Genomic DNA, 72,089 nt, shown 5'->3' with positions numbered 1-72,089 from the left:
AAATCAGCTAGTGATAGAGGGACCAACTTCTTATCTGTTTTGAACTGCAGCATCTCCCTGATGGCTTCAGGGGTAATGAAAAACAAAATTGCGCCTGAAGAATCAAGCACTGCCCTCTGGGATGCATCATAATACTCAGCACATAAGTGGATGAGTTCTGGGAATTGGTTGACCTGTGGTAGCTTGAAGATTGGGAGAGAGGAATCCCAAATTCCCAAGATGTCTGTCCCATTCTGATGTTGGATTTTGATTTCATTTAGTATTTGGAGATGAAACCTGCTCCTGCTTAGCATTTCTTCTGATATCTTATAGTCTAAGTCAGCTAATGCTTTCCAGTCCAATGCTCTGTGAGGGGCATTCAGAGGAGCTACATTGAGGGCTATAGGAGCCATAGGGGGATCCATAGTTTTTCTTAGGATTCTGCTTTTCGAGGACTGGTGTTACTATGCAAAGTAACACAAACAACGCTTTTTCTGAGGAAAATGAGAATTTCTGAGGACCAAGAGTGAATGGGAAAGGTTGTAGCAATTTGAACTGCTGCTTTTGAGTTAATAGGTGAGTTGCAGACCTTAGCAGAGTTTGTTTTTAGGCAAATTAGCTTTTTGCAGGTGACTGGTTCACGATTGCGCGAACCAGTAACAGGTTTACGTTCAATTTGCCCAATGTGGCCCTATAAACATGTAGTGGCAGCTCTGGTTTGGTCTGAATGCTAGTTCAGTGGTCCTTTAATGGTGAATTTTGAGTTTGGAGGTCTGTTACTAGTTATACCCGTAATTCAGTGAAAATGGAGCTTTAGAGTGCAAATGAGAAGTACCTGTAGAATCTGGTCGGTTAGAACTTGCTAGCACTTTGAGGGATGAACGTTCTAGCGGTCCGGAAGTCTTTTCCACGGCTGGTGCAGGTTTGGACGTGAGTTTACATGCAGAACAAATAACAAAGCTTGCGCCCAAAAATAGCAAAAAACACGATTTTTTGACATAAATATATCTTTTGGTGATTTTGGCGCGTTTTCGCGCTGACGTCAGCATGACGTCACCGGTGGGTCAGGGTTGGATGACGTCAGCAGGACGTCATCCAGCCAGGTGGCGGCCTCTGGTTGGTCCACGGGGACAGTGAGATGGCAGGACAAGTGGAGCAGTGGTTGAGCGGAGAAGTGATGCGATGGCGTACCTGGGGTGACGTGGGTTGATGGAGCAGTGACGTGGCGGTGAGGTAATACAAGCGGGAATGATAAAACCGGAAACCGCGGCGGTTTCATATCACACCGCCTACGGTACGGTGGCGGTATGCGTCAGAGGTACCTCCGATGGGCTGTGGCGAGGGCGCGTGGCAGCGGAGTGACGTACCCACAATACGGCCATCGGACGATATTCTTCGTACAGCAGTTGTGCTCCGATATAGATGCTGACCGTCAGATCTGGAGGGCCCGATCCAACGGCCATCGGGAAGGTGACATGACCAGTGTATACGGCAGCGGGCGGAGGCGTAAATACATGTTTTTGAATGATTTTCCAATGTATTTCAAAAATCATATTATATGCGCAAACTTTGGTTAGGGAATAGAAAGTGGTTTTTTCGGGAATTTTGTTTGAAAATAGACCCGCCCTTTAGACTTAGGATAAGAGAAAAATGTTGGTTTTTTGATGTTTTTTAGCCATTTTGAAGCGGGCAAGGGTAGAAATTGGGCTTTTAGGGGGTTTTCTTGAGCAAATGGGGGTCAAAATGAGGGAATGAATTTGCAGAGGACAAAGGAGATTTGGCTTAGGTTTATCAAGATGACCAGGTGCCATCTGATCCCTGACATGGGACTTATTGGCTATATTGCCAAGGGGAGGGATATTTATACAAAATTTGGGGTTTATACACCATGGTGTTAATACTAATAGGGGACAGGTAATATAGGGGATTTACATAGTAGAATTAGAGTTAATATGGATGAGAGAGTAAGTGGAGGGGAAACCATTAAGTTTATGTGAAACAAACTTGGTTTTAAGAGTAGATCAAAATGAAAAGATTTTTAGACAAGAAATGTGGCTTCTAAAGATTAAGAACCACCATGAAACCGTAGTCTTTTCCATGAATCTTAACTGATGAGGGGATGTTAGAAATGAAATTGGAGGGGAAATGAGGGAAATTAGTCATGGTCCTTGCTGCAACTTGATGAATATGCACACCTTGTCACTTGATAGACTTTGCCTTGGTAATCATAGTCACCATGCCTGCAATGGTGAAGGTAGCCTTTTCTGTAACCACCACTACCTACCCAACTATTTTGCCTAGCATTTTTTATTTCTTCTTGGAGGGTGCACTTGAACTTGCAGACCCTTACTTGCCTTTTCTTTTCTTTGGCTTTTTCTTTGTTATTTCTATCTACTTCTACCCTTATTTCCTCCAAGGTCCCAGATTAAGCTGTTGGGAGCCTTTTCTTCTCTACCTGAACTGCTTGTCTGCCAAGATTAAACAGTTTGGACAGACTCCTTTCTCTATTCTATAACTGAAAATTGAAAACATGGCATGATCCAGATTAAACTGTTGAATCATCCATCAAAATTGAACCAAGGCGATCAACATTGAAACACTTTACACACCTTTTGTCCTCTAGGAAATATGGGATCTTTGTGACATCAAAGCAGAGCATATTTGGACTTTCCCTTGTCAATCATGAAATATGAAACCTATTGGTATAGGTATCTAACACGCTCCTCCTACAGTCACCACAGTAGTCCCTCCTACTGATCCAACACCAACAACAGGTACCTCAGCTCCAGCCTCAACTTCAGCAACAACTACAGCAGCAGCAGAACAAGAAGCCAGCCTGAGTATGGAGGAAATTATGAAAGAAATAAAGGCTCTGGAACTGCAAATTGCAGAACTAAAAGAAGCCAAAGAAAAGCTGGCCAAAATTGAAGTAAAATATGACAAATCAAAAATGGATGTGGCTGAGAAGACAAGGGAAGTAAAGGCCTTGGAGAAAAGAATAAAGGAGTTGGAGAAGGACCTTACTCTTCACACGACTCTAATAGAAATCAAAACAATTTTGTGGAGTAAAATTGGCCAGTCTATTACTGATCAATGGACAGCAATCCAGACCATACATGACGAGATTGAGTTGATTGGGATAGCTCAATTTGAGACTCAAAAGGCCAGAACATTATTGGCAAACAAGCCCGAAGAGGCCAACAAAATGATCCATTTTTTAAATACCCATACTAGAGAACAATTGGCAGCTCTGGATATAAGGAACAGAACAGACACAATTCTGTTCGTAAAAAAGGTGCTGACCATGAGGAATTTTGTGCAGACTTTGGAGAGAAAGTGCCAAGAGATGCAAGCAGAAATAAATATCTTCAGACAAAAGTTTGCAGTGTTGCAGAGCAAGGGGTTGCCCAGCTTACTGACCAGCAGTGGAAGACTGTTAACACATGAACAGTATGCTCGAAGGGTAAATACCTATATCACAAATCAAATCACAACATCATCAAGCAGCACAGAAGAGACAACACCTCCCTCTGGACAGGTTTTGTATGACAAATTGGAAAATTTGTTTTATATTGAACATGAAATAAATCATCTTTTTGAGGTCCAGCCAAACTATTACACATACACTGAAGCTGATGAAACATTGATTAAGCTACAGAGACACCAGCTGCCTACAGATCAATGGTGGGAGAGCATGCTTGAGATTTTGCCAAGGTAATTTAAAAATTCTTTTTTGATCTGCTGCATAATAGCAAAGTTAAATGCAGAAGTCACCCATCAGAAAATCAAATCGATAAAGGAAGGAATGCGCACTGAAAAGTGTTGAGACAAACTCAGGCACAGGTGGCAAACGACAGCACAACAGGGACGCAAATCAAAGAAACAGCTATCAGCCGACTACTCAAGCCAAAAAGTCAACAATAGCAGAACACCTAAGCCGGCCTGTACAAGCATAGTTACTCCTTCATTTATTTTTGCGTGGTTTTTTCCACATCAGTTATTGCCTTTGCCAGAGTAGATGGATGAATTTATTACCTGATATTTCTTCCTACGGGATATTTTGTAAACTCTTTTATAAATACTTCCCCAAGATATGTATTATTGTTGGCTGGTGAATATCATTCTGGACCTGTGCTGTATGTTTTGAGAGCTCTTCTGAAATAAAAGATTGCTGGAATGCTTTGCTGGTGAATTTGCTGGTTATGGAATCAATGGCAGAAGGATATATTGCAGAATTCTCGTGTTAATGCATGGATCAATAAGTCTTCTCTACTCTCATGTTACTATACTTGTGTTTTATTTAAACATCTGAACATCATTGCTCTAAGTTACAGGAAAGAAGGATAACACAGAATTTACTTTGTTGTACTCTGTGTTCAATTTCTGTAATTTCTTATGTTTTCTACAGGGCCAGTATAGACAAGAATTCTTCATTGCTCTTGCCTCCCTGGTTCTTTCACTTTAAATATAATTAAGGAATTTTTAGTTACTCCTTGATTATGTTTATACAATTTCCCTCTGTTAGCATAATGAGAGATTCTTAATTTCCTTTCATTCCCTGACTTTACTTCACCTTATTATAGCTTGAAAATTGTCTCTATGTTTGATTATCTTGCTCTGTAATTCTCCTATTGCCAAAGACACCATACCCAGAGGTTTATTTCCATTAGACTCCATCAACCCAATGGTCTGAATTTCTCTCACATTACAGCCCTGCTCTACTGAATGTCATCTTCCAAACACCAAACAAAACTTATGCTTAATAACTAGCCTAAAATACTCCAGAACAAAGCTAAATTACAAAGAGAGAGCCCTCTCTAGTTGCAGGTTGGCTAGAGTCTACAGCTAAAAGACTGGTTAGTGGTTACCTGGGCCGTATTCCCTTCGGAGGCAGGGAACAACCTGAGTGATAACATGACCCACTCAAAAGGAAAACATCATGACATCGTGGCCAAATAACAACCATACCACATACTAGATCTTTATAACACAGCTCATTATGGTATTTACCTTAACCACATATACACATATGCACATTTCCTAAACTAGAAAATAAAAGGATATGATGCCTGTATCAATCAACAAGGGAATCTAGAGGATCACACCTCCACCCTCAAATTAATACCAGGATTCACCTCCTTCCTAGGAAGTCCATAATCCATTGTAAAGTCAAATCTACATCCAATGTCTAGTGTTATAATCCTGCGCCGCGTGTCCTCTCAGTGAATAGTTACCAGATCATTATTCCAGGGTGCACTCCTAGCGTTTATTTGATTCCATATGGAAATTCTAATGACCAGAAAAAATATGCATGACCTTCCCTTCTCTTCTACACAGTCCCTCGGGAATCCGGTCACCCCTTCCGTGCAGTCACTCACCTTCCAAGTTCCATTCGTACCCCCATATCGGGCAGTCCATCCCTTAGCAACGGTTCCTCGCATCGAAAGATATAAAAACCAAGGCATACCCCTGCCTTAAAACCATCATATCGGTCATAGCATGCTCATGGAAATCAATGGACACTATTGGATACTAGTGTCCCACAATGGCCCTACTCCTGAAGTACTCTACCAACATATTGTTGCATGTTCCAATTTCTTTCGTTGTTGCTACCAGTTCTTGTAGTCGATTTAAACCACCCACCTAGGCATGTTCATGCATTCCTGTTCCTAGAACATAACTTCCATTAGATTTAAAATAAAATGAAATAAATTAACATCATACCTCATTGGTAGCTTATCAATATTGTACACTTGCAATTTTCTTCACTTCCTGCTACAACAAGTCAAACTAATTGTTTGATCAAAACATTATGCATAAACATATCACGTTTGGTTAGCTCAAAATGAAACCATCATAGATCAACATCATAAGTCACATGTAACCATCATGAACCAGAATCATAGATCACATATAGTCATCATATACCATAATCATAAATCACATGCATAGTAAAACTAAAATAATATACCGATACTTCTCCTTTAATTGATCCTTACTTCTTCCTTTGTTATTTCTATACACACACTAGATCAATTGTCATACCCAACAACACTCAGTGCCTTCTCCTCAACCATGTGCACACACACGTAATGTACATCACACCCATACAATCCACACACGACATACAACACCATGCAATACATGCATCCACACCTGACATACAACGCATACACCTACTCCCAGTGCACAACACAATACATACACCTACACCCGGTGCATAACACAACACAATACATACTCCTATGTTTGGTGTTCAATGCAACACAACACGTATACGTACACAATGTACATCACAAAGAATACATCTACACATAATGTACAACACCACACAATGCATACACATACACTTGTTATACAACACAACTCATACATCTATACCTGATGTACAATGCCACACAATACATGTACCTATTCCTGGTATACAACACAACAAAATACATGTACTACACAGAGTACAACACAATGAGTATGCATGTCATGATACCACAACTACACAATACACATACATAGTACCAAATGTACACAACACAACATGTACGACATGCACACAATACCACATGTACACCAATACCATATGCACAACATGTACATAGTATCACCTATACAAAGCACCACCTACACAACGTGTGCTCAGCATCACATGTACACGGCACCACCTGCTCAACATGTACACAATGCCACATGTACATCGTACCACCTGTACAATGTGTACACAATACCACATGTACATGGTACCACATTCATGACATGTAAAGGACACCACATGTACACAGTGCCACATGCACACAACACCACTTGCACATAGCGCCACTTGTACCACATGTACATAGCACCACATGCTAACAACACCACTTGTAAAATCATGCACACAACACCATATGTACAAACTGAACACAATTCCATATGTACATAGCATTGCATATACAACATGTACATAGCACCCTATCCAACATGCACACAACACCATATTCACACAACACCGCATATCCATCATGTACATAGCATCGTCTATACCCATCACTGCATATGCAACATTCATACAACACTATATGTACCACCATGTACATAACATTGCATAAATAACATGTACACACACTATATATACACAACACCACATGCGCAGAACATCACAGATGCAACATGTACAACATATGCACAACAATAGTACCACACATCCAAACTGCACTATCTCTACTAGGTAACCTTGATTCTAGTGTCTCTCCGCCATCCTTGCTTATCCTAGCATGCCACAGACCACACAACTTCCATTTTGTTGATGTATCCCTTGGTATGACCTATCCATAACATAGACATAATATAATCACATAATATCAACTCATAACCACATGATACTGACCTCATAAATGTGTTAGCTACTCTTCCCACTTGATTCCTCATGAACTAGGAACCTCTTCATGTCATTCTCCAGCGTAAGCAATAATTCCTTCACAAGAACTATTCTTGATGACCATGTCAGACAGTGACATAGATACATATACATAAAACAATCATGGTCCTATCAGACAACGACATACATACACACACACACACATATATATATGCATATAAATGTTAGCGTTAATAATCATGATCCATGATGACCTTGTTAGACATGACATACATACACACCTACATGTATAAACATCAACATAATCATGATCATAAAATAATTACCAGTTATCAAGGTCAATGTCAATACAACTTCCTTTATTCATGCACAACATTGAGAACAATATTTCCCAACATATCCAAGGCATCTGACACCTCAGATCCATTTACTTTACCTTTTCTGGTTACCTTTCTCATGACTGTACTACCACCATCCATTTACCACAATGGACCCAACCAGTCCAACCAATTGTCATAGTCTTACCTTCTGCTGCACTTACTCATGCACTAAGCTTCATCTGTGTCTTACATTACTTGTTGAGTACCACATAGCTCTCCCTGAGCTCCATTAACTTTCCTCTTTCTCAACCAATTCCCAAGACACTCAAAACATAAAAGACAAGAACAAATGCAAACAAAAATAAAACCATGAAAATAAATAATGACACCACAACCCAAGTGGCATGGCCATACACAAGATGCAAACAAAATCGTAGTCAAGTACAACAAAGCACCAAAAGACCAAACACACAAGACTAGAAAAAAACCATGACCCAATCCCCATTCTTCCCAAGGAAATCTCAACTCGAGCCTTCTTCAAGATTTCATGGAAATCTCTTTGCCATGCAATCCCCTACATCATACTGCCATCAACACATAACTGTCAGTGCATAAATAAACATAAAAATACACTAGTTACATTACCTTGTTGTGCCAAGTGCATTACTTGAAACTGAACACATCCATGCCATCTCTCAAGGGACTCCAATTCCCTTGACAGATCCTCCTGCAATTGGAGACTGGCTAATATACCTGTCAAGTACATGTTCATGACTATAGCACATATCCACATAATATCAGTAAAAATCAAGGTTAAGAAGGCTCCTTGTATGCAAGGCACTCATCTGTTCAAAATTTGGGTTTCCAAACATAGCCAAAGAATTCTTGCCAGTTTCCTTCGTTTTACCTTGTTGCAATCGAGGCTAATGTACTGCCACATCACCCAACTGTTAGTTATATAAACACATAAAGTGTTACCTTGTCTTGCTAATACCTAACATGTTACCCTGCAACTCCTCACACATGAAAACCACATGTTCCAAATATCAAGACAATCATATCTATCAATTTGAAATCATTCTTTACCAAGACTAACAATCATGTCATAATTCATAGTCAAATCATAGTCCTTTGACACAATGCTACAACTCTCACCTACTATACTCAAGTACATATCAACTATCTCAACACGTGTTAATACAATCCTCTTAAAACAAGATCATTTCGACAAGAAACCTTATAAACACCTACTCATATTATGCAATTCATCAAACATTCAACCAACTTGCAAACATACCATGTTCAATAAATCTACTATATGACATAATAGATACCAAACACTCAAACATCAAATATATGACATAATCAAACATTCAAAAACTAAATAGATGACATAAGAAATCTCGTACCTTAATGTATCTTAGAGGAAGCTATCTTGTCTGCACAATCCATCTAGTTAGCAAGATATAACTTTACAACATGTCAACTCAAACATAACTAATATCATGATATCCATAACACTAACTAACTAACATGTTCTCATCATAAATCATATGCATTTATCATTCATGTATAACAACCACGTGTGCAAAGTCATCACAAATATGTTGGCTCATACCTGAATATCATAACCATAACCATCTGCATAGTCCAATCCAATTTAACATGATACATATAACATCAAGATATTAATGTTATAACCCTAATCATCAAGTTAACTAACATATAACAACAACAAGTTAACCTATAGCATACTCATCAACAACATATAACATGATCATCAAGTTATCTAACATAAACAAAAATAGCAATGCATACAACCATAGGTTACTATCATTCATGACTATCTAACACATGTGCATATGACTATACTAATAAACTATCATTTATCATGAATGTAACCATAACATCAAAAGACATGTACATAAACCTAATGTATATAAACCTAATGCATATAACAATCCTTGACTTACATACCTGCATGCCAAACATACAATACATGTATGACGATCTGCACTTACCCTAAAGTCCAATGTTGCAACCTCATTATGATGATATACATCTCGTGTTCTATCTCAGCCAACACATTAGCATCATAACAACCAATATCACCATGATGACCTAAATTTCATATAATGATTTCACAAGGCATGGTTTCCCTACTATTCATGCATAATTATAACCAATACCATACATGCATAACAACTGCATAATCTGGTGGGTGTGGACCCTGATTATCTTCTTTATTCAGAGGTATCCCCACATTGGACCCCATTTTGTAATGGGGCGGCAACACCGTCATTTGCTCACTGCTAAGGGGTCCAAGGGGGGCGATGACAATTTTTATGAGGCCTCCCTGGCAAGGGTTCGGGGGCAGTGCCCCCAAAGCTAAAAATAGATGTAAAATTGCCTTGTAAAATATTGTAATTTCGTAGTCAATTTGAGTCGTTCATTAGGCAAATGATCTAACGGTAGAAGTTATGTTTAATTTATGCCTTTTCACCCTAGAAGGAAACCCCTCAGTTATATGAGGGAACTATATTGCGGCTATGTATATGGATATTTTGAGCGAGAAAGAGAGAGGAGACTGTGTGAGAGCAAAGAGTAAATTACAACGGATCGACTATAGGTTGTATCTCTTCATTTAGTTGGATAATATAAAGGAAGGACTGGATGTTTCTCCGTGGATGTAGCCCAAATTGGGTGAACCATGTATATTTATGTCTCTCTTCTTTGATGTTTTTTCTATTTTTATATTTTTGCAATACTTTATGTGTTCCATTTCTCTGTAATATATAATTTTCTAGCATAACCAACCATTCACACATGAAGACATACTCCACAACAACACCTTCAACCTTCACATTCAGACATCACTACAACCATGATCAACACCATGCAAATGCAACAAGCACATGTACTACAAGCATAAGGAACATGTATGCAACCAATATGAAAGCATGATCAACACAGAACCCAAGGAGAGCGCAACCACGCTCTGATACCACTCTGTAACACCCTCCTCCCACATCTACCCAAGTAACTATCCAACTAGGGTAAACATATGACGAGAGGCTACTGTGATGGGATTCGACCTCTTATGTGACCTTAAGGAAGTGGAATCGATGGAACATCTCACACAATCATCCAACATCATCCACAAAACCTTCAGGAGACAAGTCAGCCACTCTAACAGCATGTCCCTGGGTCCTACTATTGTTTTAACCAACTTAGGCCAGAGCAACACTCCCTAGACACTACCAAGGCGAGTTATAATGCTCCCCAGACACTGCCCAGGTGATTTATAACACTCCCCAAACACTACCCTGGCAAGTTAGTCTTTAGGCTAATGCTCTGTTTTGCTAGCATTCCATGATTTGAGCAACCTTTTTCAGCCCAACACCTAGTACACTGCCCAAAAAGGAATGATCACTTAAAATTGGTAAGAATACAAGGAAACAAGGATGCAAAAGAAATAAGTTGAACAAGACCATAACCAGACCCCTACTAGTCATGACAGGAATTTCGTCAAACATATCATCAACATGTAACCTATACAAGTGTCAATAATAGAATTAAGTGTAGGGATCTCATACTTATCTGAGAATCGTCATGAACCATTGTTTCCTCATGTCATTCATTTCCTTATCATTTTTTAGGAAATAGATATGTTATCCATTCATAAACAAGTAAAAACATGATGAGATCCATAAATAGTTGTGGTCACAACATATACATATAACCAGCATAATAGGAACAAAAATACCATAAACATATCAGCCATTAAAATCCATATATACATCAGTACATTTGCACATGAAAATAAAGGGAATGAATTTCTCATTAATAAATGCAATGAACCAACCAAAGATGGGACTACCACGTTCCACCCGACCATAGAATGGATAAGCCAAATCTCTCTTAAGCCATTCACCCTCATGCCATATTCTAAGCATGAATGTGGGATCTCATAGAACACATCAATCAAAAACTCATTCAGGTCTTCCAGAGGCCATACGCCTCAAACCATCAAACAATGATTCCAACTCACGGTCGGACATCACAAAACCATCATCAGATCAGTCTTCATCCTAGCCATCGAGGGCTCCAAAGTGTTTGTCCAACCAAAGCTCCAAGGCTAGTAACTCAATCCACAACTTTTATCGGGCTCCAAAGCCTTTGTCCAACCAAGGCTCCAGGACTAGTAACTCAACCCACCAAGGGTTCCAGAGTGTTTGTCCAACCAAGGCTATGGGACTAGTAACTCAACCCAAGCTAAGGAAAAATGAGAACCAACCAAAAACAAACAATGAAAGTAAACCCACAATCACCATGGCTAACCAGGAGATGGAAAGTCTAGGCAATCTCGTGTCGATCCAGACAATCCTCCATGCCAAGAAGAGATCATGACCAAAGATCCACATGCATATGTCATGCATTCCAAACTAGTGAAGAAAGCATGCATGCAACTCGGTACCTGCAAGAAAATCCGATGTAGCTACTAATCTCTATGTATTGTTTCACTTTCCTGCTCTTCCTTTGCTTTCTTTCTCCAAGAATCCAAGTATGCCACACCCACCAAGAGTGCTCCAAGAAAACTCTAAGTATCCAAAAGTATGAGAGAGAGTGAGATAGAGAATAGAAGAGAGCTCCACCAAAACCTATCAAAATCCTACCAATTGATCCTTAGAAGCCTTTTTATGAATGAGGCCTTTATTTTCTTCATTTTCCATTATTTTCCTTCATTTTTCTCCTCACATGCAACCTGTGACCTTTCACCTCCTTTTTCTCCTAATTTCCATTATTTTCATAAATAAATGCCAATTAATGCCTCCTACCTTTCCAAAACCTTATCCATTGCCTTTGTCAATTCCCTTAGCCATAATAAACCTAATTAACACCCACTAGGATGTTTCTCCCACCATTTGGCTTGGAATATGTGTCCCATCATCATGGCCTTATATATATTTTTACATGGAATTTTTACCAGGGTTCTTACAAGAGATAAGATCCTCAAAGTCTAGTAGTAATAATTACAAGATATATACAATATTTGAAAGTTTAATTAAAAAAAAAAAAATCATAATTCTATCATCTTAGCTACTCATATCTCTATCTGGCACATATCATGGGTCAAAATAGATTGTAGAATTGTTGTGTGTACCTCCTGCTATTATCTTGGAACAAGTACAAGGTCACAACTTCATTATAGGATCTAGAATTGTTCACTTGTTTTTAGTCTTGATATCTTGAACTGAAACTTGTCTTCCCTCCTTGTAGAAAAACTGGTGCATGAACCTGTAAATTATGTCGAAACTGTGTAACTAGCTCTGTAACTGCTTGCTCCTTTTAAGGATTTCATTCCTCATGTTGACTCATAATCCCTCAGCCACAAAAACCCTCTCATATATTACCATAACATATAAAAAATAATTTACTGTAAAAAAATAAAAATTAAACTTAGTAGGTCAAAATGTTGAGGGACAATTAGGGTTGGTTAAAAAAAACTAGGGTTTGTGTATTTCTCTGCCCCATGAAGTAAATTGATCATTGCTCCATGGATTTTGTAGCCTAAGCAAAGAGGTCTAGCTTGTTCTGACTTCTTGTCACCCTTCTAGTATGCTTTTGTGTGATTCTAACAACCTTTCAAGTTTCTTCTTCTTTTTGTCAACATGCTTTATTTTTCTTTGTCTCTTTCTGCTCTTTGAATCTTGCAGAGTCTCCTCCTTTGCATCAATAATCAATGTTTCCTTCAGCCTAGGGTTCATTTTAGCCTTGAAATTTAGTCTCATATTGTTTGTAGTGCGAGTGTGGGGCTTTTTGCGGTAAAACCTAGGCTCTATCTCAGCTTCTTCATCCCTTGTTTCTATCTTTTTTTTTCCTTTTTTACTTTGTGGTTCTCGTTGTTTTTCTTACTCTTCTTCTACCATCAGTTTTTGTTGGCTTCTGGTCCTCCTTTCATAAACCCTAACCTCTGGTTATTTCACAGGGGTTTCATCATGTTTTTCAAAAAGGATGTGACTATACTCTCCCTTGGTTTCCTAAGCTAGGGTTTGGGTAGAAACTCTAGTTTGGCCTCTCCTTGATCTTCTAGGTGCAAGTTGTCTTAGGTTTCTTTGTCTCAACTACTCCACCTTCTTGTTTAGCTTATTCTTATATAGTATTTTAATTAGGGCGTGATGAAAAATTTCATGGGGTTGTAGCTCAGGTCTGGTTCTTACTTTAGTGCGCATCTTTAGCAAACTTTAGTGAAGGAAATAAGGAAAAATCATCTTGCTAAAGCCTGCTAAATGACATAAAAACCTCATATGATACAAATAGGCTTTAGAATACCTGCCCTCACAGGTGAAGAAGAGTTGTATAGTTCTGAGGCCGTTGGACCATTCAGGATTTAGCTTATTATTTTGGAGGACCTTGACATTCCAATCTTGGTTCTGACTGCCCTCCTTTAAGAAAAAATCCAGGTTAGCATTCTGCAATCTCTATTTTTTAAACCACCTCTCACCCTTAGTTGGAAAACATGTTACCTCAACGATGGATTCCTCTGTGATAGGGAACTGCAAGGTTATGATTCTAGTTGTGCTTCCATCGAAAGAATAGATGAAACCATGGTGCCAACCCAGATTATGTTCGTTGAAGTGTTGGAACATTGGTTCCCATCCTGCATTTCTTAAAAGAACTAACATCTCTAGATAGACATTGAAATACATACCATTGGGTTCAAACCTCTTCACATGACCTGATCGAACCATATTGTAAAGTATATGATGTTGCAAACACCTTTCCCAACCTTGGATTACCTTGGTTGAACACTACAAAATGCCTAAAAACCTTCCCGCTCACTGAAATCAAAATTCTGGGTTTGCTAGAAAATGTCATTTTAGGGTAAACAAGGAATATTAGGGTTGATTTTCAACGTCTCTCTTGGGCTTCAAAATGAAATTAGTTGTCAAATCATATAATAAAAGGGATAAGGCTTTATGAAAAAACACTTGGGCACTCGAAATAATGGTGTTGGCAGCTCAAAAACCAAGTTTTCAAATTTTTCGGTGAGCGCTACGAAAATATTTCGTAGCGCCAACTATAGGTTTGTGATAGGTTAAATGTGTTGCAAAATACTTAGGATAAGCTTAGGGTTAGGTGAAAATATTTTATTAGACATGTCCCTAGGCTTAGATAACAAATTTCACAAAAAATTTAATAGGTCCTTTACATGACCATGACTTTGCAAAAATGAACCGATAAATATTGTTTGAACTGAAGGTGAAAACCTGATGCTAACATACTCCTTGGAGAATTGTACTTTTATTCTCTTAATTTGATCACTTATAATTTATCCACATCTTGCTTAAATAACTACAGTCTTCTTTATTTTCTTAAGTTACCATAGTCAAATTCATTGTGCTACTATATTCCTTCATATTTAGCATCCTCTTCATAATGTCAATACTAAGGCATCTAAACCCATATTTGATTTTGAATTCTCACATTACTATTTTAAATATTCACAAAACTTTAACAATTTTTAACGACCAAAATTATTTAATTTATAAATATTTAAAAATAAAGATAAAATAAATACAAAATTAAATACATAATATTAATAATTATAATATTCATATAATTTTTTAAACTATTTAAAATAATAATTTAAAACTAAATTATTATAAAATATTTTTTACTTAAAAGTTATTTATAATCCTAGATTAAAATAAACTAATCAAATGATTAAAAGTTCAAGGGAGTTCATTATCCAAAAAGCATATTTAACCGGGACTAATAAATAAAAAAAAAAAACTCCAAAAATGATGCCTGAACGTTTTTACGACGAATCAAGGAATCATGTACAAAAGGAATATCAAGATGCAAGAGGAAAGATCCAAATTTAAATAAACTTTAATGCATTTAGTAAGAGATAAACTTTGACAAATACTTTATGATAATGGAATTTAATGTAAATACTTTATGCCAAGAACAATGGATTTTAAAATATATATATACATATATATACTTTATGACAAGAATAATGGAGTTTGAAATTAAAATAATTTAATTTTTGGAATTAGTGATTTTGAGTGTTGTATTGGATTTTTATAACTATTTATTGAACCAGAGTTGTAGAACCACATTAATATGGAGATCACCATAATTTTACATCAATTAATATTTTAGGATAGCAATTTCTTCTTATTTTTTATTTATTTAATAAATTAAATGCATATAAGAAACGATACATAATAATATTAAATAAAGTTTTTTGGTAGAAATTATATAAGAGAATTTTTTGGCCTATATATTTTGAACCAACAAGTGTGGTTCATCATCAGGGCCATATGAAGAGATGGACCATGGCAAAGGCTTAAATAGAGAACAATGTAGAGACATTGCTCTCTATTTAAGCCTTTGCCATGGTGTACATCTTCATCTAGTCCTGATGATGAACCACACTTGTTGGTTCGAAACGTGTCAGCCAAAAATTTCTCCTATATGATTTTTATTGAAAGACTTTGCTTAATTCATTATGGATCACAGAAGCAAACAATAATATATTTTGTTGTTTGTATTTTGTTATTTTATATGTGAAATTAAAAAAAAAAAATACTCCAAACTATTTCTTATTATATTTGTTTAAAGAAAAGTTGTAATGTAATTGGTTGTTTACCCAATTTATTTAATTTTGAATTAATTATTAAATCTTTAAAAAAAATCTAAAAAATCTATTAAAATTTTTATAAAGTTTAAATATTAAATTGAATAATTTGAAAATTAAAATTAAACTTTAAATTTTTGAAATTCAAATTTTTATTTTTTAATGGATTGATGTAAAAGAAGTGATTATTTTTTCTTGGTTTTAAATAAAATTATCAGAAATAAAAATTCTTTCAAAATTAAAAAATTAAAAAATTAAAAAAACTTTTACCATGTCTTAACCATTAATTAGTTAATTAACCCTAACCTTAGTTAATCCATGAACACTGACATTACAATAACAATTAATTAACTTTAACCTTGACATTAGTTAATCAATAAACACTTACATTGCAATAACTTACATTGCAATAACGATTAATTAACCCTTACATTAGTTAATCAATATATGCAAAAGATGGGATTCGAACCCATGCTTCTTGTTACCCTTATAGAACAACTGGACTAACCTATTTATTGTACCATCCCTGGGTAAGCAGTTCATTGTAGGATCGAATAGCTGTCTATCCCAAACTCCACTACATGATGATGTAGAAGTTACAACATCGATCATTTATTTGTATGCACGAGTGAGATTATTTCATTCATATCACACCTTTACATGACCATCAACAGATTTGGGCATTTCCATGTCACTTGCTCTCAAAACTTTATACAAAATGGTTTTGGGCAAAGTGGAAGTTTGATGTAATTTTTAAAATGGTGTTTGGGTTAGAGATTTAACCATTTCATGTTATTTTGGATGAGGCAACATTTCTATTTGAGGTAGATGTTGAGGTTGCTCAAACTATTTTTCTATTTGAGGTAGATGTAGAGGTTGATCTATTTATTTGAGCAAGGTATGTTTTATTTATGAGTAGGTATATGAGTTAGAGGATTTGTTTATGTTCAAATTAAGTTTATTAATTTTGTGCAATAATTATTATTGTTATTATTTGATTTTAAGGTCATAGTTAAGCCAAATACTAAATTGGTGTATGAGATTTCTTTGTTTGTGGGACAAGGGATTCACTTCTGTGTAACGATTTCACTGCTAAGTCTATGAAGGCATACATACTCTACCCCCTCTGGTTTTGAACATGAGACCTCTTAGGAGGAAACACATGCTCTTAACCATTAGGCCTACTCAGCCCAATAAGTACTACATAGTAGCTAGTGTCTTCTGCTTTGTTTAAATATAGTTAAATTAAAGTAAAAACAATAAAGACCTAAAGATTTCATCACAAAAATAAGACAACTAATAAAATATTATATTGTTGAATACCATAACAAAATTTAGGAATATAATAAATTAATGTTGTTTATGTTAAGATATATACGCTTTAATATATATCGGTAAAATAACTTGTTAATTTTTTCTGGTAAAAAATTATATAATTGTATTAATTCTAAAAATCAAATATTTAATAAAAAAAAATTAATTTATAAATATCTCAAATTTTTTATATGAAATTTAAAACCAATCATTAAATTAATTAAAAGACCATTAAATTAATTCATCAAACTCTTTGTATAAGATCTAAATTAAATGTGTAACTCATTGTTAAACTAAATTTATCTATTCACACAAAAAGTGCAACAAAATTATTTATTTACTTAGAAAGTGCAACAAAGTTATTAATAGGTGAGTATTGTCATTCTCAATTGCATGTACTTTAATTGGTTGGGAGGGTTTAATGATAACATCCTCACCCAACTTCAGGTCTTATTGTGACATAATGTTCCATTAGGAGTCGCTTTTATAGACATTGACTCTTCCTTAATTATTAAGTATATATGGTTATTGGAATCTATATTGAGTTTTAGGTTATTAAGTCTATTGAGTTTCCACCAAGTATAATAAGTGTGAAATTGTTTCATGTGTGATATATTTTACAACTTTTGTAGACTTTTTCTCATAAATATTTAAAATTAAAGGGTGAAGTGGTGATAATATTGTTTAACAAACAATTCATTTTAATATATGTATAATTTATATATTCTCGTTTTTCCTGATGTTTTTGATCTAGATAAATAAATTATAAATTTATCATTGACATTATATTAAAGTTTTGATGATAATAAAAAAAAAAAAAAAAATATTACCATTATATTAAAGTTTTAATGATAATATTTAAAAAAAATAGTCATTTAAGAAATATTTATAATTTTAAATTTAATATGAAAAGTAATTCATTTTCTACATTTTAATTATTGAACTATCATAAATATTAAACTCTAATTAAATTTGTTTTTTTATTTTTGAAATTATATATATAGCTTTAAGGGATAGCTCAATTGGTCGAGCCCTCATTGCTAAGTACCTTGCCTATCGGGAGGTCACAAGGTCAAATCTCCTCAGTGCCCTTGGGGTTAGGCCCAATATATTAGGCCACCTTTGATGAATCTATGTAAATTATTTCCCATGGATGTAGAACCATACCAAATCAACAAAATATTTGAATAGAAATAACAACCAAGTGAAATCCCTAATTTATATATATATATATATAGTCAAACCTCTAGATAGGTTTGAACTTTGAACAAGAAGAAGGTGGATTCAAATCTCCTCGAGTGAAACAAAAGGAATCACAGCTTTTACATGATTTGTTAGTTTTCTTGGTTTATATATATATAACCCTACTAAATCAACAAAATATTTGAATAAAAATAGAAACCAAGAAAAATCTCTAATTTAACTATGAAAAGTGTGAACAAATCACATAAAATATGTGATTCCTTTTGCTTCACTCGAAGAGATTTGAATCCACCTTCTTCTTGTTCAAAGTTCAAACCTATCTAGAGGTTTGACAAAATAATTTAAAACTAAAAGCAATAGAATGGTCGCTTAGTAGAAGGATGGAGGCCACTGGTTATAATATTGATTATTCACAGTAGGGAAAATTTTAAGGATGGAAATTTATCTTAAAGTTTAGAAACATTGGAGACTCTCATTAGTCCATAATATGCAATTTGTAAAATGTGTTATGATATTTTTATAAAAATATTCAATTTTCTAATAATTTTATACACTCTCTATAACATTTTTTTGCGAATTTTAAGATAAAATAATTTTATTCTATCAAATTTGGTTGAATTATTTTAAAAAAATGCAAATTAACAAAACACAGAGAAATTGAAAAAAGCATGAAAAATTAACCCATTTGAAAATATTAACCCTTAAAATTTTCCCTTATTCATAATATCTGAGAAACACATCATCAACAAGTCATACCCAATATTGAAACCTCACAATATTAAGTAAAATTCAAATGATTACTCTATCAATCATTACGTGTTTAAATGATCAATATGCGAAGGAAATGAATATAATTATCACATCATTACAATGCCATCCACGTAACAAAACTTATCATTACGAAATAAAATATGAACATTGTCAATAGCTATTAATACCTAAATTTATTCAATTATTCTTAACTTTTAAATACATGGAACAATCGCTCTTATTTTTATTAGGTAATACATTCTCACAAGTTTTAAATGTCTTATAATTGAATTACTAACAACAATTACATCAAAATATTTCTAATAGACAAGTATAAGAAACTTTGCCACTAATTTTACTTGTTACATTATAGTTCTAAATTTAATAACTGGATAAAAGTTTTTCTTATGACAATTTACTTATTTGGCCAATAATGTGTTTCAATTATTCAATCACGTTCATCTAAACATAAATTAAAATATTAATATACACTTAATTTAATTTATTTTTAATAGAAGTTAATTAACTCCTCTTGAATCTGGTTAGTTCTCTATGTACATCCGATATATCCCACAGAAGGTCCATGTGTTTAATGCAATCAATGAGTAATATTCTCATATTTTTTTCTATTTTAGAAATTAAAATCTAGTTTAAATTTTTCATTATCTTGAAATATGGTCTTTCAAAAAAATTGGATGTAGTTTTGATATTTGCCATAAAATTTGCCTCGAGTAAATTTTTCTATTCTTTTTTTTTTTTTTTTTTGTCTATTGGACATTAAGACATGGAAAGAAATTTTTTTAGAACAAGTCTTTACCAAGCAATGCAGCATGTCTGGATCATGTCTTACATTACAACATTAATTAAACTATTAATCTATGATAGCACAAAGACTGAATATCTTATGGAATTTACCGCATTGAGGTTGGATATTACATATATTACAAAGGAGGACCCCTATTCAATTTTATGAAAGAGCTCTAGGGCCAGGATGAGTTACAGAGGCAAAAGGTGGATTTACTCATGGATTGCAAGTAAAGCCGAGGGAATTCTTGATATGAAAGAGATGTAGCGAAAGAAGGATGCAAAAGGAAAAAATAGGTCAAAAGGGAGAAGAGCTCTAAGAATCACGTTGGGTCAGTCGAGCCTTCAAAAGAAAGAGCAAGGCCCAAGATGACTAAGAGACCAAAAGTCATGTATTTAATATGTAGGATAATTCTAAAAAATTATAATAAAATATTAAGAATGAATTAATCTAAACAATTTCAAATATAATTTAAAAAATTAAGACAAAATAATTATAGTCAAACACACACACACACATATATAAAACCTAATAATCCAATCTACATAATAGATTTTAAACATGCATATTATGGCTTATAGGTCTCAAGCACTGTGACCACGTTTTGATATCATATGTAGTGACCTAGAATTCAAAACATGCAACCAATCACATAAATCTATGTTATCAATAATCAATACAAAATAATGAACTTATTAGCATATAATTTAAGAAAACATAAGAAGAAAATACTTACATGTAAAGCAATGATATCTCTTATTGGATATTTCAGAATAATTGTGTTATCTAAATCTTGCTAATCCAACAACGTTTTGTGGACGACTCTTCGCCCAACTGTATTCTTAGCTATATAAATTATTTCTACAACTGGTCACCCTCAAGCCCTCACTCAACTACTATAGCTAGTGAATCCTTTGTCTCCCAACATTCTCCTCCAAAAAGAATGAATGCCTCTCATCTCCCTTTCATCCATTAAATAGAAAGGAGATTGGAAGAGGATTTACATGCACACAATCCATGTGTCATTATGCCAACTTCTATTTTTCTTTGTCTTAAGTTTTCCCTAAGGCGGCCTATATTCTTAATTTAAATCTTGCTTATTTTATTCATTTTTAATTTTTGTTAACTTTACTTATTCGTACTAACTTTATAGTTTATTTTCATTTATTTATTCGGAACTTCATTTTATTTATTTACTATTTTTATCTTGACTTCATTATTTATTTATTATTATTATCTTTTCTTTATTATTTATTATTTTACTTACTTATATATTGTTATTATTATTATTATTATGTGACATTACACTCTAGAACTTGATCATGGAAGAGGATGAGAAGTAGGTTCACACTAGAAATGTAGTTCAATGTGTGCTAACCTCATATTAATCATCTCTAAGTAGAATCCCTTATTACGTTGGGTCCTTTTAATGCCCTCAAAACTAGAAAATATGTTGTATCTTTTAGCATGTTTGTCCATCAAGATCCAGCCTAGCAGGATCTTCATTTACCAATATAAAACGAGGGCACCATAATAATGTTTCCTGTATCCCCAAGTATGCCCTAGGTAAGGAATCCAAGTGGCAACATCCTCTAGGATTTTTGAATATGAGAAGACATGTCTATCATGAATAGCATGAAACTCCAAGTTATGGATTTCATTATAAGTGTTAGGGGGGACAACTACACGATAATTATTATCTTCATCAGTTTTCCACATTTCTTATAATCCTAAATATGAACCACATTTGGGGGTTCGAAACGTCGATTGTCTAACTAACATTATGTGATGGATCCAAAAAACTATTTGAAACAATACACAATAATTATCAATGGCTTCTTGGGCTTTTTATTGGGCTATATTTCATCCTTGGGGTTCATGGCTACCTCCCCCATGCCTAAAACACATACAGTGGTGTTGCATCTTAAACATATAAAAATGGAGCCTAGGATTTAGACCCACAACACATAGCACCAGGATAGAAATATTGCAAACTCCAAACCAGGTAAACCACGAGACACAAATTAATTACCGATGAAAGGAAAATAAGTGCATGTTATAGTTAGGATAATGTCAAACCAAAAGGAACTATCTCCCATGAAAATTGAAGCTCCAAAGAAAGTCGTCTTCCCAAGACAAATCAAGAGGGGCATCAAAATTAAAGACATTTAGAAAAAGACCCCAATTTATCAACAAACCCAAGACTAGCGGAAAGAAGAACATAGAGGGAACCGAGCTCGAATAAACTGACCATGATGAGAGTCAACCCAAAAGAAAACATCATCAATTGAACAACCAATGAAGGAAATACACCAAAGTTGTACCACATAGAGTCATTCAAACCACTACAAGCATCACTATGAAACCAGAGACATATAACAACCTTTCCAATGATATACTAGGAGGAATTTAGAGAATAACCTTGAAAATTAATAGAGACCCAGCAGATATAAGAAGATACCCATATAACACATGTCGGGATACGTTTCACACTCAAATTTGTCAGAGTTTCACTAAAGTCCCCAGTGTCGAACACATACAAAAATCCAAATATTTCTCAGTTCCTACACCATCTATGTTCATCCACTGTAATTTCCTTGAATCAAATCTCCATGCAACCCACTAAACATTGACTAGAGTGAACCTTGTAAAAATTACCATAAAAAAGTACCCCTTATGCCGAAACTAGATATAATTTAGTCAACTTTTCTTCTTGAGGCATAGAAAAAAATTGCTTCCTCTCTTTTCAAATTCGTAAACATTTACCACCCCCATCAACTCTAGACATATGTAAACCATTGATGAAAAATGAGAAATTAATTCGTATTATTATGCATGTGAGGAGGAAGCCATGACACTCCCAACATTAAATCTTCTCTCTATTCTAGGGTGGCGAGCATAGCCCCCACCCTCCTGCTTCTCTAGGGAGTCACTCCCATCGAGATATTTTATCTTTCATTTGCAACCTCCTACCCCTAGTTAGATTTGTCTCCTTCTAAGATGAATTGAAAGTTATCCTACCATTCAAATCGAGTGTTCAGAGGCGCTATGTGGACTTATCCCTCTGACGGGCAAGAGTGATCTCCCTATACCTTAGAGAAGTCTAGTAACAAACAACTAGGAATCACTACCTTTATCTAGACTACGATTGACTGAATCAAACAATATGATAGAAACCATTTACTGTTTAAATCAAAATTCCTGATGAAGTCTTGTTTAGAGCCGACCATCCACCTCTCCTTGATGCTTTAGAGATATTCCCATAATTTCCCACAACTTCTCCGAGATGTTCTGGAGGAGATCTGCATAGAAATAAACATACACAAGATCAAAGCATCCAACATATAGCAAAAGAGATAAATGGACTAATTAACCCAATCATATAGAAAAATGGATCAATATGAATTCAAATTCTATGTAGGTGACCAAGGAATCTTGCAAATTATAACAATAGAAGCATAATTGAGGAAGAAAAATTGTCTTTATATTAATAAAAATGGATAATAGACTTACAACCTTGAAGCCTTGATGTCGCAAGTCCCCTCCCACAATATCCAACCCTATCCTTGAATGAATAGCCTTCCAACCTTATTCCAACAACATAATCCTACTTCCAACTGTCCTCTTCCAATCCCCAGACCTGTGACAACTTTATAGGCCAAGAGTGGGAAGTTTAGGATCCATTCTCGAAGGGATGAGATCCACTAATTGTGGGATAGGGGTTCCACAAAGAAAGGGAGTTGCTCCATGATGGGAGGGATCAGAGCTGAATAGGCACCCATTTGAAGCTTGTTAGTTTGGATAGATACTACTAACAGTTCTTCTAAACTTTACTTTTTATTTTTACATTCGTTAATTCATGTGTGTAGGACACAGTGTAAGTCAGAGTGCACTTATGCACAATTTATAATGGACTTCTATGCATATGCGCAGAGATTGGCTAGGGAACTACACATGAAGCCAAAAATAGAGTTTTGAACCATGGGATCCAGTAATTTCACATAATTTGGGATAATTTAGATTCTAACTTTGCAAGGGAATGCTTTGGGACACATTTATGGATAGAAAAAGATCCAAATCGATGGTCATTTTCTTAATGCGACAAAAGGACATGTAACAGATTGCCCCCCAAAGTGCATAGTCAGAAGAGATGTTTGATGACTGAAGCACTTTATCATGTCAAGGTTTGGGTTAGATACTGTAGTCAGAGACCTAAAACAATCAATCAATTGTTACATTGCAATATATAATATCATCGTTGATGTAGGAATTCCCATGGTCAGAGTATAAATCTCTCAAAGAACAAGTACAGAAATACATCTGAAGATCCATGTCAACAAAAGACATAGTATGGACACAGCCATCAATGGATCTATGTTTACAATCATGAATATTTCATAAATCCACGTAGCCTAGATGGATGAAACTAGATCCAGGTTCTTGATCTCCATCTCTCAATCCGTAGTACGAATCTAGCCATGCGAGTAAATGTCTCAAAGTCAAACATGGTAGAAACCACTTGATTACTGGAAAGTGATGTGAATTGTTAATAAGTGCGAGAGAAACCACCAATAATGATAATGGCTCTCAAGGTACTTCCAGTACAATCTATGAAGTGTGAATCGATGTGTTGATGTCAAACACTCATAGAATCGTTCAAGCGAAGGTCAATGATGAGAACCTGTCGTCGAAGGCGAGAAACCTACCATTAAGGCATGTAAGCTCCAAGGTACTAAAGGTTTCTAGATTAACTTCTTGGATGGTGAGTTGAAGTCGATAGGAAGCAACCTGTCGCAGGAAGGCCTATAACACGAAACTCATGTCAAGTTTTGAAGAACAACACTTTGGAGTAATCCAAGATTGACTCAAGGATGATCGACGTGATTGAATAATATGAATGGAAAAGTAATTTGATTGAGTTTTGAAATATCTTGAACACATCAGAGACATGACATGATGACTTAGTAGAATTTAATTCAGAAATTATACCTAAACCAACTGAAGACTTTCAATGAGATATGGTCAACTAAGAGGCAAATGGGTTTCCCAAACTAGACACAAAAGTGATGGATTGTCATGTTGAAGAGAGACATACTTCCTTTTATAAAACAAAACCAAAGGTTCTTTCTCACTTTTCCCCCACCATTACTGGCAAGTACCTCTTCATTTTTCACAAGCTTGAGGACGATAACATATGTTTGTCTTGTAATCTCATCCTTCGGATGAGTCCTTTGAAGTATTTTTTAACAAACCATAGGAAGGAAAGTTTTAGTCCCATCATGCTTAACGAGTCTTGCACTTTTTAGGTTTTACGATTCCATTGAAGGGGTAAATCAATGTCTTTTTCATGTTCAAAGAGTTTGAAAAGAAACCAAAAATAAAACTTGTTTAGTTCTTTCAACATAAAATTTTAACGAGCCGGGAGAAAGTAAAGCTCGGTGTTTTTCAGTTTTAGGGAGTCATGAGAAAAACATAAGTAAAGTCCATAGTGTCCTTTTTCGTAAATTGAGTCCCTCACGCCCGAAAAAGGGTAAAATAATGCAAGATAGAACTTTATTAACCATGATTAGTCAACATATACATTTTTTGTAAATAGTCTAATTCAGTCCGTAAAAGGGGTAAACTTATACTAAATATATAGTTTTTCATTTACTTTTACAAATTCGAACAATCAAATACTCAACGATCTTTTCATTTTTGAGTCTAAAAAGGGCATAAAGAGAAATCCTTGGTTTCTCTTTTTTGTAAATTTAAACGAGTTCAAAAAAGTGATAAAAATATACTCAATGCCAAAATGTTTTGTTTCTATAAATAACCTGTGATCTACACACTTGAACTCAAAAATCACATCAATGCTCAAAAACATAGTGAAAAACATCTTAAGTTTGGATTTTAAAGACTAATAGGCAAAAAAAAAAATTAATAAGCCTAAAAATTTATAAAAACCCAAAAAAGTAAATCTTTTTACCGTTTGTGTTTTTTACCCTTTGAGAGTGATAGAGCTCATTTTTCACCAAGAACTTCAGAGGCAGATTATGGGCAAACCGTTGGACGAAATTGCGAGTCGCCTTCTCCAGCTAAATCACCTCTCCAAGATATTTGTTTTCATGGCTTTCATTTAGCATTTCACCATGGATTTGGTTTAGTTGGGGAGGGTTTTTAAATTGAAAATTACCCTTGATGTGTGCAGTTAACCCATATCAGGAATGCGCACATCAATCGTGCTTTTCACATTGAAAATCGTGATGTGCGTGGTTTCTAAGGATATAATTGCACATATCCACACTTTTCTACACATTTGTTTGCACATAGTATCGAGGGACCAAAAATTAAAATAGAAAACACCCAAATTTCTTGCAAATTTTCACCATGATTGTTTCTAATGATCTTTTATGTTTTTTGCAAGGTTTTGAGCCACAAATATGGAGTGGAGAGAGCTTGAGCATGAAGAAAAAGACATAGCTTCTCTAAACCATCCAAAGACCATACAAGCATTAACAAACTGTGGCCTGTACAAATTCTTCACTATCCTAGGCATGAAGGCCCAACTAGACTTGCTAGAATGGATGGTGGGCAAGTGGAGTGTTCAAGAAGAATGTTTCATAATTGGATATCATAGGCTCCCTATTGATGTTGATGATATTTACTTCTTATTTGGGCTTCCACGTTGTGAGGTGGAAATATCTCTATATGGGCATAGGCGAGGTGGTGAAACAAATGCCACTTATCTGATACAACATTGTACTGGAGGAGTTGCTCTCAAATATGGGAGAATCGACATCAAAACCATAGTGAGGCTTCCTTTGAAAGCTATTGGGTTCACTGTTGCATGGCTATGTGGTAGTGCAACTCTTCATTTGGTTACAAATGCTCAAATGCAAACCACCATAGAGTATTTGCAACCTACTATATTCAACTGGAGTGAGGTTGTAGTTTCCAATCTAAAGGCACAACTAACCAAAGTTAAAACAGGAAAAGTAAAAAACTTTGGGTATGGTTCCTTCGTCATTTAATTTTCTCTAGATTGGATCCGTCTTCTTGCTCCAAAGGTAACTATGGAGAGAGGAGGACCTCATGACCCTCGCATGCTGAAATGGGTTACACTGATGGCACACCACGGAGGTGGCGATGGACCAACGATTCGGTATACTCCTAATTTCTTTAGGTGGCTGGAAAATCAAATCATCATGATTGAAGATTTTCCATACGCATGCATGGATTACACAGGTGATCCAGATATTCCATTGTCAGTTGGGATGCAGTGGGGCAATCTAGGTAAAAAACTTCACATTTTGGTTATTTTTTATTTTTTGATTTTTTTGTTATATTTTGGCATCCAAAACTAATTATCTAAAACATTAATACAGATGTGGCCCCAATGAGACCAGCAGGGTTACGAAGATATGATAGACATGGAGATCATCCAATATCTCCCGCAATGTCGAACCTAGATGTAGTAGAGGCATTGATTGAGTTGGAGGATAACCTCGAGAGGTTGACCTTGGACATCTCGGTTGTCGAGATAGATGACCTGCCTCTTCACTACCAAAGGCATGTTGTGGGGGTTCCCAAACATATTAGTCACTTGCTACGACGAGTAGCTCGTGTTATTGTATGCTAACATGATCATCAATATGCGTAATCACTAGTCCTAGGCCTAGATTTTTATTTGTTATGATGTATCAACATGTTCGGAAAATAAAGGCCATGGGGCCTCATGTCTTTGGATGAAATTTTTTTGTAAAAACCACACTTTTTATAGATATTTATCTAATGAAAGCTACTGCTTCTATTTCAATCTATCTTGTACAATATATGGATGAATATTGCATTGTTTTCTTTACATATGTTTTACAAATGCCAATTTAACACATAATTAGCCAATGCATTAGTTAATGTGTTTAAATTTCTCGGGATATGTTGATACTCGATATAATCAAACTCTATTTCCAAGAGATGAACCCGTAAAAACATTCTTAACATCAAAGCACTTCTAACTGAATAGACACCATTCAAATGTAACATTGTGACTTGTGAATCTAACCTAACGATCAATTGAGGAATTCCAAATGGAATGGCATTAGATAATAGTTCAATCACTGCATTATACTCTGCAATATTATGTCTTGTTTGACCAAGACATATCCTGTTAGTGTCAGTCTTTCCAGCCTTCCTCTAGTGATCAAATATGCTCTTACAAAGTGGTCTTAGAGTGTCAAGGTCAAATTTTGTCATTTCAAAGAGTTTTCAAGCAAAATTTGGTCACTAGGCATTAGGTCTAGGGTTTGCTTTAACTCCTTCTAAAGTTGTCCAAATGTCGGTCCATGTCACCATTCAGCTGAGTTTATTATCATTCATAGGGTTGTCATTATCATGTCAGTGTCTAATGAGTCATTTTACACCTTGTTCATGCTTCAGTTGCACCTAGGCAAGGTCATTTCCCTCTCCTAGGGTTTTGACGGCAATATCTCTTGGACAGTCAAATCATCGGCAAAACTTGTATCCTGATGTTCATACACCTTCCCCTATCCTTAAAGTACCTTATCAAACACTTCCCATCCCTTAGATCCGCCAAATTCCTCATTCTTGCACAAACCCTAGTTTTTAGCTACAACCTGGCAATTTTCTAGGTTTGGCCTGTGTTTTGCCCATTTGGACCCCTTCCCCTCACTCAATCTCTGAGATTCCACTTTCCCCTGCTTCCTAACATCCCTCCCCACTCCCAAAAATTTCCCCAAGAATTTAGAAGCCCCCTATCCCCTTCATTTCGCTCCATTTCGACAAAATTCCTTGTTTCACACATCGGGACAAGTCGCACTCAAATGATGTTCCAGAGCAATAAAAGATGAATTTTGGAAAAATGAGAGAGGTTTTTGTCCATAACATGCCAAAGAAGAAAAACCTCCTTCACTTTTTTCACAGGTGTCATGGTTTTAGAGAAATGTCAAAATTGCAATCGCCAGATCCAAGGAGGTTGGCCAAGGCACTAAAACGACGGAAAAGGCCCGATCCACTTCAAATTTTTGCCAAAGCCTCTTTGACTGAGCATGGTACTTGATTGGGGACTCCCAGCACAAATTCCAAGAAATTTTGAGCATTTTGGGTCATTTTTGGGTTTTTAAGGCAAAAAACAGGTTTTTCCGCTTGACGGGTCTCACCCCCCGCGCGACCCTTTCATTTGGCTACTCCGTTCCGGGAAAACTCAGCATTTCTGGATTTTTCATGAAAAGTTACACATTCTCACCCATTTCCAAGAGATTTTATGAAGTTTTGGGCCTCCAGAAAATCAAAAAACAAGCAAAAAATGACTTTCTGCCACATTTTTGACACACAGAAACCAGTCTTTGGAGATTGCAATTTTGGAGGGGAAAATGACAACCAAATTCAGAAATTCCAATTGGGTTGGAAAGTAGACTCATAGACCTTTCCAACAAGCCTACTCTTGCCCCATTTGGACACCTGGAAGTGCCCCAAAAGTGCCCTCAAAGGCGCGCGACCCGTCAGGGAATGGCGCGCGACCCATCAGGCAAATTTCTCAAAATTTCAGTGTACAGCGCAGCAAAACGCAGTTTTGACCATGTTTGACTTTTTGGAGTGGATTGTCATCCTCCTTGATGTAAATAATGTAATTTTATGACACTTTTACACTTATGTATCTCTTCTAGAAGATTCATTCATGAGATAGGTGAAAATTAAATGAATGAATTGGTTTCCTAGCTTATAGAGGCAAGTTGTTTTGACTGCCTAGATTTTAGTGCTCAGTTTAGAATTGGTTGAAACAGCTCCTAGAAGGATGAGCTCGACCCCTAGAGGCAAGGAAAGGTGTTAGCTTGCCTATATTATGTATTTTCTTAGTCATTTTCAGGGGTTGGAGAGGTTGGACTCTTGAGGGAGAAGCTCTTATTGTATTACTCATTGTATCTCTGCAATTTTTGGCAAAGGAAGACCAGGGTTTTGCAGTCCTTTTTGGGATTCTTGTGGTCACATGTATTGATGGTGTGTTTCTCTTTGTACTTGTAAGTGTGTTATGTGAATCATTTCCTTACTTTTCCTTCTGCACATTAGGCAAATGAAGTGTTAAAGTAGAACTCATGACTGTCATGCTCTGCTTTTAAGTTTGCTTAATTTCAATGTTTTCTACTGTTTAAGGAGAATTCAAAGTTATTGTTTGCTCTCCTTAACTCCTCATCTGTCATTCTTAATCATCCACCTCAATCAAAGGCATCAATACTGTCTCCTACCTCGCCCCAAAGAACCCCCTGCAGAAACTGTGTCCAATCCCCGCACCCAAAATTGCCATCTCCTCAATTTGCCACCAAAAACCCTAAAAACCCCAAATCAACCCTTTTGATCAGTTTACTAGCCTAAAATCAGTGTTACCCTATTGGTCATCTCACCCATTGAAAATCTTTACCAAGATAGACCAGAGAGAGCCCTCTCCTGCCCCGTAGGGCTAGCTACGAGGCTAAGTGGTTTGATGTTGCCTTGAAGTTTACCTTTTTCAGCCTGAGGTGAAATTTCAAGCGCTAACATATCCCATGAATAGAAAATAACTCATATGTGGGTGAATAAATGACCCAGGTTGCAGGAGATAAATTCTAAGTACTACAACTAACGCCATCAACGAATCCAATGTAATTTTGAGAAAATCCAATGTAAGTAAGATAAATTCTTATTATTGTGACTACCAACATCTGCAAATCAAGTGTAACACAAGATAAGAAGGAGACGTAGCAGAAAAAATCGTAAATAGTTACACAAAATTGCCACACATAAAATATGGTATAGCAATGTACAAATTCTTCACTCAACAATCTAAGCATAATATTTATTTAGGTAAAGGTCATTTCTGGGCTTTCCCAAAGGAATTATATCATAATCAACTAGTTCATAGGCCCCTTTTGCCAATGCGCATTTTACAACATAAGGGCCATGCCACATGGGCTCGTTTTTACTAGCACCTAACTTATCATTCTCTTGATCATAGACCAAGACTAAATCCCCTTCTGCATATGAACAAGGTTTTACATTTTGATCATATTGTGCTTTAACATGTTTCCTTTGAGCCTTGCTAGATAATACAGCATCATGGCGAGTCTCATCAAGTTGTGCTAAGTACAACAAACATTCTTCCTCCATAAAAGTGTATGGTAATAATTCAATAGTAAAACTTCTTCCACGCCGTAAACAAGATGGAAAGGAGTAAAACCCATCGAAATTTTTGTTGTGGTACGATAAGCCCACAAGGCTAGAAAAACCATTAGATGCCAATCTTGTTTATGGATCTGATAATTCATTTAATCATGGTGGTTAAACCCTTGTTAACGACTGCTACTTGGTCATTCACCTGTGGGAATTATGGAGTAGAACTGTCATGATGCAGGCCTAGCTTCATAGTAAGATCGGTCATCATAAATTTCTAAAAATGGATACCATGGTCTGTGATGATGGCTTGTGGAACTCCAAACCTTGAAATCACATGATTGAATATGAAATGGATTTTTTTTTTCCGTCATACTTATATGTGGGCATCACCTCGACCCATTTTGTGAAATAATCTACTACAAGGATAATGGAGCCATGCCTCCTAACCAAGTGAGGGTTACATGTAAGGAAATAAATGCCCCATTTAGCGAAAGGACCAACAACAATGATTGGGTGAAGAAGATCTGGGTGTGCATGCATTTTTTATCATAGATTTGACAACTATGGCATTTTCAGATGGCAATTATACAGTCTTTAAACATAGAAGGCCAGAAATACCCTTCACGGTGTATCTTTTGAGCAGTGGAAAACCCTGAAATATGGACGCTACAAGCTCCAAAATGGTAGTCATTTAATGCCTTTTTAACTTCCTCATGGGTTAAACATCATCTGAATATGGAATCGGAACCATGACGATAAAGTGTATTGCCAACAATATTGTATTGTTAGGATCGGTATCGCATACGACGATGATAAGTTCGACTGAGTTTTGGGTGAAATGTTTGGGTCTAAAGATAAATGATGATATCACCATACCATGGATCTAAATTACTGATAATAAAGAGAGATTCATTCGGGAGAGAATCCTCTACTACGATTTTCATCTCAGTACGGGGAAAGTCACACAATAATTCAACGAATACTAGCAATTTCTTAGATTTGGATTTTATAAATTTCAAATCGAATTCCTACAAGATAACTATCCATTTGGAATACTTACCCCCCAACAATTGTCTTGTAAGAATACAAACCATGGGGTTTCAATTAGAAATCATGGTAGTTTTTCACAATAGAACGTAGTGACGGAATCATTGGACAACTTGAATGCCTGCCAATGCCAATTTCTCCACATGTGCATATTTTTTTAAGTTTTGGTCATATTTCTGCTTAAGTAATATAGCAAATGATCTTCGTTCAATTCATCTTCCTGAAATAAAACCATGCCAATAGTGGCATCTGATGCAACTAAGTTTAAAAAGTAGTCTCGATGATAATCGAGAGGATGCGACAATGGTGTATGGGTCAACACATATTTAAGAGCATCAAAGGCCTTTTGAGCCACTTCATCCCAAGTAAATGAGATGCCATTTTTCAACAGTTTAGTAAAACCTTTGGTTAACTCGGCATAGTTAGTGGGCTCCAGTATTGCAGCAATAATGTTGCAACTCCTGGGACTCCCTTCTTTACTTTTATCAACCCGGTAGTTCGTAGCAAACTTTGAAGCGACGGTGCTATATGCACAAGTACTAGCTCTTTCCGCAGCTGTCACTGGATCAGCTGGCACAAGTTCGATAGGAACTTAAGCCAACTTCTATGAGCTCTCAGAAGAAGCTTTTAATAGTGATGGATGAAAGCTAACTCAAAGGAAGCTAGTCTACTTGCAGAAAGAAGCTGAAAGTGAAAAAGGAACGCAAACCCTAGTTCTACCGACTAACCCTACTGATGCAAGTAAAAGGATGAAAGCTATAGAAATGGATGCCATTGACTTCTAAAAAGGTAAAATGCATGTGACTAAGCTACTTCTGAAGAGAAATACGAAGAAAACATCTTTTTGCATTTTTGAGTAATTTATCAGAATTATTTTGCATATGCTTTAACTGTTTTTGACTGTGCAGAGGTTGATTGGTGAAAGGAAATGGATTAGGCGCTTGCAGGAGGTTAGGAAGGCTAGAAGAGGGCCTAAGGGGTCCCTAACACCCTTCCAGAGAGTTTCACAGTGCTTGGATCTCAAGAAACCGCTTTCGTGAGCTTCTACAGGAAGTCTGCAGGGGTTCTACAGGATGTTCTGTGGTTTCTACAGGATGTTTCTATAGGATGTTCCGAAAGGGAATTTTGAAGGGCCGATGGTGAAAAAAGGTGGAGAAGTGGGTATGGAGGTGATATGAGGGTGTGATGAGGTCTAGGACTTGGCGAATAAAGCAGGTGAGTGATAAGGATGGCTGGATTTGTTCAAGGAGGGCTAGAGCAATGTTGCACAAAAATATGGAAATTAGGTCAACGTGAGGGAACATGGCAAATGCGAGGCAAGAATCAAAGTTGGAGGACGGAGCAGGTGGTATTGGGGGAGTAGGGGTAGGCAAAGAGGTATTACAGGTGCTCTGCAAGTTATTTTCCAAACTATTCAAACAAAGACTCAGAAAAACCAAAGACCTAGCTATTTTAACCTAATCTGGCCTAAATATCAGCAAAGAAAATGAGCAAATGTTTATTGCAAGACAATCATGTGAAATATCTATGCAAACTAAGAAATCATGGACCTGAACATGTAACCACAACTGGTAGAAACTTATGCAAATGAGAATTTAACACTAACAATTGCATGATGAAGCAAAGACAATGTTTTTGGGGGCAGCAAGGACACCTTGGTCTCAGCTCATGGTTCCATAGAGGGAGAGGTGAGATCAGGGGTGCTTGATGGCATTTTTCTGAAGATCTTCTCTGTTATTAACCTATCAAGTCAATTTGAACATGAATAGCCTTTCTAATCATCAACAATGATCTAGGTAACCAAGCAAGACTGTAATCTACTTAACAAAAATTATTTTGCAAAAGCATTAGAAACATATAACAGTACATGAAGGAGGCCTTGGCACTTGGGTTGGGCCCAACCCTAAGAGCTGCAGGCTCCTAAGAAAAGCTTAGAACTGATGCCAAATGAAACTGCTTTTCATTATTCAAAAATAACCATGTCACAAAGAAAGTTGTACAACAGAAGCTACAAAGTGAGCTGAGAAACTAGCAGCACTATAGTGCAGAATACAACTGTTCCAAAAGTAACCTATGAAGGTTGGAAGCCTTCCTATTTATGCACCACAAGGGTCTCCAATAGCCTGCCTTAACTCGAGGGGCTCGGCTTCTTGAACTGACAGTGATCAGACACTTTACACAAAACTACTCGGCTGCCTTTGGGAATCCTTCTCAGTGGCCTGCTGAACTCCGAGCTGAGGGTGGAGAATTCGAGGAAGGGGCCCTTTAGTGCAGGAGACACCCTTCCTACGAATCCTCACCCTTGTTCCTTTATGCTTGGCTATCATCTGGCTCATAAATGCTTGGCCTTGGTCCAAAATTTGTCCAAAAATCTACAATAACCACGTGTTAGCCCTCTTGGTCAAGTGACTATCCTCTTTCGTTCAACTAACATAAATATACTCAAAAAACATGCATAAACTATGAAAAATGGTGGATTAATGAAGAACAATAGGCAAAATGAGCCCAATAAGTTACCCATTTTTGGGGCTCATCATCACCCCCCTGCTAAATGGGTTGCTCATCCTCTGAGCAACTAATCTAGCTCATCATCCTTGATAGCTTTGATTGCCCCTCTCACGTCCCAGGCCTCCGAGGTGATGTCTTATTCTTGGTCATGAAATCTTTCTTTTCTTTCCACTTCCTCCCACTGCCTGTTTTCCTCTTCTTCCTTAACTCCTTCCAGCAATCTCAAAAGCAAGGGAGGACTGAACTTTAGGCCGATCCAATTGGCCTGCAGATTTTGCATTGACTGTTTATAGAGGGGTACCCTTGCCAAGGCCTCCCTCATCCTAGTTGGAGAATGGTATTCCCTTATCTTCAAACTGTGGGGCAGTGTGTTCCACCTCCTTGTGCAAGCATGGAGGCAGTTATCCCCCAACAGTCTCTCCATGTCCTCAAAGTGGGCAATAGCTTGAGCTTGTCGCTCAATGTAATCTAGTAACTCCTGAGGGTTGTTGGCCAAGTGCTGGTGGGCGCTTATCAATGCTGAGGGATCCTCCGGCTCTGCTATGATCATTAGTGGTTCACTGAGTTCCCTGTTCATAATATCTCGGACCTCTGCTGCCCTTTTTTCCTCATGATTCAACCAAGAGGCCATGGCCATAAGTTGGACATCTCCTACCACAGTGTTGGGGTCCCATGAATTCATATTTGGAAGAGCCAAGTTGTGTAAATAAAACTCTAATAATTTAGCCTTGTCCTCTGATGAGCTACTGTCACATAAAGCCGGGAATTGATGATAGTTTTGAAATGGAGTAGTTCCCCTTTGGGCCAAGGTGTTGATCTGGAACTGCAACCATTGATCTTTAAGGTACAAAGTGTATGACTTGGCAGGCTGCCTACACTATATGACCTCTATTGCCCATCTGGCCATGCAGGCTAGTTGGGCTTCCTTCTCATGTACCTGTTTCCTTAGAGACTGTATCTCTTCTGCTGCCTGCAACTCCTTTTCCTGTAGCTGTTTTGTTAATGCCTCAATCTCAACCTGCAACCCATCCTTTCTTTGTTGTTCATCCAAGGTTTCTTTGTCTGTTGGAGGCTTTTCTCACTGCTGTTGTTCTCCTAGAATGGAGGGCATGTCTTCCTTATGGATTCCCTATAGCTGTAGCTGCTGTTTTAGCAGCTCGTTCTCTTCCTGTAGTCTGGCCCTCTGAATGCTCTCTACATGCTTTACCATGGCCAATTCTTTCCTTGACTCTCTGAGTTATTCTTCTAGGGGGCCTATGTCTGCCACACCCTTGGACCTGGCGATCCTCATCCAAGTATGAGTCCTAATCCCTTCTTCCTCCAGTGCAAAAAATAGTGGCACTGCAAATTTATGGGGAATTATTTTCCCACCTTGTAACAAGTTATAGTATGTGCCCAAACTGGGTTGAGGACTTGGTTCCAATATTTCCTTTGTCCTTTCTTCTTCCTGTGGTTGTTTGGACGCCTTTTCCTCCAATTTCTCGGTCTCCTTTAGCTTAACCCAAGTTTCCTGTAGAGATTTCTCAGCTTCCTATAGAACAGTGTTTGTGTCCATTGTCTTCAGTCTTTCTCTCCAGGTGGAAGTTTTTAGGCTCCCTCGCTCATAGGTGACGGAAATCTTTGAGGGAGACCCTTCCTTTGGTTTAGGGGTTGTGTCCTCAATAATAATTGGCTCCTTTGACTGCGGCTGGGGTCTACTTACTTTGATCCGTGTGCTCCTTCTTGCTTTAAAGTACATGGAGGTCTGCCTCTTTCGCTTCCCTTTTTGTTTTGGAGGAGTTTTTAAGGCGGCTAGCACCGCTGCTGCCTCTCTTGCCAATATTTCCGGTGATTTCCCTCTTGGCTATTCTGTTTCCATGCTTCCTGTAGAAGCCTCTATGTCAACTATTTATGCTTGTATTGAGGTAATTTTCGGATTTGTCTTTGCCTTTTGTTTTGGTGTGACTGTTGTGGCTGTGCCAGCCTTTATTTGGGATGTTTCTGCCTTCTCTGCTCTCCTCTGCAGTCTCTTTTCCCTTGGTGTTTGTGCTGTTGTTCCTTGCTCTGTTTTAGGCTCAGCAATTTGGCCCTCCCCCTCTTCCTCTTTTTGTCCTACTTGTGCTTGTTTATCCTGTGTTTCTTTACCACTGGTTTTCTCTCCTGCTTCAGTGTGTTCCCCTTCTTCACTACTGGATGAGGTGAGCTCCTCGGCCAGAATTCTAATATTGTCATCTTTGGTCATGTTTCGGAAAATTTCCCAAGAGAGGGGAACAATGTAGGTGTGGAGGGCATCTTCCACTAAAAGTTTGATGAGCCCATGATGGGCTAACTGATCTGGTGTCCCTTCTTTCAATTTTGTGCCACATTCACTTAATGACTGTAGAAGAAAATAGGGGATACTCAACTTCTCTTCCGGAGGTAAATCCATTCCATGTCTTAGTTCATTCAGCAACCTAAAATGATAGCCATAGACAATGCTGAACCTCCCTTCGCAGGTAATGTATTTCATGATTTGGAAGCTAACTTCGCTCCAAAGAGGAGGTAAGTTGGTTCTTTGGACTCCGTTTTTGTCTTCTACAGGATGTTCTTCAAGCAAGAAGAATGCTTTCTTGGTTGCCTAACCCAATGACCTTTCTTCTTTTCTCCAAGGGAGCCCTAATGGGAGGCCAGTAACATGACTGCTGAGCTCAGGGGTAACTTCTAGGGTCAAACCCCTAAAATTCACTGTGGCCTATGTCTTTGATTCAGGTTTTGGGGACATTAATAATTCCTCCATTATTTCATTGTCATGACCCTGAATTTTATCACAAAAGGTCATCCAATTGGCACGTGTGAAGAGGTCTATCACCTCTAGATGCTCACGCAGCTTGCTTGGATCTGAAGGTTCTTTCCTGATAAACCCTCCTGGCATGGTGAGAGTGCTCCCTTTTTTATGCTTTGGTCAGAAAATGAGATGTTGTTTATGGTTTCCCCCTGGACTCAAGGAAGAATTCTTCGGCTGTTTAATATTAATGAGCAACAATTCTCTGGTTTCAAGCCTGCTGTGACTCAGCTCTCAGCTATCTGGTTATGAAAGGAAGAGTTTTTGCTTCTACAGACAGAGGGCAGAGACCAAGTTTTCTTCTCAGGACACATTCAGATATGCAAATTTTAAAATTTTCATCCACAGGCTAGCTCTCACAGTTGCATATGCCTTCCTTATAAGAGAATTTTATCAACAGGAAACGTGGAGAAGACTTTCTATGTAGAAAAACTGAGGAATATCATTCAACACACAGGCATTCTACTATTTTCAACTCACAGGTGGATTTTTGTCGGTCTCCCAAATTGAAACAGTTCAATTCACCACCTTTTCGAAACATACCATGCATGGAAGAGTGTTGTCGAGCCTACCTCTCTCGGAACTCCAGATTCGACAAAGAAAAATACAGGCTTCTCTGCTCCGAAAAGTTGTGCCAGACTTCCTGTCGAACTCTTGCCGGCTTCTGTAGGATGTCACTACGCCTCTGAATGAGCTCGGTACGCAGGAGATTTTCTGAACAAGCTGAAAAACTCGGTGGAGGAAAACAGGTTAACAGATTTCAGAGGCAGAGGACGGGTACTTTGGACGAGGACGTTGCAAGTGCAAATGAACAACAGGTGGTGAGAGTCTTCAGCCGAGTATCTTTAATCCGCGGTGCAATTCGTGGCGAGGGGATGAGGTGGCTGGACCAAACCGTTGATCCAACATCACAACCATCATTTTTCTGCGTGTCTCTGACCACCATCACCTCCTCTCTGCCATTAACTGTCGCCACCACTACCAGTCCCGCTGATTTTCCCCGACTGGACACTCCACACATGTTGGCTGCACGTCTCAACGGAAAATTTGAACATAACAGAGCTTGTTCGGATCCCACGAAGCTTTACAACTGGCTGAGGGTGGCCAGTTGACTGGCCACAGATCCCGTCCAATTCAAACCATTTTCAGAGTCATGCATTTTTTGAAATATAGTTTATGCAATTGACGAATGAGGTTAGACACTTACCTCCGCATCTGTGGACGTGTTATGAAGACTTCGGGCCTTGGAACTATTGCTTCACTTGCTGCTACCTCATGCACGGGTGTTAGAACCCATTCCTTCATTTGTTGATGCTATATGCACGAGTTTTGGAACTCGATCCTTCAGTTATCAACGTTGCATGCACAGGTTCTGCTGGGTTTCGGCTGCCAAGGATGTTTTCACGTCCAAGAGGAGCCTTTTTCACGTTCCCTTTGTTGATCTCAGCTGTCCCTGCTTCCAGAGTATGTCTTCCAGAGGGATCAGCTGCTACAGGATTCCTGTAGGATATCCTGTAGTTGCTTCTCCTCCTAGAATGCAGGCTAAAAGAGCAGGGCTATATTGCGGACGATGGATCTAGATGGAATTTGGACAGGCAGGGTGAGTGAGACTTTGTTACTTGACTTTTCACTAAAAATTCTTGTTGTCAATCTAAGGAAAACAAGGTTTCTTGTATGACTGTGTAGGAACACATAACCAGGTGGGTGACAAAGGTGTAAAGAGATGGAACAGGGTGCCATATGGTGATGGGTGGAAATAGGGGTGTCTGCAGGCCTAACAAATAGATTCCAACCTTCAGATTCCCCTCCCAGATCGATTTTGGCTTGCCCGAAGGTTCTACAGGATGTTTCCTGTAGAAGACATAAATTGCCTGTAGAATAGGTAGAACATCCTGTAGAAGGTGAAATCTGCCCCCGAATGTGATCAAATCCTAGGAGAGGCAAGTGGTCATGGAGGAAGTTTCTGTGAGGGTGTCTTGTAGCCTAGTGTGGACCCCTGTCCTTGTTTTGCGCAACCTTACTAACCTGCAATATATTCCCTGCAACCTGCAATTATTCCAAAGAGATTAGGCCTGTTTTTTTCTCTTTTTTTTTTTGAGAGAGAGAGAGACAGCTGGGGCGCCTCCATGAGGTTTTCACCCTCACTGTCTGCCCCAGGAGCTTCTAAGAAGTTTTCACCCAGGGATCTTTTTATTTCATTTCTCTTTTTTTTTTATGATGCTCAAGGTGTGGGTGGAGTAGAGACAGGGCCCTGCTCCATTACCAGCACTGATTTGTCCAAAGCTTCAATGAACTCCTACCTCAAAAGGGGTTTCCTGTAGATTTTCAATTGATGCCCATTGACGAGCATGGGGATGGCTTCTTCATCAATGGTCCTAATGAGGACTGGACCATTGTCGTTGTATTTCTCAACTGTATATGGTCCTAACCACCTTGTCCTCAGTTCCTCTTTGAAATCCTTATATCTGGAATCATACAGTAGCGCCCAATCTCCTCGCTGGAATTACTTTTCATTAAGGTGTCGATCATGCCATATCTTCCTCTAGAGTTGAACTACTTCTGAGTGGAGGAGGGCCTGCATTATCTGTTCATCTAATCCATTCAACTGCAGTAATCTTTCCCATTCTGCATGGCTGAGATCTAGGTCCAGCTGAGCTGTCATCCTCAATGTGTTGTACTCAAATTCTATGGACAGCAGAGCCTTCTTCCCGTAGACCAGCTCATAAGGTGTGAAACCTGTTGTAGTTTTCCAAGTGGTGTTGTAGGCCCAGGTGGCCTCAACCAAGCGATCTGCCCAATCCTTCCTGCTGCTGCTTACCACTTTAGTCAAAATCTCTTCCAACGATCTATTAGTAACTTCCACCTACCCATTAGCTTGCGGATGATAAGGGGTGGAAGTTCTGTGCTTGATCTTGTGATGAGAGAGCAGGTCTTCAATCAGGTTAGAGGTGAACTGACTTCCTTGATCGGTGACCAGCTCTCTTGGGTAGAAAAATTTGTAGAAGATATTTTCCCTTAAGAACTCAGCCACTTTTCCTTCTGTCACTCCCTTGATTGCCTTGGTTTCTGCCCACTTTGTCAAGTAGTTTGTGCAGACTATGATGTAAGACCTTTGCTTTGAAGGAGGGTTGATAGGACCCACAAAATCCATGCCCCACTTCTCAAATGACTCGAAGGTCATTTGAGGTTGGAGGGGCATTTCATCCCTTGGAGTTGGTTTCCCCATCCTTTGACATCGGTCACATTGGCTGATGTATCTTCTGACATCTTGATGAAGAGTGGGCCAATAGTAGCCTGCCTGTAGAATTTTGAAGGCAGTCCTTTTCGCTGCAAAGTGACCTCCACAGGGCCCATCGTGACAGGTCAGGAGGATGTCAAAAACTTCCTCCTCCCTAACACAATGCCTCAAGATCTGATCTGGGCCAAGTTTAAACAGTTTCCCCTGATCCAAGTGAATGGGTCACTTTTCCTCACAATTTTTCTCTTCTCTCTTGAGGATAGGTGTGGAGGGAACTGTGCTGAGACCAAGTAATTTTCTATATCAGCAAACCATGGAGAGAGTACTGAAATAGCAAATAGGTGTTCGTCTGGCATCTGGTCATCCACTGTCCCTTCTTCACCTGCAGGCAAATCCAATCTAGACAGAAATTCAACAACAACATTTTCCTTTCCTAGCTTGTCCACAATGGTCAAACCAAATTGCTGCAACAAAAGTAACCATCTAAAGATACGATCATTTACATCAGGCTTATTCATTAAATATCTAATCGCAGCATGATCAGTGTGTACGAATGTTTGATAACCAGTGATGTAGTGTCTAAACTTGTTTACGGAATGAACTACAACCAGGAACTCTTTTTCGATTACAGTATAGTTCATCTCTGCCTTGGACAGGTTTTTGCTAACAAAGTATATGGCATATGGTAGTTTCTCCTCAACTTGTCTTAAGGCTGCCCCTATAGCTCTGTTCGAGGCATCGGTGTGGATGTGGAAAGGTAGGTCCCAGTTTGGACCTCTCAAGATCACGGCGGACACCAGCATATCCTTCAACTCATCCAGAGCCCCTTGACAATCGTTAGTCCATTTAAACTCAAAATCTTTCCCTAAGAGGCCAAACAATGGTGAGGCTAGCTTACTGAAATCTTTAATGAATCTTATATAGTATCCTGCTAAGCCTAGAAAACTCTGAACGCCCCTTACATTTTGAGGAGGTGGAACCTTTTGGATGATAGCAATTTTGTTAGGATCCACCTGTAATCCTTGCTGAGAAATGGTATGACCTAACACAGTCCCTTCAGTCATCAGGAATTCACATTTTTTAGCACTAAGGGACAGGTTCATTTCAACGCACTTGGTTATAGCTTTTCCCAGGTTAGACAATGCTTCTTGGAAGTTAGACCCATAAGGAGTAAAGTCATCCATATAGATTTCCACCGAATCGTGAACCAGCTCAGCAAATATGCTCAATACTGCTCTCTGGAAAGTGGCAAGAGCATTGCATAGCCCAAAGTGAAGGACCCGGTAGGCAAAGGTTCCCCAAGGGCAAGTGAAGGTGGTCTTATCTTGGTCTTCCGGGCTGATTTGGATTTGATTATACCCGTTGAACCCATCTAAATAACTTCTTCCCTGCCAGCCCATCTATCACTTGATCTATGAACGGTAAAGGGAAATGGTCCTTCTTGGTGGCTTTGCTAAGCTCTCAATAATCTACACAGATTCTCCACTTCCCATTTTTCTTAGGTACAAGCACCAGAGGAGAAACCCATTCGCTATCCGAGATGGGGTAGATGAATCCTGCATCCAACAACTTTTGCAATTCTTCTTTAACGATGTCTTTAAGGGTTGGATTCATTCTCCTCTGGGGCTGCCTGACTGGTTTACAATCCTCTTTAATGTAAATGTGATGGGTATAGACCAATGGATGGAATCCTCTCATTTCCTTATAGCTCCAGGCAAAAGCATCCAAATGGTGGCTCAATAAGCTACAGAACTCCTTCTCCTGAAAGGAAGATAGGGATGAGCTGATCTTTAAGGTTCTTTCAGGGCCAAATTCCACATTTTTAACTCTGGGTGAGGTCAGATTGGCCACACAGAGGTCCACTAAAACGCTGGCTTGGGTACCTTCCACTAACTCCTCTAATGATAGTGCACTGGAAGGTGGATTTTCAATCAAATTCTCGATCAAGTCATCCTCGGTCAGAGGACATCCCCTGGTGGCTTCTACTGTGTACAATGGTGCAGAGTAGACTTCACCCTCATCTTCCTCCTCTAACCAGAGCGGTAAGTCGTGTTCTAACAGAGGTTGGGCAGGAGGGTATAAGACTAGCTATTTGGACATAGGCCCATTCTTGATGGTCATGCTTCTAACTCGACAACTGATGTAAGCATCCTCAGTATCTAACCAAAGCCTTCCCAAAATGAGGGGTTATCCAGTGAGTTTTTCCTTTGGTTGAAAAACAAAGAAGTCTGCAGGGTACTCCCAAGAATCAACAGAGACCAGGACATCCTCCACAATCCCTTCGAGAGTCACGGTGGAGCAATCTGCCAACTGCAATACTGTCGAGGTCTTTCTTAAGGAACTCTTAAGGTTAAGTTTAAGCATAGTGTCCCTGGTCATCACATTAATGGCAGCCCCTAGATCAATCAAGGTGTGGGGGATTATGGTGCCATTGATGTAGACATCAACTACAGGACTCCAGGGTCCAAATATTTTGGACAGATTACTTGTCCCAACATCTGATCGGACAGTTTTCCTATGACATTGATAGTCGGGGCATCTCTCTTGCACCTGCCTGGGTGCCTGAAACACTTCTCCTTGATCAATTTGTTGTAAATTGATACATCTTTTATGGCCTGGAGAAGTGGGATTTTCACACACAACTGTTTAAGTTCTCCCAAAAGTTCAGTCTCCTCTAGGTTTGGTTACGTGGCTACTGTTAGTCTCTCAGGAAAGGGTGGAATGGCTTTGGGTTCACTTTCCTGTTTCTCTTCTTCTTCCTCCAGGAGAGGAGGCTGGCGATCTGGAAGGACCTTTCCAGATCATAGGTTGATCTCCTGAATCTCCACAGCATAGATAGGGCATCTTGTCTTTCCAGTGTATACCTGCTGGGCCTGTCTATTGTTGGGGTTTGGGTTCAGTTGAGAAGGCATCTAGGGTTGTCTTGGAGGATCAGGAGGTAATGGTTGTGGTTGAGTAGGAGGTGGAGGCAAAATAGCGGGAGGAGAGTTGTATTGGGGCCTCCACCCCAGTTGAGGTGCATTCCACTAAGCGTGTGGCTAGACATGAGAGTGAAATGAATGAGCAGCAAGTTGAGTATGGTATTGAGATGGATAAGACCAAGGAGGAGGTGTGGACCAGGAAGGATGAGCAGGGGGCCCCCAAGAAGGCATGTGAGCAGATTGGTTGGGGTTGTAATAAGTTTGGGATGTTCCTTGCATCCCCTACTAGTAAGGTCTGGACCCATGCGGCCTCCCTTGGTTGAGGAAGTAGAGTGGCTCAGTGGCCCCTTCAGCCCCTTGGTACATGGCTTTAAGTGCAGGTAAGGTTGGGCACTGGTTCATGGGTGGTCTTCCTCACAAACGAAACATACCTCCACTGAGTGCAATGGACACTCCTTCTTAGGATGCTTACTGGTACATCTGGGACAAAAAATGGCCAAAGCCCTCTCAGCTTCCTCTTTCTTTTGTTGGATTCGGAAGGTATCTAGTTGCATAGCAATGGTTTGTCTCAGCTCACTTTTGAGGTCTTCCATCTGATTAGAAAACTCATGCTTAGAGAAGGTGAGAGTGAATTCCCCCTACCTCGTTTTCGGGCTGCCCTAGAGTGGTTTCTAAACATAGTCTTTATGTCCTCATAAGGTAGTTGGTAGATGTATCCTCCAGCTAGCAGATGTAGGGTATCTAGAAGGTCTTCGGGGACTCCTCGGAGCAGAACCAGCTTCAGAGATTCAGGGTCAAGCATGCACCTGACCCGTTTATAGCTAAGTTGGAACCTTTACTCGTAGTCTTCTAAAGACTCATCACTTCCCATGGTCATCCGAAAGATCTCTCCCTTTGTTTCCTTTGACCTACAGTAGTCCTAATATTTGTTGTTAAAGGCTTGCTGCATCTGAGCCCAAGTTGTGATATTGTTTCCAGGTAGCCCCATGAACTAGCGTAGTGCTGCATCCTTGAGAGTAGAGTGAAAGAGTTTCAACTTTTGCTCGTCTTCTTCATAGTCATAAGTTTGACAAAGGACAACAAATTCAAACAGGAAGGTATCAGGGTCTTCAGTGGTCAATCCATGGAAATGAGGTAAGGCTGAGGGACTTATGTTTTTCATCTTCATATCCCCATAGGTCTCTCAGATGGGAAAGGCACCTTCGATTCTCTCTTCATCTTCTCTATCGTTTCTGTTTTCAGCCATGGTCTCAAAAGGAATGTTTTCTTGATCTTCTTCTGTTATAGGATATTCGTATATCTTAGGAGGTTCACCTATAGGCTCTTCTGGATCACTACCACCAAAGAAGAGAGAAGGGTGACTCAGTGATGTGGTGGGGGTGTTGGGTAGGAATTTTCCGGTATTGTCTTTTTTCCTATGAGGCATGAAAAAGGAATATTTTTGGTTGCTTTTGTGCTTTTTTCGCTTGTACCTGCAAAACTAAAAGAGATTGAAGTGCAACTAGCTAAAATCTATCTTGTTGAAATGAAAATGCGGAATTGAGATGAAAGCAGGAAATGACTAATCTATTTTGCTGAAATGAAATTGCAGAATTGAAATGCTAATCTACGCTTGCAGAATTGAAATTGTGAATTGAAATGCTAATGTACGCTTGCAGAATTCAAATGCTAATTTACGCTTGCAGAATTGAAATGCTAATCTATGAAAGCAGGAAATGTCTAATCTACTTTTGCAGGAATGAAATTGCAGAATGAAAATGAAATAAACTACTTAGCAGAAGGTTGTAGTAGAAAATAGAAGAAAAGCAGCAATCACCAATACTCTGACGCTTCCCCAACAATGGTGCCAAAAAGAATGGTGAGCTCCAGTATTGCAGCAATAATGCTGCAAATCCTAGGACTCCCTTCTTTACTTTTATCAACGAGGTAGTTCATATCAAACTTGGAAGCGACAGTGCTATATGCAGAAGTACTAGCTCTTGCCGCAGCTGTCACTGGATCAGTTGGCACAAGTCCGATAGGAACTTAAACCAACTTCTATGAGCTCTCAGAAGAAGCTTTTAATAGTGATGGATGAAATCTAACTCAAAGGAAGCTAGTCTACTTGCAGAAAGAAGCTGAAAGTGAAAAAGGAACGCAAACCCTAGTTCTATCGACTAACCCTAGTAATGCAAGTAAAATGATGAAAGCTACAAAAATGGATGCCATTGACTTCTAAAAAGGTAAAATGCATGTGACTAAGCTACTTCTGAAGAGAAATATGAAGAAAACATCTTTTTTCATTTTTGAGTAATTTATCAGAATTATTTTGCATGTGCTTTAACTATTTTTTACTGTGCATAGGTTGATTGGTGAAAGGAAATGGAGTAGGCACTTGCAGGAGGTTGGGAAGGCTAGAAGAGGGCCTAAGGGGTCCCTAGCACCCTTCCAGAGAGTTTCATAGTGCTCGGATCTCAAGAAATTTCTTTCATGAGCTTCTACAGGAAGTTTGCAGGGGTTCTACAGGATGTTCTGTGGCTTCTATAGGATGTTTCTACAGGATGTTCCGAAAGGGAGTTTTGAAGGGCTGATGGTGAAAAAAGGTGGAGAAGTGGGTATGGAGGTGAGATGAGGGTGTGATGAGGTCTAGGACTTGGCGAATGAAGCGGGTGAGTGATAAGGATGGCTGGATTTGTTCAAAGAGGGTTAGAGCAATGTTGCACAAAAATATGGAAATTAGGTCAATGTGAGGGAACGTGGCAAATGCGAGGCAAGAATCAGAGTTGGAGGATAGAGCAGGTGGTATTGGGGGAGTAGGGATAGGCAAAGAGGTATTACAGGTGCTCTGCAAGTTATTTTCCAAACTATTCAAACAAAGACTTGGAAAAACCAAAGACCTAGCTACTTTAACCTAATCTGGCCTAAATATCAGCAAAGAAAATGAGTAGATGTTTATTGCAACGCAATCATGTGAAATAGCTATGCAAACTAAGCAATCATGGACCTAAACATGTAACCACAACTGGTATCAACTTCTACAAATGAGAATTTAACACTAACAATTGCATGATGAAGCAAAGACAGTGTTTTTGGGGGCAACAAGGACACCTTGGTCTCAGCTCATGGTTCCACAGAGGGAGAGGTGAGATCAGGGGTGCTTGATGGCCTTTTTCTGGAGATATTCTCTGTTATTAACCTATCAACAATCTGAACATGAAATGCATTTATAATCATCAACAATGATCTAGGTAACCAAGCAAGACTGTAATCTACTTAACAAAAATTATTTTGCAAAAGCATTAAAAACATATAACAGTACATGAAGGAGGCCTTAGCACTTGGGTTGGGCCCAACCCCAAGAGCTGCAAGCTCCTAATAAAAGCTCAGAACTGATGACAAATGAAATTGCTTTTCATTATTCAAAAATAACCATGTCACAAAGAAAGTTGTACAGCAGAAGCTACAAAGTGAGCTGAGAAACTAGCAGCACTATAGTGTAGAATACAATTGTTCCAAAAGTAACCTACGAAGGCTGGAAGCCTTCCTATTTATGCACCACGAGGGTCTCCAACAGCCCTCCTTAACTCGAGGGGCTCGGCTGCTTGAACTGCCAGTGATCAGACACTTTACACAAAACTGCTCGTCTGCCTTTGGGAATCCTTCTCGGTGGCCTGCTGAACTCCGAGCTGAGGGTGGAGAATTCAAGGAAGGGTCCATTTAGTGCAAGAGACACCCTTCCTATGAATCCTCACCCTTGTTCATGCGTGGTTGTCATCTAGCTCATAAATGCTTGGCCTTGGTCCAAAATTTGTCCAAAAATCTGCAATAACCACGTGTTAGCCTTCTTGGTCAAGTGACTATCCTCATTCGTTCAACTAACATAAATATACTCAAAAAACATGCATAAACTATGAAAAATGGTGGATTGATGAAGAACAATAGTCAAAATGAGCCCAATAAGTTACCCATTTTTGGGGCTCATCAATAGTTCTGAATGAATTGACAAAGAAAGTTTTCCTTCCCTTGCAAACTTTGGAGTTGATGAATATTGGAAGGAGGAAGTAAGTTCAGAATAGCCTCAACCTTGATCAGATCGAAATGAATTCCTTCCTTTGAAATGATGAATCCTAGAAATTGACTGGATTACACACAAAAAACACACTTGTATGGATTCAAGCGTATATTGTAGTGATGGCATATGATAAAGATATCTCTCAAATTCTTTGGATGGTCTTCCCATCTCAATGAATGAGCTGGCAAGTCATCCAAATAAGGTTGCACAATATGCTTGATATCGTGAAATGTGTAAGACATAGCCCATTGGAAAGTTGCACCAGCATTCTTCAAACCAAATAGGAGTTTTCGATAGGAAAAGGTCCCCCATGGACATATGAACATAGTTTAATGTTGATCAGCTGGGAGTATGTTGATTTGGTTGTAGCCAAAGAATCTGTCCATAAATGAAAACATTTCATTTCCAGCACAATCATCAATAATTTGATCGATAAAGGGGGTAGGGTAATTTTCCTTTTGGAAAGCCTTATTTATATCCATATAATCAACACATAATCTAATGGTTCCCTGCTTCTTATTAACAGGTACAATATTGGACACCCAATCAATCAAGGGAACCAGGTAGATGAAACCTTCTTTTAGTAGTTTCTCGACCTCAACTTTAATCGCAATAGCCTTTCATGGATGCATAGGACGTAATCGTTGTCTGATAGGTTTTGCATCCGAGTAAGTTTTGATCTTGTGCACAAAAATTCTCAGATCAATTCCTAGAATTTCCTCATAGGACAAGGAAACCATTTCATGGAATTCTTGAAATAGGGGTTTATATGTTTGAATCTCTCCAAATGAGCATGAAGCACCTATGTGAATATTTTCAATAATTCCTATTTCGACTAAGATGTCAATGGAAATTGTTGTAGATATATTACCCAAATTCCTTTCAAATTCATTTTTAAGAATTGAAATGGGCCATTCCAGACTATCTACAATCTCAGGTGAAAATATAGTTGAAAAATAGCTCTCGATTTTATCATGGTCAGGTGGAAAAGATGGACGACGATGATAATTGTTCCATGGAATCTCATCTGAAGTCATTACCTCCATAATACTTTTGTTAGTTGGAAACGTACAGTCAAAATGATTGAGAAGTGAAATTGGTTCTAACCAAGGTAAAGGAGAATAATCATCATTGATCATATCCACTCGATCAATCTCAGAAGATGATGGGTCAGAAAATGATTGAACTACTTGATAAGCTAATTCAAGAGGGCTCAAAGGCATCTCATTACCATAGGATGTCAGTTCAGACTATAAAGTCACTATCTAGGGATTAGATGATTCCATAGTGTTTGATATAATCATGTTAACCTCGACAAAATTAGAAGGAAAGTTAGGTGGAGGGAGCGCAAAGGTTCCCATCAGCAATGAGTCTTTGAGCAAACCACTAACACAAAACCCTATATGATTAGCATCCCCGTTTGCTTCCTTTTTGCATATAGAGCCCATTTTTGTCCTATTTGCATCCATTTATCAAATATGGTGCAAAATGTGATGCAAAATTTGTATCGATTTTTGCACCAATTGTTGTATAAGGTTTTTCATGAAGTTTTGTACCAAGTTTTGCGCCATCCTTTGCACCATTTTTTGTGCCAGATTTTGCGTCAAATTTGGCACCTTATTTTGTTTCACCTACTTTTTCATCCTCTATTGCATCCACCTTTCTGCACCTACACTTGCATCAACTTTTGAATAATTTTTTGCATCATCTTTTGCATCCTTTTTGCATCCCCTTTTGCGCCAAGTTTTGCATCAAGGTTTGTGCATAGTTTTGCATCTATTTTTGCATCTACTTTTGATGCATCCACTCTTTCATCTTGTTTTGCATCCACATTTGCATCCTCTATTGCATCCATTATTGTGTCCACTATTGCATCCACTTTTGTTGTGCCAGAATTAATGCCTAGTTTGGCGCCTACCTTTGCACCCACTTTTTCTTCTAATTTTTCATCCACAATTGTATCCTCATTTGCATCTCAGTTTGCATTTACTTTTGCATCTATTTTTGCATCCTTTTTTGTATCCAATTTTGCATCAGGTTTTTCATCAGGTTTTATGTCTCATGTTGCATATAATTTTGCATCAACTTCTATTGCATCCACTATTGCACCTATGTTTACATCCATTTTTGCATCCCTTTTCACCTCTTATTTTGCATCAAAATTTTCTTCCTTTTTTGCTTCTATCATTGCATCCACTTTTACATCCACTCTTTTTATGCCACAATTTGCACCATGTTTTGCACCTACTATTGTACCCACATGTGTTTCTACTTTTGCATCCACATTTACATCGTCTTTTACATCCAAATTTGCATCAAATATTACATCATTTTTTGCATCCACTTTTGTGTTAGGTGTATGCATCAAGTTTTGCGTCTTGTTTTATATCTACTTTTGCATCTACTTTCGTTGCATCTATTTTTGCATCCAATTTTGTGTCCACAGTTGCACCCATATTTGCGTCACCTTTTGATTCATTTTTGGCATCTTGTTTTGCATCCAAGTTTGCATCTTTTTTTTGTCTACTATTGCATTTACTTTTTCATCCAATTTTGTTGTGCCATAATTTGTGCCATGTTTTGCACCTACCATTGCACCCACATTTAGTTCTATGGTTTCATCCACATTTTCATCCTCTTTTGTGTCCAAGTTTGCATCAAATATTGTGTATGTTTTTGCTTCACCTTTTACTTCCACTTTTACATCAGGTTTTGCATTAGGTTTTGTGTCTAATTTTACATCTACTTTTGCACCTACTTATATTGCATCCACTTTTGCATATAATTTTGTGTCCATTGTTTCACCCATGTTTGCGTCCATGTTTACATCATTTTTTTCATCTTATTTTGCATCCAAGTTTGTGTCCTTTTTTTCATCAGTTGTTTCATCCACTTTTGTTTCGCCACAATTTGGATCAATTTTTGCACCTACTATTGCACCCATGTTTGCTATCACTTTTGCATCCGTGTTTGCATCATATTTTGTGTCCAAGTTTTTATGGACTATTGCATCCACTTTTGTATCCATTTTTACGTCCATTGTTGGACTTGGAACTTTCCATGTATTAGAACCTGTTATTAGTGTGCCGAACATGGACCTCTTGGAAAAGGTAAAGTCATAAATTATTAACCCTCTAATGTGTTCATTTTCTTTCATTTTAGCTTCGTTCTCGCTTTTTTTCCTTGATGCTCCTTGACACATGTTGGCATGCCTTGGCACCCTGAAATCTTAGCAAGCCTTAGCACCTGGCCTGTCCTAACATGCCTTAACACTATTTGACACATGTTAGCACACTCTAGAACTCCCTAGCACGCTCTATCACTTCTTGGCATGCTCTGGTATTTCCTAACATGCATTACCATTTCCTAGCATACCTTGTCACTCCCTCCTTTCATGCATAACACTTGTTGACGGTCTCTAGCACACCCTCATATTCATTCATTTCCATGCATTTTGATCTTGTTCTCATTTGTGTTTCCCTAGTACTCCCTAATAGTCCTCAACATGCATTAGCACTCTCAGGCACACGTTAGCACTCTTTGACATGCCCTGCCACTCCATAACATGTGTAACACTCCCTAATAGACATTGTGGTGAGCTCCAGTATTGCAGCAATGATGCTGCAACTCCTGGGACTCCCTACTTTACTTTTATCAACCCGGTAGTTCGTAACAAACTTGGAAGTGACGGTGCTATATGCACAAGTACTAGCTCTTACTGCAGACTGTCACTTGATCAGCTAGAACAAGTTCGCTAGGAACTTAAGCCAACTTCTATGAGTTCTTAGAAGAAGCTTTTAACTGTGATGGATGAAAGCTAACTCAAGAGAGGCTAGTCTACTTGCAGAAAGAAGATCAAAGCTGAAAGGAAGTGCAAACCCTAGCAAACCCTAGTTTTATTGACTAACCCTACTTGTGCAAGAAAAGAGATGTAGAACTACTAAAATGGATGCCATGGACTATTGCAGAGGTACAATACATGTGTTTAAGCTATTTCTGAGGAAAAATATGGAAAAGTCATCTTTTTGTACTTTTGAGAAATTTTATGCAAAATTATTATGCATGTGTTTTAACATTTTTTACTGTGCAGAGGTTTGTTGACAAAAGAAAATGGAGTGGGTGTTTGCAGGGGGTTAGGAAGGTGTGGAGAGGACCTAAGGGGTCCCTAGCACCTTTTTGGAGATTTCCACCATGCTCAGATCTCAAAAAACTGCTTGCATTATCTTCTACAGGAGGTTGCAGGGGATCTATAGGAAATTCTACAGGAAGTTCTACAGGAACAGGCCGAAAGTGATTTTTAGAGGATTGATAGAGCAAAAACGATGGGGAAGTGGAAATGAAGAATGGATAAGGATTTCAAGAGGTGTAGGACCTGGTAAATGAAGCTAAGGAGTGATGAATATGGTTGGATTTGTTCAAGGATGAAGAAATCAATGTTGCACAAAAATGTAGAAATTAGGGCTAGTTGGGAAAGTGTGGCGAATGAAGGGAAAAAATCTTGAGTGAGGGATTGGAGCAGGTTGTAAGATGGAAGAAGGGTAGGTAGGGATGTATTACAGGTATTCTGCACATTACTTTCCAAAAACTGATCCAAACAAAGACTAAAAACCATAGATCTATCTATTTTGACCTAATCTGCTCTTAAAAACCAGAAATATGATGAACAACAGTTTATAGACAGAAAATCATGCAAGAGAACTTATGGAAACTGAGAAAGAATGGATCTAAACATGGAAACACAATTGATATCAACTTCTCCAATTCAAAATCTAGCACTAGCAATTGCATTAGAAGGCAAAAACAATGTTTTCATGGCAACAAGTGTACCTTGGTCTCAATTCATGATCCCAAGGAGGGAGAAATGATATCAAGGACTGCTTGGTAGCCTTTTTGTGGGTCTCTTCTGTTACCAAACTATCAAATTAACCTGAAGCATGAACAACTATCTAAATCATCAAAAACAACCTAAGAAATGAAGCAAGATTTTAACCTAAATAACAGAAATTAGTCTATGAATGCAAGAAAAACACATAAAAGTAGAAAAAGGAGGTACTGGCACTTGGGTTGGGCCCAACCCCAAGAGCTACAGCCTTCTAAGAAAGATCAAAGCTAGTGCAAAGTAGGATTCATCTTCATTGATCAGGAAATAATAGTTATATCCAAAAACTATCTACAAGAAGAAGCTCGAAAATGTGTTGATATAGAGTTGCACTAATGTGCGAAAATAGACTAACAAAATGACTAAACTACCAAGGCTTGAAGCCTTCCTACTTATGCATACAAGGACCTCCAATAATCCTCCTTAACTTTAGGAGCTTGGCTGCCCAAAACTACAGTTAATCAGCCACTTCACTAGACCTGCTCAGCTGCCCCTTGAAATCATCTTTGGTGGGTTGTAGAACTCCGAGCTGATGGTGGAAAACTCGAGGAATGAGTCATTTAGTGCAATAAACACCCCTCCTACAAATCATCAGCTTTGTCTTCTCGTATTTGGCTGCCAATCTACCCATAAATGCCTGATCTTGGTCTAAAAGTGTCCAAAAATCTGCAATAAGCACGTATTATACCTTGTGGTAAAGTGATTATTCCCATTCACACAATTAACATAAATATATTCAAAAGCATGCATAAAACTATGGAGAATGGTGGATTAAATGAGAATAATAGGCAAAATGAGCCCATATAGTTACCCATTACCGGGGCTCATCATCACCCCCTGCTAAATGTGTTGCTCATCCTCTGAGCAACTAATCCAGTTCATCATCTTTGATTGCTCTAACTGCCTCTCTGACATCCCAGGCCTCTGAGGTGATGTCCTCTTCCCTATCATGAAATCCCGCCTTTCTATCTACCTCCTCCCATTGTCTTTGCTCCTCTTCTTCCTTGACCCCTTCTAGTAGCCCTAGCAGTAGTGGAGGGTTGAACTTAAGGCCAATCCAATTGGCTTTCAAGTTCTGCATTGATTGTTTGTATAGAGGTACTCTTCTCATAGCCTCCCTCATCCTGGTTGGGTAGTGGTACTCTCTTATTTTCAAACTATGGGACAAGGTGTTCCATCTCCTTGTGCAAGCATGAATGCAATTATCACCAAACAGTCTTTCCATGTCCTCAAAGTGAGCAATGGCCTGAGCTTGTCTTTCAACATAGTCGGGCACGATGTGAGGGTTGTCTGCAAGGTACAGATGGGAATATATAAGGGTTGAGGGATCTTCTAGTTTTTCCTTGATCATAAGTGGCTCGTTTAGTTCCCTAGCCATAATCTTCTGAATCTCTACTCCCCTCTTTTCCTCATGGCTTAACCAAGAAGCCGTGGCCATATGTTGCAGATCTCCTAATACCATGTTTGGGTCCCATAGATTCATGTTAGAAAGTGCCAAGTTGTGTAAATAGAATTCTGCTAACTTGGCCTTGTCTTCAGCTGAGATACTGTTACACAATTGCAAAAACTGATTGTAATTCTGAAATGGAGTGGTGCCCCTTTTAGCCAATGTGTTAATTTGAAATTGCAACCATTAGTCTTTAAGGTATAATGCATAAGATTTAGCAGGTTTCCTACATTGTAAGGCTTCTATTGCCCAACTGGCCATGCAGGCCATTTGGGCTTCTTTTTCTTGCAACTGCTATTTTAGAACTTATATTTCTTTTGCTGCCTGAGATTCCTGTTCTTGCAGCAGTTTTGTTAGCATCTCCACATTGGCTCGTAACTCTCCCTCCTTCTGTTGTTTCTTAGTTGTTTCCTTGTTTGCCAGAGGTCCTTCTTGCTGTTGTTGCCCTCCCAAAATGGACAACCTATCTTCCTTATGGACTTCCTGTAGCTGCAACTTCCTTTTTAGCAGCTCATTCTCCTCCTATAGTTGGGATCTTTTGCAGCTTTCTACATGCCTCACCATGGCCAATTCTCCCCTTAATTCTTTTAACTTATCCTCCATGTGGCCTATGTCCTCAACTCCCTTAGATTTGGTGATTTTCATCCATGTGTGTGTTCTAATCCTCTCTTTCTCTAATTAAAAAAATAATGGTACAACAAATTTCTGTGGGATAATCTTCTCACCCTCTAACAGATTGTAATATGAGCCCAAATCAAGCTGAGGGGTAGGTTCAGGTATTGCTTCAGCCTTGCTTTCCCCCTGTGTCTATTTAACTGCCCTCTCCTCCAATTCCTCAGTCTCTTTTAACTTGGCTAGAGTTTCCTGTAGAGATGTTTCAGCGTCCTGTAGAACTGCCTTTAAGTCCATCAACTTAATTCTCTCTTTCCATGTGGAGGTTTTTGGGCTTCCTCTTTCATAAGTGATAGATATCCTGGAAGGAGATTCTTCCTTCTTTTTAGTGGGTGAATCTTCAATGACAATTGGTTCCTTGTATGGTGGCTGAGGTTTTCCCACTTTGATCCTTGTGTTTTTTCTGGCTTTAAAGTACATGGAGGTCCTTTTTATTTTTCCTCATTGTTTTGTAGGTGTGCTTAATGCAGCAAGCACAGTTGCTGCCTCTCTTGCCAACATTTCAGGGGATTTCTCTTCCTGTTGTTACTTCACTTCCTGTAGAAATATCTATGCCCCCTGTTTCTGCTTGTGTCCCTGATATCTCAGGGTGTGTCTCTTCTTTCTCTTGCTGGGTGCCTGCCTTGGCTGTGGTAGCCTTCTTTTGGGCCTTCTTGGCCTTTTTCTTTCCAATATTTTTCTTTTTTCCTTTCTCTATTTTTTGTTGTTTTCTCCTTTGTTGTCTTAGGTTTAGTAGTATTGTCAAATTCCTCTTTTTCCTTCTGTTCTTCCTCTGTTTTTCCCTCTGCTGGGATGTCCTATGCTCCCTCATCAATGTTCTTCTCACTTTCTTCAGTTTTCTCCCCCTCATTACTGCTAGATGGGCTGTTGTTTTCAGCCAAAGTTCTGATGTTATCATCCTTAGACATATTTTTGAAGATTTCCCAAGCTATGGGGATAGTATAGGTGTGTAAAGCATCTTCCACCAACAGTTTGATGAGTCCATGGTGGGCTAACTAATCTGGGACTCCTGCATTTAGTTTTGTACCACATTCAATTAAAGACTGAAGGAGGAAATATGGGATGCTCAGCTTCTTAGCTGGAGGCAAGTCCATCCCATACCTCAATTCATGTAGCAGCCTGAAATGATAGCCATAAATGATGCTAAACCTCCCTTCACATGTGATATACTTCATTATTTGATAATTGACTTCACTCCAAAGAGGAGGCAAGCTTGTCCTTCTGACCCCGTTTTTGTCTTCTACAGGATGCTCCTCAGGCAAAAAAAATGTTTTCTTAGCCACTTGTCCCAATGACTTCTCCTCTTTGCTCCAAGGGAGCCCCAATGGTAAACCGGTAATTCTACTGATGAAATTAGGGGTAAGTTCTAGGGTCAAACCCCTAAAATTAACTGTGGCATGTGTCTTCGAATGTGGTCTCAGGGATATCAAAAACTCTTCAGTCACCTCCTCATCATAACCCTAAATTTTGTCAAAGAAGTATATCCAATTTTCCCTGGTGAAAAGGTCCACCACCTCAGGTTTCTCGTACAATTTGCTGGAGTTTAATGGTTCTTTCCTCATGAATCCTCCTGGAATGGTGTTGAGTTTGGGCTTTAACCAAAAAAGAAAATGCTCAGGTGGGAAAAAAACACATTTAATCACTGAGATAGAGGATAGTTGAATTCGGTTTTTTTCCTAGATCAAAGAAGGAATTTCTCGTGTGCTCCTTACAATATCAAATGGAAATAATTCCCCTATTTGAAAACTACTGTCACCCAGAATTGGTCTGTCTTTTTATGAAAGAAAAATTATTTTACAAAAAAGAGCACAAGGACACAGGTTTTTTTCAGCACATAGATAGATATGTTAATTCGGGTTTTTTTCACACACATAGGTTGGCCTCTACTGTTGCATGTATCTTCCTTACAGGAGAATTTAAAAAATGAAGAGGAGATTTTGGATGCAGAGGAAAAAAATGGGTAAACTCAGTGAAATATGCAGGCAGACTTTCACTCTTTCTCAATGCACAGGCAGACTTTTTACTCTCATTTTTCAATCTAATGTTGTGTTCAATTCACCATCTTGCACCAACAAATCATGCATAGAGAATTTTTCCTGAGCCTACCTCAATTTGAGCTTGAAATTGGATGAAAGTCCCAGGTTTTCTTTCTGCAGAGCTATTCTCTGCTATTCCTGTAGAACCCTTCTTGTAGAAGTCACCCAGGTCCTATATAATGAAATTGTGCTTCCTGTAGAGTCCGATAGGCAGGAGATTTTCGAAAAATAGGTAGAAATCTGGCGGAGGACAACTGGTTAGTTGCTCTGGAAGTGGTAGATGTGTACTCTAGTCGAAAACGTCGTGAGTGCAGAATGAACAAAAGGTAATGAATGGCTTAACTAAGCTGTGTTTTATCTGCGGGCGTGATTCATGGTGAGGTGATGAGGTGGCCGGACCGGACCGTTGATCCTACGTCATGGCCATAATGTTTTTGCATGCCATATGACCGCCATCACCTCCCTTACTCCCATTATCTACTGCCACCACTACTAGTCCTGATTATTTCTTCGTGAATGGACATTCCACACGTGCTGGCTATGTATCTTATCAGTAGTTTTGAATTTAACGGGGCTCGTTTGGATTCCATGAGGACATGTAACTGATTGAGGGTGGCTAGTTAACTGGCCACTGATTCCATTCAAACCAAACCATTCCCATAGTCACACAGCCTTAAAATATGATTCATGTAATTGCAGAATAGGTTTAGGCACTTACTTGTGCAGTCGCGGCCGTGTTATGCACATTTCGGATTCTAGTAGCCATTTCTTCATTGTTGTGGTTGCTTGCATTCTGCATGCTCGACCTCGGACTGTTGCTGATGTTTAAATGTTCAAACAGAGCTCATGCATGTTTCATAGGCTATACTTTGTTGTCCCTGACTCTGTAGTATGTTTTTCAGAGGGATCAGCTGCTACAGGAATCCTGTAGGATTTCCTGTAGCTGCTTCTCCTCCTAAGATTCAAGCTAAAATGAGTAGGGCTACCACTGCTGACGAGGGTCTCGGTTGACAAGGAATCTCAGATGGAGGGTATTCGGTATGGTGAGTGAAAAAAACTACTATTTTGATTTGTCATTAAAATTTTGTTTGCAGCATAAAAAACAATATTTTTGTGTGTGACTGTGCAGGGACATGAAAATGAGTGGAATGGAGGTGTATAGAGATGGAAAACGGGTGACATATGGTGAGGGATGGAGGCAGGGAGGTTTATAGGCCTCATAGACAGGTTTCAAACCCTCGGGTCCTCTTCTAAGATCGGTTTTGGCTTGTCTGTAGTTTCTACAGGATCCTCCTGTAAAAGATACAAAGCTTCCTGTAGGATGTGGAATTTCGGACCAAATGAGACCGGATCTTGGGAAAAGGTAGCGATGATGGAGGAATGGATTGTGAAGGATGCATGCATCCTGGTCATGTCCTCTGTCTTTGACTAGCATGATCTCCCAAAACTTGTAATGACCTTCCTGCAACCTGTAATTTATTCCACAAAAATTAGATTTATTTTTCTTTTTTATTTTTCTTTTTTCTCCTTTTTTTTGAGATAGCTGGGGTGCCTCCAGGAGGTTTTCACCCTCACTATCTGCCCTGGGCACCTCTAAGAGGTTTTCACCCAAGGATCTTTTATTCTTTTTTCTTTTTTCTTTTTGTCTTTTTTTGTGTTTTTTCTTTTTTCTTTCTTTTTTTTTTTTTTTTTTTCTTCATGATGTAGGTAGAGTGGAGACAGGGACCTGCTCCATTACCAATACTAATTTGCCAATAGTCTCAATGAACTCTTGCTTGGAGAGGGGCTTCTTGTAGATTTTCAATCTATGCCCATTGACGAGCATGGGGATGGCTTCTTCATCAATGGTCTGAATAAGGACTGAACCATTGTCATTGCATGTTTCCACTATATATGGTCCCAGCCATCTTGTCCTCAGCTTGCCCTTGAAATCCTTGTACCTTGAATCATATAATAGTGCCCAATCCCCTAGCTGAAATTACTTTTCTTTGAGATGCCGATCATGTCATATATTTCTCTGAAGTTGGATTACCTCTGAGTGGAGAAGGGCTTGCATCCTCTGTTCATCTAACCCTTTCAGCTGAAGCAATCTTTCCTATTGTGCATGCCTGAGATCTAGGTCCAGCTGAGCTGCCAACCTCAATGTGTTATATTCAAATTCTATGGACAGCAAAGCCTTCTTCCCATAGACCAGCTCATAGGGTGTAAACCCTGTTGTAGTTTTCCAAGTAGTGTTATAGGCCCAAGTGACCTCAACCAAGCGATTTGGCCAGTCTTTTCTGCTACTACTCACTACCTTAGTCAAAATCCCTTCTAAATCTCTATCAGTAACTTCCACCTGTCCATTTTCTTGTGGATGATAAGGGGTGGAAGTTTTGTGCTTAATCTTGTGATGAGTGAGCAGATCTTCAATCAAGTTAGAGGTAAACTGACTTCCTTGATCTGTGACTAATTCTCTTGGGTAGCCAAACTTGTAGAAGATATTTTCCCTCAAAAACTCAGCTAACTTTTCTTCTGTTGCTGCTTTGATTGTCTTTGTTTCTTCCCGCTTTGTTAGGTAATCTGTGCACACAATGATGTAGGATCTCTGTTTTGAAGGAGGGTTGATAGGACCCACAAAGTCCATGCCCCACTTCTCAAATGGCTCGAAAGTCACCTGAGGTTGCAAGGGAATCTCATCCTTTGGAGTAGGTTTCCCCATCCTTTGACATCTGTCACATTGGCTGATGTATCTCCTGACATCTTGATGAAGAGTGGGCCAATAGTATCCTGCCTGTAGAATTTTGAAGGCAGTTCTCTTTGCCACAAAGTGGCCTCCACAAGGCCCATCATGATAGGTTAGGAGGATGTCAAAAAATTCCTCCTCCCTGACACATCGCCTCAAAATCTGATTTGGGCCAAGCTTAAAAAGATTGCCCCCAATCCAAGTGAATGGGGCACTTTCCCTCACAATATTGCTCTTCTCTTTTGAGGATAGGTATGGCAGAAATTGTTCTGAAACCAAATAATTTGCTATATCAGCAAACCATAGAGAGAGTACTGAAATAGCAAACAGGTGTTCATCTGGCATTTGATCATCCACCATCCCTTCTTCTCTTGCAGGCAAATCTAGTCTAGACAGAAAATCAGCAACAAAATTTTCCTTACCTGGCTTATCAACAATGGTCAAATCAAATTGCTGCAATAAAAGTAACCATCTAATGATATGAGCGTTTACATTAGGTTTGTTAATCAGATACCTAATTGCAACATGATCAGTATGCACAAATTTTTGGTATCTAGTGATGTAGTGTTTGAACTTGTTTAGGGAATGGACTACAGCCAAGAGCTCTTTCTCAGTTACAGTATAGTTTAACTCTGTCTTTGGACAAGTTTTTACTAATAAAATATATAGCATACCGTAGCTTCTCCTCAACTTGTCCTAAGGCTGCTCCTGTGGTTTTGTTTCAGGCATCTATGTGAATGTGGAAAGGTAGGGCCCAGTTTGGACCTCTCAAGGTTGGGACAGTTATCAGCTTACCTTTCAAAGCATCTAGAGCCACTTGATAGTTGTCATTCCATATGAGCTCAGCATCTTTTCCCAAAATACCAAATAATGGAGAAGCTAGCTTACTGAAATCTTTAATGAATCTTCTATAATATCCTGCTAAGCCTAGAAATCTCTGAACATCTCTTACCTTTTGAGGAGGTGGGACCCTTTGGATGATAGCAATCTTGTTGGGATCCACTTGTAAACCTTGCTGAGAAATTGTATGACCTAGCACGGTATCTTCAATGATTAGGAATTCACATTTATCAGGACTGAGGGATAGGTTCATCTCAATACACTTGGCTAAAACTTTCCTCAAGTTAGTTAGAGCTTCTTGGAAGTTATAACCATAAGGGGTAAAATCATCCATATAGATTTCCACTAAATCATGAACCAGCGCAATGAATATACTCAATACTACTCTCTGGAAAGTGGAAGGAGCATTGCATAACCCAAAGGGAAAGACCCGGTAGGCAAAGGTACCCCATGGACAAGTGAAAGTGGTCTTATCTTGGTCTTCTGGGCTGATTTGGATCTGATTGTACCTACTAAACCCATCTAGGAAGGAAAAGAACTTCTTCCCTGCCAGGCCATCTAACACTTGATCTATGAAAGACAAAGGGAAATGGTCCTTCTTGGTGGCTTTGTTAAGTTCTTGATAATCTACACAGATTCTCCACTTCCTATTTTTCTTGGGCACAAGCACCAAAGGAGAAACCCACTCACTGTCAGAGATGGGGTAGATGAATCTTGCATCCAGCAACTTTTGCAGTTCTTCTTTGACAATATCCTTAAGGGTTGGATTCATCCTCCTTTGAGGTTGCTTGACTGGTTTGCAATCCTCTTTAATATAGATGTGATGGGTATAGACTGAAGGATGGACTCCTTTCATCTCCTTATAGCTCCAACCAAAAGCATCCAAATGGTTGTTCAATAAGTTACACAGCTCTTCCTCCTGAGAGGTGGATAGGGATGAGTTGATCTTTAAGGTTCTTTCAGGGCCAAATTCCACATTCTTAACTCGAAGAGAGGTCGAATCAGCCACACAGAGATCAACTAAAGCACTGGCTTGGGTTTCCTCCACCAACTCTTCTAATGGCAGCACACTGGGGGTGGATTTTGAATCAAATTCTCAATAAGATCATCTTTGGTTTGAGGACCTCCCCTGGTGGCTTCCACTGTGCACAATGGGGCAGAGTATACTTCACCTTCATCTTCCTCCTCCAACCAGAGAGGTAAGTCATGTTCTAGCAGAGGTTGGGCAGGAGGATATAGGACTAGCTGTTTGGACATATGCCCATTCTTGATGGTCATGTTCCTAGCTCGACAACTAATGTAAGCATATGCAGTAGCTAACCAAGGCCTTCCCAAGATGAGGGGATACCCAGTGAGTTTTGCCTTTGGCTGAAGGACCAAGAAGTCAGCAGGGTACTCCTAGGAATCAATGGATACCATGACATCTTCCATAATCCCCTTAGCAGTCACAGTGGAGCAGTCTGCCAACTGCAGTACTGTTGAGCTCTTTCTTAGGGGAATTCTGAAGGTTGAGTTTGAGCATAGTGTCCCTAGTCATTATGTTAATGGCAGCCCCTAGATCAATCAAAGTGTGGGGGATTATGGTGCCATTTATGTGGACATCGACTACAGGACTCCCAGGGTCCAGATATTTTGGACAGATTATCTGTCCCAACATCAGGTCAGACAGTTGTCCTATGACATTGATAGCTGGGGCATCTCTCTTGCGCCTGCCTGGGTGCCTGAAACACTTCTCTTTGATCAACTTATTGTAGATTGGTACATCTTTTATGGCCTGGAGAAGTGGTATTTTCACACATAACTGTTTAAGTTCTCCCAGATGTTCAATTTCTTCTAGGTTTGGTTGCGTGGTTCCAGTTAGTCTCTAAGGAAAGGGTGGAATGGCTTTGGGTTCACCTTCCTGTTTCTCTTCCTCGTCCTCCTTAAGAGGAGGTTGGCTATCTAGGAGAACCTTCCCAGATCATAGGTTGATCTCCTGAATCTCCATAGCATAGGTAGGGCATGTGGATTCTCCAGTATATACCTGCTGGGCATGTCTATTATTGAGGTTTGGGTTTAGTTGAGCAAGTATCTGGGGTTGTCTTATAGGAGTAGGAGGTAATGGTTATGGTTGAGCAGGTGGTGGAGGCAAAAGAGCGGGATGAGAGTTGTATTGGGGCCTCCACCCCTAATGAGGTGCATTCCACTAAGGTTGTGGTTGAGTGTGAGAATGAAACGAGTGATCAGCTGGTTGAGTATGGTATTGAGGAGGATGAGACCAAGGAGGGGGTGTGGACTAGGAAGGATGAGCAAGGGGACCCCAAGAAGGCATGGAAGTGGCTTGATTGGGGTTGTAATAAATCTGGTATGTCCCTTGCATTCCCTGCTAGTAAGGTCTGGGTCCATGTGGCCTCCTTTGGTTCATGAAGTAGAGTGGTTCAGTGGCTCCTTCAGCCCCTTGGTACATAGCTTTAAATCCGGGCAAGGAAGGGTATTGATTTGTAGGATGGTCTTCTTCACAGACAAAACACACTTCTACAGAGTGCAATGGACATTCATTCCTAGGATGTTTTCTGGTGCACCTGGAACAAAAGATGGCCAAAGCCCTCTCAGATTCCTCTTGCTTCTTTTGGATCCGCAAGGTATCCATTTGCATGGCAATGGTCTGTCTCATCTCACTCTTGAAATCTTCCATCTGATTTACAAACTCGTTTTTAAGGAATGAACTAGATAAGGGGGTACTGGCTAAGAGTTGACTTCCCCTACCTCTCTTTCTGGCTACCCTAGAATGGTTTCTAAATACAGTCTTTATGTCATCATAAGGTAGCTAGTAGATGTCTCCCCCGGCCAACAAATGGAGGGTATCTAGAAGGTCTTTAGGGACTCCTCTAAGCAGAACCAACTTCAGAGATTCAGGGTCAAGTGTGCACCTGGCCCTTTTATAACTGAGTTGAAACCTCTCTTCATAGTATTCTAAAGATTCATCACTTCCCATGGTCATTCGAAAGATTTCTTCTTTTGTATCCTTTGACCTACAGTAGTCCTGGTATTTGTTGTTAAAGGCTTGTTGCATTTGAGCCCAAGTTGTGATACTATTTCTAGGTAGCCCCATGAACTAGTGGAGTGCTGCATCCTTGAGGGTAGAAGGAAAGAGTTTCAACTTTTTCTCATCTTCTGCATAGTCATAAGTTTGACAAAGGACAGCAAACTCAAACAAGAAGGTATCAGGGTCTTCAGTAGTCAATCCATGGAAGTGAGGTAAGGCTGAGGGACTGATGTTTTTCATTTTTGTGTCCCCATTGGTCTCTCGGATGGGAAAGGTACCTTCTACTCTCTCCCCATTTCCTCTACTGTTTCTATTTTCAGCCATGGTCTCAGGAGGAATGGTTTCTTGCTCTTCTTCTGTTATAGGATCTTCGTATATCTCTGGAGGTTCACCTATAGGTTCTTCAAGATCACTGCCACCAAAGAAGAGAGAAGGGTGACTCAGTGATGTGGTGGGGGTGTTGGGTAGGAATTTTCCTAAATTGTCTTTGTTCCTACGAGGCATGAAATGAAATCTCTTTTTTGGGTGATTTTTGTTGTTTTTTTCTCTACTTGTACCTGCAAAAACTGAAATAGATTGAACTGCAACTAACTAAAATCTATCTTGCAGAAATGAAAATGCAGAAATGAAATGAAAGCAAGAAAGCGCTAATATATTTTGCTGAAATGAAATTGCATAATTGAAATGAAAGCAGGAAAGGACTAATCTATTTTGCTGAAATGAAATTGCAGAATTGAAATGAAAGCAGGAAATGGTATAATCTACTTTTCCTGAAATGAAATTGCAGAATTGAAATGAAAGTAGGAAATGTCTAATCTATGCTTGTTGAATTGAAATTTCAGAATTGAAATGAAACAACTACTCTACTCTTGTTGAAATGAACTACTTAGCAGAATGTTTGCAATAGAAAATAGAAGAAAAGAAGTAATCACAAAATACTCTGACGCTTCCTCGGCAACGACGCCAAAAAGATGGTGAGCTCCAGTATTGCAACAATGATGCTGCAACTCTTGGGACTCCCTACTTTACTTTTATCAACCCGGTAGTTCGTAACAAACTTGGAAGCGACAATGCTATATGCACAAGTACTAGCTCTTACTGCAAACTGTCACTTGATCAGCTGGCACAAGTTCACTAGGAGCTTAAGCCAACTTCTATGAGTTCTTAGAAGAAGCTTTTAACTGTGATGGATGAAAGCTAACTCAAGAGAGGCTAGTCTACTTGCAGAAAGAAGATGAAAGCTGAAAGGAAGTGCAAACCCTAGCAAACCCTAGTTTTACCGACTAACCCTACTTGTGCAAGAAAAGAGATGTAGAACTACTAAAATGGATGCCATGGACTATTGTAGAGGTGCAATACATGTGTTTAAGCTATTTCTAAGGAAAACTATGGAAATGTCATCTTTTTGTATTTTTGAGCAATTTTATGCAAAATTATTATGCATGTGTTTTAATTATTTTTTACTGTGCAGAGGTTTGTTGACGAAATAAAATGGAGTGGATGTTTGCAGGGGGTTAGGAAGGTGTGGAGAGGACCTAAGGGGTCCCTAGCACCCTTCTGGAGATTTCCACATCTTCTACAGGAGACTACAGGGGATCTACAGGAAATTCTACAGGAACAGGCCGAAAGTGATTTTTAGAGGATTGATGGAGGAAAAACGGTGGGGTAGTGGAAATGAAGGATGGATAAGGATGTCAAGAGGTGTATGACCTGGTAAATGAAGCTAAGGAGTGATGAAGATGGTTGGATTTGTTCAAGGATGAAGAAAGCAATGTTGCACAAAAATGTAGAAATTAGGGCTAGTTGGGAAAGTGTGGCGAATGAAGGGAAAAAATCTTGAGTGAGCGATTGGAGCAGGTTTTAAGATGGAAGAAGGGTAGGTAGGGATGTATTACAAGTGTTCTACACATTACTTTCCAAAAACTGATCCAAACAAAGACTAAAAAACAAAGATCTATCTATTTTGACCTAATCTTCTCTTAAAAACCAGAAATATGATGAACAATAGTTTATAGACAGAAAATCATGCAAGAGAGCTTATGGAAACTGAGCAAGAACAAATCTTAACATGGAAACACAATTGATATCAACTTCTCCAATTCAAAATCTAGCACTAGCAATTGCATTAGAAGGAAAAAACAGTGTTTTTGTGGCAGCAAGTGTACCTTGGTCTCAATTCATGATCCCAAGGAGTGAGAAATGAGATCGAGGACTACTTGGTAGCCTTTTTGTGGGTCTATTATGTTACCAAACTGTCAAATCAACTTGAAGCATGAACAACTATCTAAATCATCAAAAACAACCTAAGAAATGAAGCAAGATTTTAACCTAAATAACCGAAATTAATCTATGAATGCAAGAAAAACACATAAAAGTACACAAAGGAGGTATTGGCACTTGGGTTGGGCCCAAACCCCAAGAGCTATAGCCTCCTAAGAAAGATCATAGCTGGTACAAAGTAGGATTCATCTTCATTGATCAAAAAATAATAGCTACATCCAAAAACTGTCTACAAGAAGAAGCTCGAAAATTTGCTGATACAGAGCTGCACTAATGTGCAAAAATAGACCAAAAAAATGGCTAAACTACCAAGGCTTGAAGCCTTCCTACTTATGCATACAAGGACCCCCAACAGTCCTCCTTAACTTTAGGAGCTTGGCTACCCAAAACTGCAGTTACTCAGCCACTTGAAATCATCTTTAGTGGGCTATAGAACACCGAGCTGATGGTTGAGAACTCAAGGAATGGGTCATTTAGTGCAGTAGACACCCCTCCTACAAATCCTCAGCCTTGTCTCCTTGTATTTGGCTGCCAATCTACTCATAAATGCCAGATCGTGGTCCAAAAATGTCCAAAAATCTGCAATAAGCACGTATTAGACCTTGTGGTAAAGTGACCTTCCCATTCATACAATTAACATAAATATATTCAAAAGCATGCATAAAACTATGGATAATTGTGGATTAAATGAGAATAATGGGCAAAATGAGCCCATATAGTTACCCATTTGTGGGGCTCATCACATTGGCTCTTAGCATGTGTTGGAAGTTGGCAAGTCTTCGCATGTGTGGCATGCATTGAGATGCCTTGGTTTGATTTGGCATGTGTTGTCATGGTTTGGCATGGCTTAATATTAAAGTTATTTGAGATCAATTACTGCAAAGTAGGAGATAATTAACAAAGGAATATTTGGCACTTATAATGCACTAATACTTGGTACTTGGCACGTATTGGAACCTAGTGTTGGTGTGCCTAGCATGTCCTTCTTGGAAAAGATAAATTGATGACTTATTAACCCTCTTATGTGTTCAATTCCTTCTGCTTTAAATCTTCACTCCCTCTAACACACCAATAAATCCCTCCTTAGCACACCAATAACTCACTAAGACTTCCCCACACACTCTTATTCATTCATTTCCATGCATTTGAAACTAGTGCTCCCTTGTGTTTACCTAGCATGCATTGGCACACCCCAGCACCTGACACATGTTGGCATGCCTTAGCACTTAGAATTTCTTGGCATGCCTAACATGTCTTGGGACTTTTTAACATGTATTAACACTTCTTGTCATTCCCTGGCACACCTTGACACTCCCTAGTTGTCATGCCCTCATAAATAGCCTTGCTTTTTTTTAAACTTGGGAATTTAATCAAGTCATTGGAAAAATAGTGTTGCATCTAACAAAGTCTCCCTTTGTATGAAACTACTTTATCCATCCCCTTATCACAACTGTATGCTTTCCTCTTAAAAATACTACTCTAAACTTATTCTAAAACACTTTGTCCTTGGCACACTTGGAATTCTTTGGCACTCCCTGTCACACACTCTTATTTGGTCATTACCATGCATTTTAACCTAGTTCTCCTTTGTGATGCCTAACACTCCCTAACACTCCTCGACATGCATCAACATTGTTTGCCATGTGTTAGTACACCCTAGCTATCATGCCCTTACTACTACACTCAAATTTTTTTCCACTTGGGAACCCAACCAAGTCCTACCCCGACTACAATAACTTGACAAAGTTACAAATACTACCAGTATTCTATGCCTTGTTCACCTAAGAACTACCTATAACTCATCTTAGGTTACTAATGTCTAATCTCAACTCATCCCACTGAACAATTTACGAAGACAAGGCTCACATCCAATCGTGTCCATAAAATTACTAAGCAACATAGTTTACATCTTGACATGCCATAACACCTTGCACATCTTAGAATCCCTTGGCACTTTGTGGCACATGTTAGCATCCCCTGCATTCCTTGGCATGTTTTGGCACTCCCTATCACACCCTAGAACTCCCTAACACGCCTTGGCACTTACTAGCATATAACCTTGTCACTCCATCCTTAACACACATGGAACTCGCTAACACTCCTTGTCACACACTCTTATTTGTTCATTTCCATGTATTTTGACCTTGTGCTCCCTTGTGTTTCTCGGGCACTCCCTAACACTCCCTAGCATGCATTAGCACACCCTGGCACGTGACATACCTTGGCATGTTTCCCTGACACTTTAGCATTCCTTTTCACTACCTAACATAATTTGTCACTCCCTCCTTAGCACACCTAGAACTCACTAACACTCCTTATCACACACTCTCATTTGTTGATTTCCATGCATTTTTGGCCTAATTCTCCCTTGTGTTTCCTTAGCACTCCCTAACATTTATTGGCATGTGTTGGCACACCCTAGCACCTAGCACATCTTGGTATGCTACCATGGCCTTTAGCATGTCTTAGCACTGCCTAGCATAACTTGTCACTCCCTCCTTAGCACACCTAGAACTCACTGACACTTCATGTTGCAAACTATTGTCCATTCATTTCCATGCATTAATTTGACCTAGTGCTCCCTTGTGTTTCACTAACACTCCATAACACTTCCTAGTACGTGTTGGCACACCCTAACACCTGTCACATCTTATCATGTGGAATTGGCACTCTACTGTTGAGTCTTGAAAATGTCATTCATTTGCATTATACTTTCACTATTATGTCCATTATATCACCTCCATTTCACCTCCATTTCACTACTATGTCACCACATTCATCCCACTTTCATTATCATTGGGCCACCTTTATGTTTTTCCAATATTTATTATTTCTAAGCCTTTTAAGTGAATTTGTGGTTAAACATTAGAAAATAATGTGCATATGCTTATACCTAACAAATGGGTTGAGATTGTTGACATGTGTAGGTTGAAAGGAGACTTCTAGAAGACCCTTATGTGGCACCCCAAGGCCAAATTCGAATTTGGTTGGAAAGAATCATGGGATCATGAGGATATGTGTCACATCTCCTAATTGTATTGTAACTCTAAGAAGACATGTGTCTTATCAGTTCCTATTTTGATTAGGACTCTAGAGGTAGAGGGAGAGATTCATGGACTATCATTAATGAGATGGCTCTCATCTTTTTGTATAAATAGGAGATCTCTCTCCTTCATTAGTTAGTCTTTCCTTGAGTCTTTTCTTAGTCCTTTTAGCTTGTTAGTCCCATGGCTTTTGAAAGCTTTTGTACTTTGTACTTTTGAAGAAATTGAATAAAGCTTTGATGTTCTCAACATGGAAGGAGATGTGAAGTAGATGTCATGGAGCATATTAGGATGTAAGTAGAGTAGATTTCATTTTGTAAATATTGCTTTGTAGAATGTAAGGTAGATTAGATTTTTCATTCATGCAAGTGTGTTTAATTTTGCTTTGATTTCATGACTAATGGCATATGTGATCATCTTGTCTATGTTGCTGACCTTTATTTTTCTAGTTTGATTTTCATTAGTATCATTTCTTTAACTTGCACTTTACTTTCTGCTCTTAGATATCAAGTTGTTCATCTATTGATGGTTCTTTTTCCATAATCAAATAACTTTATTGGAGCCAAAATATCACTTAGTACAGCTTGGTTTAGTTTGCTTTAAGATTCACATTGCTGACTTGTTCATAACTGATATCACATGATAAATCTAGCTGAAAGGCAAAAAAAGGTTAAGAAAAGGTTAAAGTAGTGTGATTTGTCTCCTTTATGTAGTGTCACTTAGATTTCACATTTCATTTTCATTTTAAATCAGCAGCATAGATACTGGGCCGATGTCATTAGTTCTTTATTTGATGTCTTTATTTTCCTTTAAGCATTTGATTTCATAGGTGGTAGGGGGCCCCTGCCTTGTATAGTTGTCACTTTAATTTCTTGTATTTCTTTTTCTGATTTTCATGTATATTAATGTACAGTTTGAATTACTGCATTTTATTTTCTTTTTAACATGTATATTATTGTACATAAATTGCTTTCAAGTTGATTGTAGATTAGTGATGCACATAGCCTTTTAATGAACTAATGACGTGATAGAATCATCTTGTCCTTTTGCTGAAGTAGCAAGGATACTGGGTCTCATAGTCATTCTCTCATTATTTGATTATTGCATTTTAGAACAAAACCCCAAAAACAACATAAACTATAAAACAACGAAGTAAGAGAAAGGTTAACTAAGCACATATAGTGCACCACACTTCATCAGTTTACGATACCCGGATTGATAATTTATGTAGAGCAATTTAAGACGTTAAATTGACTAGACATTTTGGCGCCGTTGCCGGGGAAGTGTAATTAGGAGACCTTATTTCTTACATCTAAAAAAAAATTAACAATTATTGAGTATGCTCTCCTCTTGCACTTTGTGTGATCTGGAGGATCAGAAAAATGATTGTTATGTAAAAAAAAAAAAAAGGTTAATGATTCTTGAGTATGCTCTCCTCTTGCACTTTGTGTGATCTGGAGGATCAGAAAAAGAATTGTTAAGAAAAAATAGGAGACAAAATAAACTTCAACATTTCAATTGATTCAATAAAAAAAAAAAAAAAATTGAAAAAAAATGAAACTCAACTGCTTTGATAGGTTCAAATTGTCCAAAATTGTCTAGTTATGCTTTGTAGTGGTCTTCAAAACATTGTATCCTGTTCAAATAAGGTTTTGCAACTTAGCTGCAGAAACTGCCCTGATTCCGCAGCTAGCTGTGAATTCCGCAGCTGTTTCAAGGTTTAGCAGGTTACAGGCATCCAATAAAAAAACCGACCACATGGGCATCTCCAGAATTGTCCCGACATGGATCCTATCCTAGTCACCCAGCTCAGATCGATGAAAAACCAGCCTAGGACCTCAGTCAAAGTCTTGTTTTTAGCATGTTTTTCTTGAAGTATTTGCTGCCTGAAATTGAAAATCATTAATCCTTTTTATAAAATTTTACAATTTCAGAGAAGAAAAAAAGAGAAAAGCAATCTATGGCTATCTCCATTCCTAGTTTTCGCTGTGGCTTCAATAAAAAAATCTGCCTCCCTGATCAAGCTTTGGCCTGAAACAAACCTGCAACATAAAAAAAAAAAAAATTTGCACTGTATATATGAAAAAAAAATTAGATTGAAACAAGGACTTTTTAGAAAAATCTAGTGTCATGCTTCAAAGGGGTATTAAGTGTCTCTGCCATGGTGTATCATCATACCAAGTTCTGCTGACATCTGAATCTTCAACTGGTGAAAGAGATTGTCCTCCTACATTCAATCTAATCATGGTCTCCAATGTGATGCTCGAGTCAATATTGTATGGTACATTCAGTCCAGCAAGCATTGGCTGCGTCATGTTGATCAGGTCAGGAATAGATACAATCTCAATCCCATTCACAAATGCATAAGATTTGTTGCCCTTCTCTGGAACAAAGGTGGTGTTAAGCAGACCTGGAGAATTAGCGAAGGAAAACTCCTTAATGATGTATGCTTGGGTAAGGGCTTGAGTAGTGATCGATGCACTGAAATTCTTCAGCATGGTGTAGCCTCCGGCACGAACAGTGAAGAAGGCATCTTCAGGGGCAAGACCATTATAAGAAGATGGGTAGAAGTAAAGCCTCACTCAATGCCTGCCACCCGATACTGAAAAACTGTAGGTGGATTGACATAGGATCCAGATTTGCTCCATCTTCAAAGAATACCTAGCAGGCTACTGCTACTAATTAGGATCCTAGCCTTCCTTCTGTGACTCTATACAGGCCGAATGCAAATTCATAAAAGGCGGAACAGAGAACAGTTAACTCAGAAAACGTAAACACAGAAAAACGTCAAACTTCAAACGTTCGATTTGCCCAAATGGAGACGAATTTTAAAAAACTAAAACATGGGTTTTTTTTCCAGGTGGGTTAATTAGATAACCCAGAAACTGTTCGAAGAAATTTGTGGCGGTCTGGGAGAAATCCTCGGTTCTTTGGAGCCTCTTTTTTGCCGCCGCGTGAAAAAAAACTGGATTTGAATTGATTAACTGATAGTTTGAGTGCGTGATTCAACTCCGCGTGTCTGAGGGAAGGAATTCTAATTGGGATCAACTGCATGCTGG

Source organism: Pinus tabuliformis, chromosome 2_1 (assembly GCF_031772625.1).
Source record: "Pinus tabuliformis cultivar Carrire ecotype Pingquan chromosome 2_1, CPIR1, whole genome shotgun sequence".
Taxonomy (NCBI): domain Eukaryota; kingdom Viridiplantae; phylum Streptophyta; class Pinopsida; order Pinales; family Pinaceae; genus Pinus; species Pinus tabuliformis.
The sequence above is the reverse complement of the archived record's forward strand: the minus strand, read 5'-3'. Positions refer to the sequence as shown.